A 72,089-nucleotide genomic window follows, 5' to 3' on the forward strand; every position below is an offset into this window, starting at 1 on the left:
GTGGGGGCCTTATGTAGCAATAATTCTCTCTGGTTCTAGGCACTCTTAGTTCTATCCTTTGGCACAAAGAAATTTGAAGTAACAGAGTGGGTTGTTGGATTATCCTATTTAAGCAAATTTCATTTACTAATGCTTTGTGTGAAGTTGCTCAACAGGGTTTTCGTGTTGGTCGGCCATAATCGGCATGATTTATATGAAGGAACTAGTTGAGAAAATAAATAAGTGGTAGATGCCCTTCAAATTCTAGCTTGCACCTCAAATATTGCATGCTATCAACCTATCAAAATCCTCCTCTTCCTCTATCCACTTAATAATCCCCCTGTACTACTTATAAGGATTTGATATTTCCAACCTACAAAGGGTCGAGTTTATTCTCCCCAAAAGTTCAGTATGTATATTTATTTTGTTTTGGTGAAAATTTGGATGTTACCATCTATGAAGGTCATAGTTTGAAGGTTTGTTCTGTTTAAACTCGGATGAGGGAAGAAAGTAAAGAATTGAAGTGAATTACAAACTCATAGGTGCTAAGTAATCCAAACTACCTAGATGATTTTGAAAAGATTTCGAATCTTTTGTCAAATCTCTCAATTTAAATCCAATTTTATAACACTATTTCTAATATGACGAACTACACAGGCTAATATAATGTTTGAAAGTCATGTATTCATATGATCTAATGACAGACACACGTACAAAAATTTGATTGATTTATGTACTAATATCTAAAATTTGGATAGATCTTCAAAGATGTAAACATCTAAAAGCCAGCCTATGTATGCCTAGGTTCGATCTAAACCAACTTGTTTTCCAATGAACTCAGCCCCAGTAAGGTATTAAGAGGCCTAATTAACTGATTATTCCTATATGCCGATGGTAGAGAAAGGTGAAAAGCTCGAGCCAGAATCGATAACCCTATGCCAAGTTCAAACTAAGCTTTAGTTTGCATGGCTTATAAGGCAAAGTCAACTATGACAATATCAAACCCTTGAAGACGGAACCTAGGATAGCTAAGATCATGCTCTGTAAACGGAGTTACCAGGGTTTATATCCCATGAAAACCACAAGAACTTCAAGGTCGAACAGACAACGAGAGAAAGGTCAGACCGCGAAGACTGCTGGCTTGACAAGCATGGCAAGGAAACCACTCACCTTCAAGCATGATCAGATCATTTACAAAATCCGAAGATGATACAGATATGTCTTAGATCTCATGTGACCTGCATCGAAAAGGGATAAATATTTTATGAGTACCAAAAATAATAATAATAAAGAAAACCTCAATATAAGGTAAACCAACATCTTAAAATTGAACTCTGGGGGAAACAAAGCAGGAGACAACTATAATCAAACATACCATGTTCCAGGAACCATGGGATTGATATTGCTTAGTTCATGATTCCAATCTAAGAGGGCTATGCTATGCTACGAGTGCCTTGAGCTGATTTTATAGAGGATATCTGAATAAAGTCATCAAGAGGAGAGGCTCAAGCGTGTGAGATGGTGCTTTTTACACGTGTGGAGGGATTTGACTCACGGATAAACTAAGCAAAGATTGAATGCATGTGCATCGGCCAAACTAACCACCACTGACAACACCCACAAAAACACAGTAAAGTAAGGGCAAGACTACAGGATCGAAAATTTTCGAGGATATTAAAGAAATGTAAGACTGATGTATCAGCCAAACAAGAGGGCAAAATTCGAGGTGACTGATCAGATAAGGGATAGAAAGTGAGAATGAGAAGTAGCTTTGGGTAGTACACAATAAATACAAACAGGATAAGCTGTATGCCCGTGGGATAGTCAGGTGCCGGATAAAGAGAAAATGAAATTTATTTTTTTGGGTGCGAAAATAAATGAATAGATGGTTTAAAGAACCAATTCACACGCCTCACTGCTATCTACAGATTTGGAAGGATACCAATTGGACGTAGGCTGTCTAGTGAACCAATTCACACGCCCCAATGTCCTATCTTCCATTTGGAAAGTTTTTTTAAAAAAAATTCTTTTTAAAAGGACAAGGATAAGATTTAAGAGACGGGAGGGAAATTAGGAACTTAAACTCAGAACATTTAGATTTTGAAATTTTAACCTTAATCACTGAATCAAAACTTTGTCAACTTTCAATATGGATAGTTACCGATTGGATATAGATTAAAAAAAAAGGGTCAATTTTACGTGGTTGAAATCTTTACTAAATGTACACCATGAAAATTGATTTACCTCTTGATACAAATAATGGATGTAACAAGATTTGAACTACTCATAAATTTTATCTGCCTCTCAAGATAGTTGTGCTTATATCTTGATGCAAATAATGTGTGTAACAAAATTTGAACTATTTACGAATTATATGCATTTTGAGATGATTGTATTCTATCATGTTTTGGAAGATAATTGTTGAAATTCAAAACTCGAATACAGAAGTGACTGTATATCCTATAGAAAATTGTTTGAAATGATTGGCACCGGCGATATTCTATGATTGATGGCTGCAAAATCATTTTGAATTGTGAGATCAATTATGCATTTAAAATAGGTTTTGTAGTGGGCCTCAGTTAAGAGAAAGTAATTCTTTTGTAAGAGTACTGAAATTAGTTTGAAAATGTGTTTAAATGCTAGGAGTGGTGCTCATTAAAAATCTGCAGCCCAATTTATGTAGCTGAAATAGTTTGGACAAAAACGTGGATATTTTCTACATTAATAATTGAAGATGAAATACTTGGACTTTCCTTCCATTTCAAGGATCCAAATCCAAAACCCAACAATTTCTCCACTTATGAAGCTTTTCTTCTTCCCTTTCTTATTTTCTAGTAAAATTTCTGGTTAATCGAGTTTCCTAAGGATGAAGTTCAATAATTGTATGGTTCTAACAAAGGCACCTTTTTTTGTTGTACCCTAGTGGATATGGCACCATCGAAGTACGACATCAATTTGACAATGCATGCGGGCACGTAGGAGTGTTGTACAAAACTGAAACTAAACAAAAAAAAAAAAAGGGTACCTAGCAGCAATTTGAGGACAATGGAACCAAACGATGACCACTTGTTTTGAAGGTATACGCTATCTCTATGCAATGAGGAGATCTTCAGCTAACAAAAATGAAAAATATCTTCCTCAACAATCAACATTGGATTAGGTTTCCCGAACAAAAATATATCAATTATACAATGGAACTTTTTAATTTGTACTTCACCATTGATATGTTAGGTTTCCCGAACTTCTGGCAATCTCAACAAGAAAATATGTAAGGCTCAAAGGTACACTAGACTGCAAGCATGCTTAAAACTTCTACTTACTACTAATTATCAAAAAGATCATGAGTCTAAGTTATTATATGGCTTTTTTCTTAAGACTGGACACTGGAGACGAAATGGCTCGGAATAAATCATATTAAGAGTTTTACCAACTCATGAAATCTTAATGCACACCAAATCTTGAAATTAAATGGTCCAGCCAACCATAATGTTTAATTAAAATGACATAAAATGAGGGTAGTGATCTAGTGTTTCAGCCATTTTATGGAAACTTCTTTAATTGCTATATCATCTTGTATATTTCTCATATTTTCCTCTTGACGTGAAAATTGTGTTTTGGAAATATTTATAACCAAATTTAAGTTAATTTCACTTTATTTAACTTTGTCCCAAATCAATTTAATACCATTTCAGTTGGGGTTTGGAGCCATGCTATTTATAACCTAAAAACTTAAACATGTTTTAATTTTTCGGGGACAAATTAAAAGGTGATCAAAGTATCATGAAAAAGAAATACTAACGGGTTGCCAAATTAAAAGGTGGTCAAACTATCAGGAGTATTACGGTACTTCGTTTTGTTAAGGTTGAGATTATAGGATTTAGAGTTTTGAATTCAGATCTTTCATTTCTCTCTCAACTTCTTAAATCTCACATCTCTATTGCAAGATTTTTTTTCTTCTCCAAAATAGGTACTTCCTTTTGTCTAAAATGCTGTTGAGAAATATTGAGTAGATGTGATAGTGCTTGGATAGCTACTGCCATTTACGAGCGACCTTGTGCTTTCTCATTCTCATAATTGCCAACTTGAAATTGACAAAGGGCAAGTAGGAGAAAACAGAAGAATAGGCAAATTTCAATACTAGACGTATATGACCCTAAATTATTAAAACAATGTATCCCTGTCTCCATGTGTAATGATTCATGAATGATTGACTGACATGAAAGTTAAATTTTCCAGACTTGTATAAGTAGAAAATACATTCATGTTAGTCAAATTCCAGTAACAACAGTAAACTACTCAAGTGCTTTATGTAAAAGCATAAATCAGTTTCATAACTACCAGACTTTTAAAAATTTTTGAATCAGTCAATTTTTTTAGAAGGATTTATATATCTTTCAAAAACTAGATTTTCAATCATTTAATTTCATGAACCTTTCTCATTAAACCAAAGGAAAACCAAAGGAACTTTTCTTCATTCATCTAATGCATGACCACCTTACATTTTGAGATAAGTTTTCAATTTTATTTTTGAGCAGCGTGTCCATGAAAATTAGCAGCAAAGTTTGTTGGTAATTAAGTTTTAATTTTTTTAATAGACAATAAAATTATTTTTCCGTAAGAAAAAAATTATTTTTTTCCCTACGGCACAATTATCTGAAAAACGTGGAGAACAGCTCTTTTTTATCTCCAAAAATAGAGTGGATTTTGGTGGTGTTGTGTGGGGGGAGGGGGGGGGCGGTGTTTTGGGTGTTAGCTTAAAATGTTTGCATGAGCATGGGGTTTGGTAGAATACGAATGTTGTGGTTGGTGGGTTTTGCTTTAAGCAAGGTGGTTGTTGCACAGTACCAAGATTCACCATCTTCACCAACTAAAACAAGCAAAATGCCTAAAGCAAATTCTCAAGGAAAAAAAAAAGAAAGAAAAAACATACATCAAATACACTTTTTAAGTTATGAGAATAATCCCCGCCTGTATCAGCACAAAATCATTTATTGGGGGAGTGCGATTTTTCCTTTTGCAGCTGCCAAATGTTTTTCAACCATCCACGTACTGAGTCACGATATCAAAATGGAATGATAAAGAATCTAATCTTGATACAAGGATGGTAAGCACCAATGGACGTTCCAAATTGCTTTGCAACCACTGTTATGTTCTTCTTGTTGCAGATTTACACATGGTCGAAACCGCAGGTTAACCTCGTCCCTGAAACAGTTTCTATCTGAACTTGACCTAATAATTGAGTTCATGTATTTGGTTAGGGCACTGAAGAAGTGGGTCTAGCATCTGATCAAACTCACCCAACTCAACTAAGAAAAACTAAAACAGGACTTCGACTCACCTACTCCAGTCTTGTATTGCATTGAATTCTGCATCAAGCATTATATTACAAGTGTTCATGTCTTGAGTCTCATGACATTTATCTTTGCCATTACTATTTAGTCAAACTCAACAATTGTGTCAAGAGAGAAAGAAGAGGAGAGGATAAATTTCTTCTGTAAAAGTATTTTAACTCAGGAGTAGATAATTATTTCGAAGTATTAATGGTTGATCCACTGTTCTTTTTTATTGTAACATAAAAGATGGTAAGACATTTAGATGTGGTTCATATCTATATATATATATATACACATGGGATGTCCAAAAAACTTTCTGGGCATTGTTTTACTGAAACTACTGAACAAAAATATGTCTCCTTATTTTGTCAATAATCTCTAGATGTAGATTCTTCTCTAAATGATGGAGATGCATTGCTCATCTATCTCCTAACCTACTTAATTTATCTGTTAAATTTTAGAAATTGCCCAATTACAAATTTGGATCTTGGTAATTAATTTGTCCGCAGCTGCACGAACTAATACAGTATCAAAATAGTCTTGTCTATGCTCTATGCTCTGACAAGTGACAACTATACTATGGGTGAAGAACTGTTTGTCATTTACACCTTTGACATGAATAAAACAAAATATGCTCTGAACCAAAAAGAGTGTTGTCTTTCTGACATTTTCTTACAGAAGTAAAAATTTACGCAAATAAATTTATTCCCCACAGAAACCTCAAAAGCCGGCAACTTTTGAAGAAAAAGAGTGTTGTCGGCATTAGCAAAAGATGAGTAGAGTGAAATTGTAATGTCAGGCTGCAAGTATTTGAATCATTATTGTTACAAAGTTCATGTGAATATTTTCCCCCACATCAAATGCTTCCAAAAAAATATTGATTATTTTTTTTGTCATTGTCGCTTTATTGATTGATTTGTTAGTTTTTGTCCAAAAATTATTGATTGATTTGTTATTTTCTTTTATTCGTCTTTTTTCCTGGCCATTGTACCATTGTTACAAGACCATCACTAAATGGCACTGTTTAGCCTTTTTCTTTTCTTGCATTTTCTGATTTCTAGATGCTTACTTCGTTTAAGGGATTAACCTTTGTAGTAATAAAAGACAACCTTGTTTTACGAGGGCTGTAAAAAATTTCCTGCTTTCTGCAGATTTCAAAAGGAAACTCGTACCAAAGACTAGAGGAGTAGTTATAAATATAGCCATAAGCTCATCAAATCTAATCAAGAGCTAATGATGACTTAACCATCCACTACGGTGAGATTTATTTTTTTTTATTTTTTTTTTTTGGAGGGAAAAAGACGGGGTGGGACTTCAGCAAGACCTGATTTTATTTTTCTGACTTGCAAGCCCATTGTATTTTGATTTTTTTTCAATTAACTTTACTTTTTTCAAAATTTTAGCACTCGAGATCGAGGTTCAAAACCTAAAAAGAAATATCTGATTAGGAATGGATATCAATACCAACCAAAAAAAAAAAAAACATAATCTGAACTTTTTGGTCATATTATCGCCAATTCTGTTTATCATCTCTAACATTTACCCTCTAACATATATCAACCATTTCTTTTTTCCTGTACCTCTGTTCTAGTTTCTTCTTGTGCACCGCAGATCGAGTTTGCCCTACGTGGAGCTAATAAAGCCTTGGATCTCATAAATGGTTCCAAAATGGTCCATTACGAGTACTGTTGCCAATGGTGAAAATCTCAGTCCTTATAAGAGGGTCCATATTTCTTGTATCACTTGATTCATAATACAAAAGCATCATTCTCTTCCAAATACACCATCGATATTCTTCAGACTGCAGCTGAACTAAGACTTCGATTAAATACCACCTACCACCCAAAAAAAGTAAAGACAGATTTTTTTTGGGGGGGGGGGGGGGGGTAGCATTTGAGATCTTGAACCAAAAGGGAATAAAACATTTCAATTTTCTGCCACCTAATTAAAGGTTCATTTTGTTTTCGGCCATTAATGTCATAGAACTAGGACGACAGTTTGTTTCTATTTCTACCAAAGGAACAATAACCCCAAAATACCGTTAATCATATATTGAAACAAAGATAGTAGATTATTTGGAATAATATTTTAAAAAATAACTATTGTTACACTTTTTTATGTAACGTGTCTGAAATAAAAAGATAATTAGAAAATATGTTGATGATGTAAATAAATAAATTTTTACAAATAATTCATTATCCAATCGAACTCACTAATATCATTTTCAACCATATATTCTCTACAGTGTCTTTGATGCCATCTCAACGTGCAAATTTGCTGTGCTCATTATTGTGATTAAATGTTTATTTTCAAGGATGGCTATCTACCACTACCTTCGCATCCCTCTGGTAGTTTGTTGAATTGATTGGCGGATGATCCAGGGCCAAATGTTTCATGAATAGACAAGAGTTATTTAAGATCTTCTACTGTTGTACTACTAAAATACGAATAGTGAAATTGCCGGCTGCTGTTATCTGAAGCTTTGACTAGTCCATGTAGGTATCTTCCCACATATCAAATGGGAAAAATTATTGATTGATTTACTGTGGCTTTCATTCAACAGTTACTGTTCATCAGTTGGGCTAGTTACAGAGAATTATATTTTCTCACCAGCTCTGAAATTTTTTTTTTTTTTTGTTCAATTTTCTGAATTCGAGATGCTTACTTCATTGGAGCTGATTTAAAATTTTCTTTTTTCAAAGGACTAGAGGAGAAACTAGAATGTTTTCTGTTTTAGTAGTATAAAACAAATCAAGAGGGAACATTAATTAAAATGTCAAACTGATCAAACCCGCTTCAAATCTACTCAGGAGCTAATCTTTGTCTTATCTAACAGCAAATGACCTCGTTTTAGGTGAACTCAACATTTTCTGCGAATTTGTTAGGTCGATCAAGAGCTCAGTAAAATCAATTCTGTTTATCAATTCTATCATTATCCTTCCCTTCTTTTCTTTTTCCTGTACTATTATTCTGATTTTCTCTTTTGCAGCTTAGATCAAAGTTAAAGGAGACTATGAAACTAATTGTAATAAAGCCTAACGGACCTCATGAGTGGATCCAAAATGGTCCATTACGAGTACCGTTTCCAACGGTGAAATCTCAGTCCTTATCAATCTCCGGGGCAGGAGGGTCCATCTCAGTCCTTACGTCTTTTTTTTTTTTTTGTTTCCTTTTTTGTACTCGAGATCTTAAACAAAAGACCATATCTCTACTTCTAAGCTATATATTAAGGCAGAGCAATCAAAACGATGTTGACTAATATGTAGCACTTCATGTATTCCTAAAAATACCCTTTATTTAAGTTTAGTGAGTTTAAAGGTAGAATGATATTGAAAATTTTGATTTAAAAAAATTATTATCTGATTTCATGCCTAATTTAAATACAACAACCATTAGTTCTGGTTAATTTTTAATTAATTTCCAAAATTATTAACTACTACTATGATTTTTCATTTTCAAAATTCAAATTTTTACCTATGACTTTGCAAATTTTCTAATAAAAACTAACGTTTTATGCACTCGCATCGAGTAGTTGTTAATTTTGTGCCACCTAACTTGAGGATCACTTCTGGACATTAAAGAACCAAATTTCGCCTTCTACTTTGTTTTTGGTACTTAATCTCACTGAATTAAGATGGTGGATACTTCGTTTCAATTTCTATCACAAGAATAACACTAACCAGAACACATCATAGTTTGATGATATTCATTAATTATACATCCAAACAGAACCAGCTTCCTTTCTCTATGGTGTCCGTGATGCCTTGTCATCATGAAAATTTGATGTACCCAGTATTATGATCGTTAAATGTTTGAAGATGCCTGCTGTCTACCTGTAGTTTTTGGACCCATCTGGTCTTTTTGAAGTGATTGAAGGGCGATCCAGGGCCAAATGTTTCACCTACAATGTCTCTTTTAGGTTGGTACAAGTCTGTTGGAATTTTATGTTCAAGCCATTAAAGTAATTGTCCCTTTCTTGCAGCAATCGCTAACTTTTAGAAAATTCAATACCTACCTCTTAATCTCTGGTACATCAAATTGGACCACTCAATTCTGCAACTCTGTCATTGGTTGGGTACAATTATAGACAGGCAGATAGTCTATCAGTCTATGTTTTGCCCTATCAAAAAAGGGATAATTTCAGAAGCCTACCTTGAGGTTTTTGACAATTTCACTCGGCTCCCTTCAAGTTTAAAAAATTACACTTACCTCCCTTGGCATAGTAAAATACCTATAATGCAATTTTGAATTTAAGACAATAAATTTACAAAATCCAAAAAAATCTATTTTTTCGTCTTTTGTCTATTTTCCCCCCTCTCTTTTCTAGTTAACATAACCTCTTTTTATCATTTTATTAGCAAATTGAAATTATAAAATCAACAGAGGAAGTAGATTATGTGTCAAACTAAAAGGAAGTGAAAAGACTCATAGTGATAGAGAAATAAATAATGAAATTGATGATTGAAATAGGAAGAAGAACTAAAAATGTGGAATTTGTCATATTTTATTTCTTGACAAGAAAAACTTATATAAAAATGTCAATAATTACATAAGAATTTTTTTCATTGGATTAGATATTTTTTATTATTATTTTATTGTGAAGGTAGAATTTATTCTCTACTTTTAAGATATTAATATTTTTAAGCCTATAGAAGGGTTGTAATGGGAGTTCTAAGTCAAATTAACTTTTATTGAAAAGGTATTCGAGCATTGACATTTAATTTTGGGGTATAAAATTAGTTGTCAATGGAGGTTGTGTGTGTTTTTTTCTTTTTCTTTTTCTTTTTTTTGTATGGCAAGTATTGATATTGTATATGCAATTTGGAATTTTTTGGATGGTTATTTGATTTTAGAACTCATGCTTGGATAATTGTTAGAAATTAGACTTGTTGATTTGTGCAAAGTGTGAAAGAAAATGATTGAATATACTATATTTTTCTTTCTTAGTTTTGTACAAAAGGGCAATTTAGGGTTTTTGTGGGAAAATCTTTTTTGTTGGACTTATATTGTTACTAAACAGTAAAAGTATGGGAGGTATATGTAATTTTTAAAACCTAAGTGGAGCTCTCTATAATTGTTAAAAACCTCAGGGGAGGTTTGTGAAATTATCCCATCAAAAAAATAAGGGATAAAACCTCTCTCCTCAAGTTTCTACAATTTTACTATCCGCCCCTGAGGTTTTAAAAATATTATTAACCTCTCTTAAAACTAATATTCTTGTGACAAATTAACCCAATTCAAAAAACACAATAATAAAAAAATGATTTCAAGAGTTAGAAGAATATTTCATACCAAAAGTATTCTTTAACTTATTACTAGTTGGTTGACTTAGAATCAAAAGGGAATATTAATTAAAAATAAAAAATTAAGCAACGTTTAGATAAATAAAGGGGGGGTATGATTTTAATGGAAAAGCAAATAAATCAAAGTAGAAAAAATTTTCTAACCATGTTGCTTGGATTATGTATACAAAGAAAAGAAAAGAAACACCAAATATTCTGGAAAAGAAAGGAAAGAATGGATTATGTGCAATTACATTTTATCTGTAACTTAATAAAATTTAATTATAAACATGTTTTAATATTTACCTTCTTTTTTTGTGTATTTTCATATTCATCTTGCTATTCTTGTGAAAGATTTATGAAATAATAATATTTCAATAGGAATTTTAATCTTTTTTAGGAGAAAGAAATTACAAGAACTACTAAAATACAGAAAAAGAATTTTAAAATGTAAACAATTATCATTATAAAATTTATTATTCAAGATTTTCAAATTTTCTATATTCTAAATCATGTTTAATTTATTACAAGTGACTCAATTGTTTCTCTCCATATAAATACGTAATATTTCCTAAGTTATAAGGATAATAAAGTCATTTGACTATCCATGAGATAAGTATTGGATCCCAAATGACTTATAGGGGAGGTAAATAGTATTTTCAAAACTTCGGGGGAGGACAGTGAAATTGCAAAAAATGTCAAGAGAGGTTTTTGAAATTATCCCAAAAAATAAATAAATAAACAAATAATTGACTTGTTCAAATCGTACACTTGTAAATAAACAAAGCAACAAATTTACATCTGTAATTCACTCAAGAAGCATTTGGAGGTGAACCACTGTTAATGCGAGGGATGCCAGTAAAATATTTTCAGGATTACCGATCAGCAATTTTTTATTGGAATAAGTCGATGATACATAAGCGTGCGGAACTCTGGGTGCATTCCACTCGAGTCAAATTCAAGTGTCACTGTACTCGATCTCAAATTTGATGATTGGAGAGGGTGCTCGAGTTCGAACGAATTTGAGAGTTGAAACTCGAGCTCGAACTTGAATCAAAAGGTTCTTGTTTAGATTCGAACTCGACTCGAAAAAATTTGAAATAGTTTTCAAGTCTAATTGAACTTGAGTACTCGAGCTCGACCACGGTTCATGGTTTTAATTTTTTTTTTTGTAAATTTCACAAATAACGTACTTAAAACAGTAATTTTGTAAGTATTAATAATTTAATTAAAAAATGCAACTACTTGAATAAGCTCATCGAACCTTCGAATATAAGAATTCGAAATTTGAGCTGGACTCATAAGTTCAAACGAGTAGCTTGAACTCGACTTGAACTCGAGTAGTTGAATTGTTGACCGAGCTACCTGCAAGTTTGAAGTGAGTAGCTCGAATTTTCTACACTCCTATGTAGAACCCCAGTTTGGTTACGGCATCTGTTTTCTAGATCATATTAGTATCATAAATATACACTTTGTCAATTAGTTAAGATTTTAAATATTCGTAAAGGTATCAAATAACCAGGAGTGGAATGAATTGGAACAAGGATACTCTTAGGAAAACTAATGATTAAAAGTTATGTAAGTTTCGAACTTAAATCGCCCTTAACGTTCCTATTTTTCTTGTTTTCTTGTGTCAAATAGTAAAATTTTTTCCTGATTTGTAAAAACTCCTATAAATTATTATGGAACACATTTTCCATGACTCGTGAAAAGAAAGAACATGCATGACAAACATGATAGACGTCAATTGATACCATCAATTTTCATCCTTTGTGAGATTAAGGACAAACTATTCGCTGCCCTTAATGGTAAGTTCTTTCAATTAACAATCATCATATCGTACAATTGACCTCAAATCAGCATGTATAATTAATATGAAACAAATTTTGAATTCCTGAAACCTCAATCTGGGCTACTAAATCAAGAATTTTTTTCGATAAAAAAAAAATATAGTACAGTTCACCTCAAACCCATGTTGGGGTTTCTATTATGTATCATTTCCGCTCGTTGAATTGGATTAGCTGTGTCTACCGTTGTATATAGCTATTTATATACTTGTAAAGGCACAATTTTTCTGTCATCTAAGTCGTATATTACTTGGTGTAGAATTTTTCATAAGTAAAATACTGAGAAAATTTTTTTCCTATGTGAATTTTCTTCTCTTTAGTTTTACATGTTGTCAGAGATGCAAGAGTTTATGTGTTCCTAATGTGATTTTTTTTTTTTTTTTTGAAGTGAGCAAGTAATTTAAACATCTATAAGCATTTAGGTTTTGATGTAAAGGCATTTTCTCCTTTTTCTTTTTCTTTTTCTTTTAGTTTGTTTAAGTTTAATCATGGAATAGAGTTGCTTAAAAGAACAACCATTTTAAAAAAAAAAATCAAAACCATGATTTTGCTCAAAAAGTTTCAGAAGCTAAAACCTATTTTCAAAGGCCTGATTTGGGAAAATCAGCTATTTTTCATTAAAATAAGTTAAAAATAAAGATTATTATATAAATTTAAATTCCCAAAACAAACTTGAAGTTAGAAATTTATAATACGTTTGATTTATAGAACTGAGAACAAGCTCTAATGCGGAAACTCAAACTCGTAAAGGGCCCAAAAGACCCTAAGCATTTATGGATGGGCCAGCCAAGACTAGTGGGTCAACTATGTCCCGTCTAAATTCGGAACTGATCCATTTGGAAAGAGAAACGTTACGAATCGAATTGAGAAGTCCATTTAAATTCTACAACCAACGTGCTTAAATGTTCGAGAGCCCAAGAGGTTGGCCACGAAAACACGTGAGATCTATTTAATCCACCCTTCCACATGCAAAATTGAGTGAATGTATGAAAGAAAGGATTAATTTGACGTTAGATTGTGTGAAAGAAAGGATTAATCTTTTTTATGCTGACTGTCAGTATTAAATGAATGATAATTATGTAAAATTTGAATTTAAAATTCAACTTTTGCACATATGTTATGAATCCAACAGTGATAGTGTAAGATTTACTCAAAATAAAAAGGAAAAATTTAATTACACTTCCACTATTCTTATTCTCAAATAAAGGGACCATAAAGATCTATCTTATTGTATTTATTCTCATTTAAAGGGACCATAAAGATCCTATCCTATTTTCTTGCTTATGCTCGTAAATTGACATCATCATATCTGCTCTTACATTCCAAAACCATACTTTATTACAATTGTGCACCTCAGAGTACATACCTCCATCATCAAGCTTTAATTGTTCAATACAGAGATGAAATTTCTACATTATTTTTGGATTTAATCTAAGTCGATCATCGTGCTTAATTTCATCAATATCTTTTACTAGAGAGTTATTGATTTGGAAATCAATAGATTTTTCAGTTAAAAAAAGAAAATTCAGAGAATGTATTTGTGCTGAATATAAATTACTGGTTCTGTTTCTCAAATTTTGTGTTGGCGAATCAATCTGCAGCATGAGAAAAACATATGGTAGCTAGCGGTATTATCGTCTCTTGATTTTTTTTTTTTAAAAAAAAAGGTAATGGGATTACAAATAACAAAAATTGGAATGCCTTAACATTCTCCAAAAGAAAATTGCACTTGCAAAAAGGAGTCGAAGGTTCTTCTTGTTTTGGTTGTTTTTTCCTCTTCAATTATTTCTTTCCTCTAAGGCTAAGAAATTACATGTTTGTTGGATGGTAACGCTCAGAGATGTACAAGTACGTTTACATTTAGTATAAGTAGACGCATGTATTTGTGTAAAAAAAAAAAAAAACCACAATAGGTGCATTTTATCAATGGGAAAACATAAAGTCGGTAAGTGTAAGAAATTTGTAAATTAATGTTCCAGAAGTAATTAGTCGTGTATTTCTTGTAAGCTTTTTCGCAAGAAAGAATACATTGGGAAGCTCTAAGAAGCCATCGTCAATTGTTTAGGTGAAATGGTTGACAAAAAGAAAGAAAAGTTGCTCAAGTAAAAGCAGGAAGACAAATTAGCAAAGTGCAATGACTTTTATACACTGTGCTTTAATTGTTGTACCTTATCATTAGAACCTAGAAACCGCTCAGCATTACACACACACACACACACACACATGCCTCAATGCATCTCATTAGATGCACATTTTCATCAAAACCATAAATTTCTGCACCCTGCATTGGTGCTACAACAATAGAAGGTACAAAAACAGAAGAAGAGTAGTTGTTTACAATCTAATTTCCTCACCTGGACTAATGAACAAAAAAAATGTTAGGTCAAGTATGGTGAAGAAATAGAGCATGTATAGACTGACAAGCTCTAGACAACTGGATCATGAAGAAAAAAAGGACGAAGAAGGCAAAAAACAGTTAGGCAATGCTACTAAATTGACGTAAATATATTAGTGTTAAAAGTCTGTATAAAGCTCAATAAACTCTATGGACAATTGACCAAATTATCGGAAGGGGGAGATGCAAACTTGCTATCCTTGTAAGGTTGCAGCTTGTGATGGCATAAAGATGGACCTGAAGGTGGCACTGGTCCTCTTGGCAGTTGGGCACCATATAAAGTTTGGAAATCCTTGTCAACATCCTTCACTGATCTTATGCTTTCTCCTGTTGGTACATTTGTTGCTGATACTATTAGAAGAATCAAAGCCAACCTCATCAAAATCATGCTGGTTCTTTGCACTGGATGACACCGCTACTTCTTCTTCTTCTTCTTCTTTTTCTTCACTAACTCTGCGTGTAAGTATTTTTCTTTTGAGCAGAATTTAATGGTGTGTATATATAGATATATATATTTCTGAAGAGGGAGCCAATAACAGCAGAACTCCAATGCCGCTTGAGTTGGACTAGTGAGGGTTGGAACAATGAATTTCAACGCAAAGAAACTTTCTTTACTCGGCTGCAATATGTAAAAGTGTTTTTGGTACTTTTGGTTCGTGGGAGACTTTGAATAATTTGCACACGTCTTGATGATCTGAATTATGAAATGGCAGCCATTTGAGAAGTGCAAGAAACATTATGGTTTGAACATGTGGTATTTTGTTATTCAACAACACCTTTTTTTCCTTGCTAGTATATGATTTTTCTATTGTTTGCTGAAATTCTCTTTATTTATTTTAACCACAGACAGTCGTTTTCAGCATGCGACAGAGTGACATTTGTAGCTCCAAAATCTTGAATTATGGAATTGGTAAAAAGCAGGCTCGACGGCATTTTAAAGTAATTTTCAGCAGACCTTGCTAGAGCTATCATTTTACTTTTGTTTCTTATATCAGCTATTCTTGATCTCATTTGGAAAAGAATTGGTGCCCCGCGTGCATATACATTCAATTCTACTTAGTACGAGTGACTGCTTACCATTTCAGGGGATTTTGTTGGTGGTTTATACGCGGATTTGGACTTCTAGTGTAGTGCAATCCTTTACTTTTGTTGGCTATATATCCTGCAATTGGAGCTTTTGTCTTGATTTGTAGGCACCATTCATGGTCAATATTTGGTTACTTAAGTTTCGAATATTTTATATTCAATTGAGTTCACACTCATAGTGAAGGGGATAAAAAAAGGAAAAGGGCAAAACACAATTTATCCTCCTGTGATTTAGTGATTTTTCACATAACTCTTAGTTATGGTTTGGATTAAAGTATCAAAATGACGGAATTTGCATTCCATAACGGAGTCAACTAAAATATCAAAAGTACCCCTATATAAAGTTGAAAATTATTTATTAATCATGAGGGGTTATATATATATTTTGAAAATCATAAAGGGGTTATATGATAAAACACTAAATCATAAAGGGGTCATATTGTAAAACATAAAGTTATATGAAGTTAGGGTGTCATGCATATTATATTTATATAATTTGGTCACTTCAACTATTTTAGTTTTTAAACAAGGGTGGTAATTTTGATATTTTTATGAGTTCCGTTACAAATGATCATTTCCGTTACTTTAACACTTTAATCCAAACTATAAGGGGATTATGAATAGTTTTTGAAACTATAGGAGAGTTATGTGAAAAATCGGTAAATCACAGGGGATTAAAGTGTATTTTGCCCAGAAAAAAAAAAAAGAAAGTGAAAAGTCATAGTTCAGAAAATGATCAGCTTTATTGAGTTTAAGGGTAGTATTAATTCTCTCTAATAAATCATTTTCCAAATGTCTACTGTCTAGGCCTTTGGTCTGGCGTTGGATAATCAACCTCATTTGAATTTGTTATAGAACCCCAGAGAGAGAGAGAGCTATATATATACAGGGTATACTCTATAATGCTATTAGGCTATATATAGTGTGACATTATTCATGCTTTAACATGTTTGTACGTAAATTTCTTTGGCATAAATCGAAAAACTTGAGACAAAACTAAGATATCCCTCTAGAAGTGGCAACTATTTTAGAAATGATCACATAATAGGACGACACATAACCTAACTTTTAGTCCAAGAATAACTTATCCTCTGTCTGGTTCACTGTATGGGACAAACCACTAATAATGAAAGTGTGTTGAACAACTGCAAGCTCATGATTACGGAAACAATCACAAAATGCAAGTCAAATTGTTAGGCTAAATTTGTAGGAACCGGATTTACTTGCACGTCCATAAAGCTTGTAGCATTGAAACGTTTATTTCTGGCCGGCCAAACCGAACTGCTGATCAATTTCATCTGCCCTCTTCTGTGATCATTATGATTGGACATCTGCTAATTTGTGAACAAAAATGTTTATCATTATGTGGGATGAGATTTTTTCTGTCCCAATGGCAATGGCGGCACTGATCATTGAAACTGAGCCCAGCAACATTTTAGTCATTATCCAAATTTTTTGGTGGGGGAAGGTATGATGGTTACGCAAAGTTAGTGGGCTAAATGCATATTCAAGACTAGATATTTAAGAATCCTTGATAGGGAGGTTTTCTGAAAGATGTGAGAGATACTTAATTCTTCAATCTAATAAAGCTGGATAAATTTAGGCTTAAAAACAAATCAAACTACTAGATAGATACGCAAGTTGAGCTCCGCCTTGGTAAGAGCTTTGTATCAAGTTGAGTCGACTTGGCAAGAGTTGGTCCAAATTCGATTTGTTAACTAATCAAGTTAAAATATCAACAATATTGTGTATTTGACTAACTTTCAAAGTCAATTTGAATTGGGTTCGATTAGTATAAAATTTGAAATATGTATGTAAAAAATTCAAGCGACTCAAATCAACTAGGCAAAAATTCATTTAAATTCAACTCGACAAACAAACAATTTCAAATTCGTTAAAAATAAACAAATATGTTTGAACACATGAGTGTTCAACTTGATTAATGTTATTTATAACTCTAAGCAAATCAATCTTACACTTGAAAAACTTTCATATTGATACACATGTAAGGGTTAAATTTTAGGCAATAAAAATTTATGGATTAATGTTATACTGACAATGTATAAACTAATATTTTTGGATGCATGACACATGTACAAAAAATGAAGTTCAGATATAAATTGGAATTAAATGATATACATCCAAAGGTACTGATGTATACAAAATTAATCCAAATTTTAGTTTGAAGACAAGCTTATCTTAACCGAATACTTTTGCCCTCTTTTGGTAAATTGCATTACACATTCACAATAGAAACAAAGATATGCTACTATCGGACCATATTGACTTCGAGATTTCATATTTAAGAAGAACACGTAGTATAGGATTTTCAAACAAAATGAGTTAGAATAAAAACTTACGGGTGTGCGGCAAAGACGGTTGATAACATTTTTTTGAACGTTTTGTAATTCTAAATAAATTATTTATACATTTTTACAATAAAGATGTGATATTCTGCTACTGTCCATGCAAGTCAAATGCATCATAATAATTACGTCTATGTTACGAAGTTCTACAAGTAATTCACGAAAAATTACATTCCGTTCAAAAAATATTACACCGTTCTGTCATGGTTGTCACTGACAACCCTCCAAATCCCTGATCCAAAACTTCAAGCCGGCTGGCGCATACCACTAACAGCTAATGAACCTGCACGTATGGCCTGTCTGTCACTCTGACACTTGAAAACTTCAATTATTGTCGAGTATATTGTCGAGTATCCGAAGCGACAATAAGGCCTTGTATTATCAAAATAAAAATACGAACAATAATCACTATTATAACAACTTCACTTGTGCACTTCTTTTTTCTTTTTGTTCTTTTCCAAGGAGTTTCAAATGTTCATTCGGGGCCATATCTTCACACCCTCACGAAAAAGTACAGACAAAAATTACATCCATGGAGAAAATAAAATACGACACTAGCTAAATAATATATTTAAATTCTATTAACCTATGTGTTTCAAGCATCCAATAGAAACAAAATAATAGTTTATTAGCATTTTCTACTGCTCAAGTGCCATATGTATGGGGCAGCTTAAGCTGACTATGCCATTTTTAATAGAGAGAACATTTTGGCTGTGGTCAAAGGCGCTTTAATTTGTATACAAAATCCCACGCCTTTAAACACCTCAACGAATCCTAGAAGGCCAGAGCTAGCATCTCAACGAATCCCACGCCTTTAAACATCTCAACGTTGGAGGAATACACGCCTTGAAGCCCAAAAAACTCAACTTAAACCAAGTTAAAAATTAAAACGTGCCGAACACCAATGCTATAAGTTTATCAGTTGACTAATCTTATAATTCTGGTGTCATCCAAAAATAAAATGAGATAAAATAAAAAGAGAAATTTTGATATTCTTTTTCTGGAAAAAAAATGAAAAAAAAACTTTTATCACCCTTCAGACTTAATTGAATGGTGTTGAAGCTAGCCCTTGATGATTTTACTAAACGGAAGGTAATATTTAATACCCCTATATTTTGAAGTAAATAAAAAGAAATTCACCATTCCACTTTAGCAGTTCTTTTCAGCAGCTGGTGCAATTTACATCTGTGAATCCAGAACCACTTCAATCCTGTTACGCATGTAAAGCGGAAGAGTTTTGTAGGGCGTCTTGGAACCACTCCTCCAAAGGATTGTAGAGATCATTCCTAAAGAAATCAGCCACCATTTCTTCACCATTCGTGCAGATGTCGTTACCAAATTCAACTGAATCTAACGCTGTTTGTTCAAAGGGTATCTGTATTTCAAATGTTTGCTTCGAATTTTCACAAAGCGTCAGCTTCAGTGTGTTTTGGTCTGTATTTGTTAACAGGATCCAAATTGCTTTTCTTCCTATTATCATAAACTCTTCTTCACTTCCTCGACAAGCAATCACTTGTTCACTACAATCAATCTGACTTGCTCAATCTCAAACGATACCATATCAGGAATGGGGTATATAGTTTGATGTCTCTCCTACTTCTTCATGTTAATCAGAGGACTGTTCAGATTATTAGCACTTGGCATCTAATCCAAAACCATAACCATTCCAGGGTATCAAACTTGCGGATTGAGTACCCTCAAGCAACAAATTTGTGCATGTTGTCTGTTCACTCATACCAATCGCCTCACCTATGACTTGAGGGCTAATGACGCGTCCCTCATAGTAGCCAAACAATCGGGCAACTCAAGTGTCCCATCAGGGCTTACCCCTGAAAGGTCACCAGCATTCGTTGATCTGTCTTCTAACATTCTTCCTTAGCTGTGAATATCTAGTTGGAACTTGGCGTTCTCTTGCTCAAGACTTCAGGACATTTCCAGGATTCTTTAACTTCTTCTTCTTCTTGATCAGCTGCTGCTGCCTAGCCCTTTTTTTGATTGTGGCAGGAGCTTTCATCTTGGTCCACTTTTCATCATCCTTTCTAATCCTACAACCCATCGATCCATCTCTATCCAATTCCAGCAAGTGAATACTCATGCATTATCCAATCACCCTTCACTGCCCCGGAACCAGAATTTAGAATTCATAGCTCAATATCTCAATTGAACTGATAACCTTCCCTCGGCAGTTACAAACATCTTCCCCATTAGCGTCCTTCCATGTTCCGGAACCAGCTGTTCTTGCAATTTTATTGGCGCTAGTCTCCGACAAATTGGTAAAGACGTAAACCATTTTTTTCGTACACTTCTTTCCACTCTCGTCATAGTTTTCCCAATGATCATCGTCACTGAAAACTTTCCAGGGCTCTGCATATATATATATATATATATATATATATATATATATATATATATATATATATATATAATTGTCCAGATTGTGTTTTTTCCACAACTAAGGTGTGGAGGTAGCTGCTGCCTCGTAACCTTTAGCCAGAGGAGATTAATTTCTTCCTCGGTTGGTTTAAAGTGGAATCCAATCGATATACTAGTAGTTGTTGTCATCCAGCCAATAGTTCATATAATCTGAAAATCAACTGTATTAGGACATAAAAGAGCTGAAACTAATTCTTGATTATGCACAGGGAGATAGATAGCTATATATATCATTATGGACATCTAGAGGAGCTAGCGGAATAAGATATAAGACAGGGTTAATGCTGATTTTATACTAGTTTTTGGTGGACCGTGGACTTAGAATAAGCTAGAATAAAAAACGTATCCAATAGGATCAAGGATTAGGGTATATTTACAATGCCATCTTTCTCAGAAATTAAATTAAGGTAAATACTAAGTTGAATTGGTGGTTAACCATGATTAGAAAGTAAACCCTCTTATTCATTAATGAAATGTAATTCTTTAACAAGGGAACTTGAATTGAAAAACAAGAAATGGAATGAATCAGTTCTCCATGTACAACGTGCTTGTAGATGTTAAATACTCTGTATCTTGCTTATTGTATTTGTACCCAGAGCTGCAACCATCATTTGCACATTGAGAATAATTCAATTAAAGGGTTAAATGATGCCTTTTTATTAAGCCAGCTGCATTTATTCTTTATTTGCAATCATAAATTCGTAATTCAACTACATATTTTCTTAACCTCCTTAATTCACAGCATATGTTTTTCCATGCATCCTAGTATTGTACTAACAAAGCTATATATAAGAATTGGTCAATTAAGAAAAGAATTAAAAAAAACCCTGTGCCTTTGATGCTGCTTCACTTATACCATGTCAAATTTCCCATTGAGCCCATAATTTAGAGCGATCGGGACCCTGGGCTTGCTCTTTATAGATTGAAGTCCAATTGAAGCGAAATATACATAGAAGAAAGAAACGTGGCTCCGTTTGGATTTGAGAGTTTTTGAAATCCTTTTTTTTCATTTATAAATCTGCAGTAACACACTCCAAAAATATCACCAAAAAACACTCCTTATAATTCAAATACAACTTAAAAAAATATAAATAAATCTTATCACCTTTTCTTCTTCCTCCAATCACCACCATCCACCACCACCATCTACCACTCCCTCCTCCCTCCTCTACCATTGCTCCACCCCTTATCTCTCCTCCCTTTCCCTTTTTCTCCCCTCCTCCTCCTTCTCCTTCTCCTTCCTCTTCATTCTCTTCTCCTCCCCCTAGAACCAGCAACAACTCTAGTTGCAACCTTCTGGTCGCGCTTGCACTACTGTTGGCACGACCCTTCTGGTCGCGACCGGATTTGTATCGCGACCTACTGGTCGCAACCAAATCCGGTAGTAGCGCGACCTTTCTGGTCACGACCAGGAAGTTCGGGCCGGCAATCTCTGGGTAGGTTTAGGGGGAGGAGGAAGAGGGGTATGGAGGAAAGAGAAAGAGAGGGAGAGGGAGGGGAAGGAGAAAGAGAGAGAAAAGGGAGGAGGAGGGAGGCGGTGGTGAGTGGTGTAAATTTTTTAAAAAGTATCCAAACATATTTTAAAGGGATAATTTCAGAAACCTCCCCTGAGGTTTCTGACATTTACACTCACCTCCCCTGTGGTTTGAACAATTACACTAACCTCCCCTGAGGTTACTAATCCTTTACAAATCCAGTCCAAATGATTAAAATATTATTTTAGAAAGTGAAATTAGAATTTTGTATCTGATTTGCCCTTTGTGCTACGTGTCCAATGAATGACAAAGTATTACAAATTAATTAATAATTAATAAACTTTAAGGAACGTAATTTATAGGCAAATACGTATTACTTATTTAAAGTATCAGCTCTTTACAGGTATTTTACTTTCAAACATTTACTTTATTACAAATATTTAATCTCAAATACAGATTTCTATTTACTCTCAAATATTTAATTTTTGTTAAATAAAAAACCTACCTGTTTTTCTTCCGTAGAAATATTAATATAATACTTTTTCAATTTTAGCTATAAATATTTATGTATTTAGCATAAATTAAATGATTCAGGATAAAATACTCATAAAGAGCTAATACTTTACTCATGTAATTGATGAAAACCATAAAAAATTAATACTTTATGGGCCATTTCTTTTTTTAAAAAATATTTAATTTATATTAAATAGATAACCTACTGATTTTCTTTTTGCGAGAATATTACTGTAACACTTTTTACTTTTTAATTACAAACGTTAATATATTTATCATAAATTAAATATTTGAAAATAAAATATCTGTAAAGGGCGGGTACTTTAAATAGGTTATGTGTATTTGCCTATCAACTACACTCCTTACTTAAATCAATAAACTACACTCCTTATATTATTTAAAGTACTCGCCCTTTACAGATATTTTATTTTTAAATATTTAATTTATGATAAATATATTAACGTTTGTGATTAAAAATTAAAAAGTGTTACAGTAATATTCTCGCAAAAAGAAAATTAGTAGGTTATCTATTTAATATAAATTAAATATTTTTTAAAAAAAAGAAATGGCAAATAAAGTATTAATTTTTTATGATTTTCATCCATTACATGAGTAAAGTATTAGCTCTTTATGAGTATTTTATCCTGAATCATTTAATTTATGCTAAATACATAAATATTTATAACTAAAATTGAAAAAGTGTTATATTAATATTTCTACGAAAGAAAAACTGGTAGGTTTTTTGTTTAACAAAAATTAAATATTTGAGAGTAAATACAAATCTGTATTTGAGAATAAATATTTGTAATAAAGTAAATGTTTGAAAGTAAAATACCCGTAAAGAGCTGGTACTTTAAATAAGTAATACGTATTTGCCTATAAACTACGTTCCTTAAAATTTATTAATTATTAATTAATTTGTAATACTTTGTCATTCATTGGACATGTAGCACAAAGGGCAAATCAGGTACAAAATTCTAATTTCACTCTCTAAAACAATATTTTAATCATTTGGACTGAATTTGTAAAGGATTAGCAACCTCAGGGGAGGTTAGTGTAATTGTTCAAACCACAGGGGATGTGAGTGTAAATGTCAGAAACCTCAGGGGAGGTTTCTGAAATTATCCCTATTTTAAATTATAAAAGTACCTCAAAATACATCCCAAATATCCCCAAAATGCCTTCAAAAACACCACCAAAAATAGGAGAGGGGAAGAGGGAGGAGGGAGGGGGGAAAGGGTGGTGGTAAGGTTTCATGCAATTTTAAAAATATCTTATTAAAATTTTAAATCTTAAAAATACCCAAAATATATTTTCAAAAACACTTCCAAAAACACTATTAAATAACATCTACAGTAAAGTTTTTCACATACATTACTACAGTAAAATGTTTAAAAACATTTTCAAAAACAGCTAATCCAAACTTTTGACAAGCCAATTTGATGGTTTCTGCTTTTTTTTTTTTTTTGCCCTAAATTTTATGCATAAAACGTATGTACTTTATTTATTTTTTATTATTACTATTCCTTTGTATATCATATATATATAACAAGTCTTTCAATTTTTTTCCCCAAGAATAAGAGGTCATGGGTTCAATTTTCCTCTCTCCTCTTTCTCTCGTTTCTCAAATCTCATTCTTCCCTTTAAAAAAAAAAAATCCACTCTTTGGCACCAAAAAGGTAATTTTCCATACAACAATACTTTGAGGGCTGATCTATTATTTTGCTCATTTTTCTAACTGTGTTACTAATTGTAAGGTTTAACTAGTTCTTTTAGGGGGCAAAGGGAATATTTTTTGGAATTCAAGAAACTGAAAGTGATTAACCTTTTTTTTCGTTTTTCTTTTTACAATCCCTGCCACTTTACCGTCCAACCCATCTCTCCCCTAAGTGTGATAAACCTTGAATAAACTATCTACTTAATTCAATTATAGTTTTGATGTCTTTTTTAAAGATTAAATTACAACATTGATAGGTTAATGTTTAAAATTATCTAGAAACATGCATAGTCAAGCAAGGAAAATATAGGTCTAACCACTATCCTAAGCACGGCAAATACTGGCAACAAGGAAGGAAATTATTTGAGTCAAATAACTTAGAGCTTTGTCAGTCATTAAGCTGATTAGTAGCTCTAATGAGATTTTCTCAGATATAGGGTCTGTAATTGAAGATATTTGTATTGTTGTTCTAAATCATCATATTGTGGAGGCAAACAAACCAACTTGGCAGCGCATACCTTAGGCGCAGCATGCTAGATCTGCCAATCAATTTGAGTTTCTTTGGAACTCTCCTCTAGACATTATTATTAAGTAAATAGTGCTGGACGAATTGCATTAATAAAAGTTTTTGTCTTGTTTTGTCAAAAAAATTATGATAAATCAAATACAAACGCAAAAGAAGGAAAGAGGAGATGTGGAGACGAATTATTAATACTAATTACGCATTTCATTTCTTTATTAATCAATACCTTCGAACAATGGCAGAGTTAAGGCCCCAAGGTTAGGAGATGCAACTGTTTCACTGCATAATACACTATCACTATAGTAAAGAAATTTTTTATATGATAAACAATAGTAGATAAAATAATAGACAAATAAAGCCACAGTTGTGTCACCCTTTTCAAAATTATCAAGAGTTTCGCAGACAATATTAACAACATTGAAGCAATATAATACGATCCCTATTTTTGTGCATTAAACAACTGTAGTTCTTGAAAAATAAACTCAAAATGACAATCATTTATTCATTTATTTTTTGCATGCCAAGAGTTTTAAGATTCTTCTTTTATTTTTAAGTAATACTTAGTTTTTATTTTCGATGCCATCATGTTTTGGTGTAAACTCGTATAAATTTAGTATAAATTCATACACTTTTGATGTACTTAGCAACTTAGTTATATAAGTTTATAAATTCAAATTTACACTTAAATTGTATGAATTTACATGATAGGTTGCAATTTTATCACTTATTTTATTATTAATTTTCCCTATTACCTGATCCGATGTGGATTAATTGTTGGATTCTATTCACTTTTAGTATTTTACATTTATTTCAAGAAATATAACGAAAATATGATAACAAGTGCCAATTTGACAGAAAAGAAGTTCAAGTTACCGAGCTTATCCCAGAGGTATTGTTGGCAAAGGAAAACTTTTGCCCATTTTAGTAATTGCCGAAGAGGAGAGGACGGCTGAATCTTCTTTTTCCTTTTTCCTTGGGGAGAAGCCGCCGCACAGGAGGATGATTAGATTAGGCATTAGATAGAAAATGAGATATAGCAGAGGATGAGCACGACCTTTTGATTGCTTTTGTTGACTTTTCTTTTGTTAGCTTAGTAGTAGCTTCAATTCACGCATGTCAGGAGAACATTGAAGATCTTTGACTTTTCTTTTCGGCTTCTAGTATCTTTTTGTTCTTCCTTCGTATGATGAGACGAAGGGAAGACATTAAATCACCCTATGTAACTTTGCTTTTCTTTATTCCTTCGATCGAATTGAATTTGCCCATTTTCCAATCAATGGGCGCTGGTTTCTCTTCGATTTCGTGTGGGTCTTTCGCATTGGGGATGAACTAAATTCCCTTCTCTAGTCAAGAAACAATGGAAGCTCTGGTTCGTCTAAAAATTATGAGATCGATTTAATTTTATTTTTACCTTTTATTTATTGGTATTCGTATATTTCTTGATTGCAGTACTTATAATTATTCAATTAATTGATTATCTTGGATTCGGATAATTAGTTAATTGGGTAATCTATTGTCAATTAAGGCATTTAAATCCATAATTATTTAATTGTCTTGAAATAGTGACAACTGACATGATTAGGTTTGTGTCAGGGGGATACGCGGGCTAATCTGAAATAACCCTGGTAGTGCGTTATTTGGTTAGAATAGGGCTCCTCTAATACGTAAGATAATTGGGGAATTAAATCTTATGGGCGTACCTAGGATTATTTCTCAATTAGATCAGTGATTAACGGGCGTACCTTAATTGCCGATACAGTAAGGAGGGGTTGACTGTCATCGTTTGTTTGACAATTATAACCTATTTATTAATAAATATTTGGAATTACTTGTGCATCGATGATCAATTAGGTGAACGATTGCTGAAGTTATTTCTTGGCTAGACTTTTAGTTATTATTACTTTGATTTTAGTGAATTGTCATTTAATTTTTAGTTGGCTATTTTATTCTTAGTTGAATTGTTTTAATTGTTATCGTTTATACAAAAACACCCCTTATGTTATTTTGGATTTCTAAAGAGAAAAATATCCTCAATCCCTAAGGATACGACCCTACTTGCCCTGTCTACAAATTCATAATTATTTGTGAAAAAAAAATCATCTCATTCGGGTATATCGGATCAAGCAAACTCTTCGGAAACAGAGTGAATCAAGTAATCCATTGCACACCTAGAGTCCCTGCTCCAGTACTTGGAATCGAGTTTTGGTTACTTTAACTGACAATTAGATTTATTTTTATTATTATACAAGTTTCGACACCCTGTCATTACACTAAAAGTTACAAGAATTATATAAACAAATTTGAACAGGACAAAATGCAACTTGTGAGGCCTGATTTAGTTCAGACCGGGTCCCTTTAAATTTAGCTCTGGACTGGACACTAACTACAAACTACAGGTCATCACTTGGCTTCGTGATTAATTTAGTGCGGTAGATGAAACCTGGAGTGAACTGTAAAACACTAAAATGTATTCCTAATGAATTAATTCAAAGTTGACTTGGAAAATTATTAGATGCACTCATGTATTATAGGACAGAAAGGTGAAAGGCAAAATGGAAAGTTACTTTAACCGCTATTTCTACCAAGTTTATTATTTTATCTTCTTCCCCCTAAGTGTTAGACATCTGGGTCCCTGATCAATCTTTAAGATTTCTGATGATAGAAAGTAGTAACTTTTAAGATTTTAGATGGATAGAGGGTTTTGTGTAAAATGCATGACGTGTAATTCTATATACGTACGGTGTAATTTACTTTTAATATTATATAATAATAAAATAAAATTTTATTGACTCCACACATATATAAAAAATAATATATAAGATACAATTTGAACCTTACTTTTTTTTTTTTTTTTGGCCAAGTTTTGATCATAAATCTTCAGGAACGATTACCGTTCCTGCCTCTCCTCGATTTTAGACGATAGAAAGCAACGATTGAGGGGCATTATAGTCTCCGTGAGAGTATTCAAATTCTTATATAAAAAAATGAGGACTAAAAAGAGTGCCCTTTATTATTATAAAGTGTAATTTCTACATGAAACGAGGACTAAAGAGTCCAGACAAATCCCACCAACTGCGGTATTTGAATATTGATAAATGGTTCATCACGTTAGTACAAACAATTTTGAACCTTCCCCTAGTTAATTTTCAGGTAAACGCCCAATCTCATCCCTAAACATATTCACTGATGTCGATTTAATTTTTAATTTTTATTTCTAACTAATGTGATACGTGAACTTATTTTGTGATTTCAATTAAAGACTTCCATGATGGTACCACCACCTAAAATCGATTTGGCTCCTTATCGAACAACTAAACAGCGATATTTTAGAAATATCACTCACGAAACCGTAATAAATTAAGTAAATGGTGTATAAAATCACAAGATTAAATTTTAAAAAGTTTTATTTGGTTCTTTTTTACATGATTTAAAAGATATATGGTAATTTTTTACACGATTTACTTGTTTTATAATAGCTTCGTGAATTACTTTCCCATAATACTCCTGTTTAGTTAATCAATTAGAAATCAGGTGGGTTTTAAATAGTGATGCCACTACAGAGGTCTTTAATTAGAACTATAAAATAAATTCAAATGCCAAATTGGCCAAAAATAAAAGTTATGAACTAAATCAAAAAGTTTAAGGACGAAAATTAGTGTGTCGTCTCTGCATAGCTTCTCAACAAAAGTGTGTCGATCTGCATAGAAATTTTGGACTGAAAGAAGAGAGAGAAACAGGAATGGATCGCACTTGTGTTGATTCTGCCATTGAACAGCTCTCAAAGCTGTTGACTCTACCCCGCTTGACTTCTACTACAATGGAGATTCAAGTAAAGGCTCTTCTGCTGGACTTAAGATTTGTGAAAATGTTCTTTTGCTGCTTGACAACCTTCAAGCCCGCTGATGATCAAGAAACCATGATGGTGGCATCTATGGAGCTGACAACAGCTCGAGCTACACTAGAAGCAGCAGGGTGTAAACTGTATCAAGCTGGATTCTTTGCAAGCTTTGGACTAGATATCCAAGACTGGGAAACTTTGGTGTCTGATTTGCTTCAAATTGTTGAGCATTTGAAGCCAGAAGTCAGAGAGATTTGTCTTGGTGTTTTAGTTCATCACTCTTGGAACCCAAACTCGAAGCCCTCTTGCACGAATGAGGAGATCCTTGACTTCGTGGATTCCATCCTACTGAATTTGAAGAGACTATCGTTAATTGTCAACAACAACAACAACATGGTCCCTGATTTGAAGAAGCAGATGGAAGCCCTTGAAGAGAAGCTAAAGTTCACCAGAGATTTCCTTGACTTCACCAAAAGAAGATGTGGGAGATCATATGACAGACTTGAAGATCTCTTCACAATATTTCAAGCTTGGACTAAAAATGCTGCTTGCTTGTCACTTCTGTATTGGGTGGAGCTGGACATCATGGACCAAAACATGGCTCATCAAATGAATACTGTGCTCTCTGATAGCCTACAAGAGATCATGCGTTGCACTCCAAGGGTCATACAGATGTATCTTGGGCTCCTTAAAGCTTCAAAGACTTCGCGAGAAGACATCCTTCCAGTGGGGGAAATCCTTGCAAGATTTGTTAGTTTTTTACCCTTGGAAAATCTCGTGGATTCTGTGGAGGGTGATGACATTGCAATCTTCCGCACGGGCCTGATTTTCTTAATTTCATTCCTCATGGATCTACCAAAGGAGTTACAAAAAGGAGCAGCCAGGAGAAATGAGTCCTTGAAACTAATTGAAGTAGCCAGGAGAAATGCGTTCTTGAAACAAATTGAAGCAGCCATTTATAAGGTGGCATCTCTAATTTCCATGGGAGGAGATTCTTTTGTTCCTACATGCCTGGAAAAGATGCACAAGATCATGACTCAGGTCAAAAAGCATCACTTCCAAATGCCAAAGTCATCAGCTTCTAATTGTCCCACGACTGACGGAATGGGATTTGTTTATTCCATCTTGATAAATTTGGAGGAAATCATGAAAAGCAATGCCACCAATTTTTTCCTTTTTGCAAAGCACATAGTTGGGGCAATCCACAGGGAACTTCATGCCCTTTGGCTTTTGCAAAAGGGTATAACGCATTTGCAAAATGGGTATCAATACAAAAAGCTAAGAGGTCTTCTGGCACAAACTATCAATGTAGCATACCGAGCAGAACATGTTGTCAGATCACGTTCAGTTGTGGATAGGCCCATTTGGTATCATTTGATGTGTCTTTCAGACGTACTGGAAGAAATAAAAATCATCAAGACTGCAGTTGGCAAGATTAGAAGAGAGGTGCAGACATCCAAGAAGATGAGTTTTTGTGCTCAGACAAGTATCAACTGCACACAATTATCATCACGAACTAATGCTTCAAATGTTGATGAAGTTGCTTTTCCCTTCACTGATGAAGCTGATGCAATTATTAATCTCCTAATGAGAGGATCACTCGGGCTTTCCATTGTCTCAGTAGTTGGAATGCCTGGAGTAGGTAAGACAACACTCGCCAAAGCAGCGTACAACAATCTTTCAGTTAAAATGCACTTTCATAAACTAGCGTGGTGCTCTGTTTCTGATGGTACACAAAGAAGTGGAGACTTGTTACTTGATATATTAAAGTGCACTAATCCTGTTAAAGCTAAGACTGACGAAGATTTAGCTCTTGAAGTCAGGAGAAGTTTACTGAAAGAGAGGTACCTCATTGTTTTAGATGATATTTGGGAGATTGGAGCTTGGGATGCTATAAAACTGTCACTTCCAAACGATAAAAATGGGAGTAGAATTCTGCTGACGAGTCAAAATCACAACCTGGGTTTGCAAACTGGACTTCCTCATAATGTTTATCCTCTTTCTGTACTCAATGATGAAAGAAGCTGGAAACTTTTGGAAAAGATGCTATTCCACAACCATGGCTGCCCTCCACATCTATTAGGTGTCGGTCAGAAAATTGCAAGTAATTGTAAAGGACTACCTTTGGCGCTCGCTGCAAGTGCAGTTCTTCTTCGAAGGGAAGAGCAGAATCTTGATCAATGGGGACGAATTGAAGAAAGTTCAAATCCAGGCATTGCCGGCAAAGGTTTCATGGACATTCTAGAGCTAAGCTACAACCGCTTACCCGACCATTTGAAACCTTGTTTTCTTTATTTTGGCTCCTTGCAAGCTGGTAAAGAAGTTAGTGGCCAAAAGCTGATTTTACTATGGATTGCAGAAGGATTCATACAGAAGGCGGCAATTGGGAGTATTGGGAGCTTAGAAGTTCTGGGAATGGACTACTTGATAGAGCTAATTGATCATAGCCTGGTAGATGTCACTAAAAGAAGTTCGGATGGTGGAATAAAAGCATGTCGTGTTAATGAGCTCTTGCATAGCTTTTGCGTGGAAAAGGCTCAAGAAGAAAACTTTTTGCACGTTGATTGGTCAGATCGGTCTGATCTTTCTCATGGCTCATCAACTCGAACAATGCATTACCCTTATCGGTTGTGCATTCGATCTAAATGGGAAACTTTTATGCAGCCGAAACCTATTGGTAGACATCTCTACTCTCTACTTGCCTGTTCCAAAATTAGTAGGCATCAATCCTATTTAAGATCTGTTGCCTTTGAGCATTTTCATAGCTTTAAACTTCTTTACATCTTGAATTTGGAGGGCATCTACTTGGATATTTCTTTTCCTCAAGAAATCATGTCAATAGTTCATTTGAGACACTTAGCAATCCGAGGTAGTTTTACAAGGATCCCATCATCCATAGCCAATCTTTGGAACCTAAGAAGTCTTGTTGTGAAAGGAGGACGATCCTTGATTTCTTTACCAGAAGCCATTTTGAAGATGAAAAGTTTAAAACATGTGAAAATAAGTGAAAAGGCTGTTATCTCTTTGGGTGACCATGAGCTTGAGGATTCTTCTCTGCAAGTTAATTACATCAAGACTTTTTCCACGCTAGCTCTTCATCATGTAGCAGATTCTGAGAATCTGTTAAGAAAGTTAACTGGACTTCAGAAGCTCAGATGTGTTGTTTCAGGATCACAACTGTATAGTAATAACAAAGTTCAGTTTCCAGCATTTGCCTACCTAAAAGATCTCCAGTCACTGACATTGTCTACGCTTGATTATGAAGGTCTAGTTTCTTGCAGTTGGTTGCACAATCAGTTTCAGACATTTAACTTCCCCTCAACTCTCAAGAAACTGACCTTGTATAGATTGGGACTACCGTGGAGAGGAATATCAATGATAATGCAGCTCGAGAATCTCGAGGTTCTGAAATTACGCGAACAAGCTTTTATGGGGAATAGATGGCACATGAAACTGGGAAAGGAGGAATTTCGCAACCTCAAATTCCTAGAACTGTCAAATTTAGACATCCGACAATGGCGTGGCAACGACATTGATCCCTTCCCATGCCTTGAAGGACTAGTTGTGAAAGATTGTCACAGACTTTTGGAGGTTCCCCTTTGTTTGGGAAGAACTGCTACCCTGCAGATGATTGAGTTGCGTCAATGCAGCGATAGTGTCAAAAAATTAGCCAAAGATATTCTAGAAGAACAGGGAAATTGGGGCAACAATGAACTTAAACTTCTCATCTTAGACTCTTAGCAGGTTAGTTAAATTACGGCCTTTTGTTGTTCTCAATTTAATGTAATTTCCTCGTCTTCTTTTTTTTTTTTCCCCCCTTATATTATCATTTTGATTTTCAGTTGCTTGAAATTAAAGAATTTCTGAGCCGAAGGTCAGCGACCGGTAAAACTGAAATCCTCAGAGGCATTCTCGTTCCATTGTTACAGTTGGATTGACTCAGCAGTTTCAAGCATCTATACTTTTAATATGTCAATGGTCAATTCAGTACATGCATTTGCTTGAATGGACGACCGCAGAATTCAGGTTATCTGCTGCAGGTAAACTTCTGTTCTGCTGAACTATGCCCCTTAATTTGACAGCAATGACACGGGGAGGGCAAAAGAAAAACTGAAGGGATTCTCAAAATCATCTGCACCAATAGATGATAATCAGCAAACCTTTGCAGTTTGAAGTACTAGGCTGTTTTGGTTCTTTCCAGTCATGTCCAACTCCTCGTGTTTTCTTGGCTTGGCTCTGAACGCTGATATGTATGCTGTTTGGTGGAATTATGAATAAATGTTTCCTTGTTATATTGCAATTTTCTTGCTTCCTATCTTCAACTATGAGCAATGATGGAGTCAAGGGGGCTGATGGGGCCATAACCCCCATAAGTTTTGAAAATTTTAATTTATATTGTGTAAATATATATATAAAATAAAGTTGGATCCCTCTAATTTTTTTATAATTTTAGTTTATATTATGATAATATATATATATATATATATATATATGAATTAGCCACTTTTAAATTAATTTTTTTCAAAAAATTTACTTATTTTTTACGTGCCTTTATAATTAAAGTTAATTTTGATGTTTTAAATGTCATATTTCTAAATAAATGAAAATCATTTTGAACATAGCATATTAAAAAAATTTTGTTAGAAAAATTTTGACCCTTAGAAATAAAATCCTGACTCCGTCACTGAGCATGAGAAGAGGAATGATTTGAAAATACTACATAAACACATCGGCAGGATCTTTTGTCCCATTTTCGTTCCAGTTCCCACGGCATGTCCTATCTTTTACTGTATTATTGTTTTCGGTTTTCACAAATATTCTTATTTTAATTATTTTTGTTTTCTTATGTTCCAATAACTGCCAACGGGTTAAAATTTAGAATGCAATAGACTAAAAAATAAGTGATATATTTTTTTTATCTATAAAATTTTTTAGTTTATCCCGTCAATAGTTATTGAAATTTAAAGGAGTAAAAACAATTAAAATGGGATGTTTGCATACAAAAAAATGATTAATATAATAAAAAGTGAAATAGGAAGCCAACCAAAAAAAGATCCATTGGGATAAAGTATTCCATTTCTCCCCTCTTATCCAGTTAAGCACAAGAATGCACAAAACACAACAGAGGATGGGCAATCAACAAAATTTTCACTATCTACATATTTACGTTCGCTATTCAAACTTTTTGGTGGGCGAAATCTATTAATTATATAATGCTCAATATTACATATTTAAGAATCCGTGAAAAGGAATTTTTCTGAAAAAATGTGAGAGATACTTAATTCTTAAATCTAATAAACCGGTGGTAAATTTAGATTTAAAAGACGAATTAATCTACTTGATACCCGAGTTGTTTTGACTTGGTAAGAATTTGCTCAAATTTTATTTGCCAGCTAATCAAATTAAAATGTGAACGACAAAGTTTCAAAATCAATTACAACTGGGTTCAATTAGTACAAAACTTGAAATATATATTGTAAGGACTTGCAAATTCCTTATATTTTTCTTAAAAATGCCATTTTATTTGAAAATTATTACTTTATAATAGCCTTACTACCTAATCACTCCACAATAAGTGCAAATGAATATAGAAGTAAGGGTTTTCTCTTTTCGATTTCAAGTTAGCGCGAATTAGGGTTTTTACGTCTATCCGTAGTGTGACTATCCTGTGCGGAGTGTGGATCAAATTTGGTACTTAAGAGTGAGTTTTAGGTGTTGTTAAGTGTGTGAGTAGAAGTGATAATAATAAATTAGTGAATTATAAGTTAAAACTCTAGTATAACTGATTTTAGGAAAATCGTCTCGAACCGACGTGTACCGTTTTTTTTTTCGATTGACCACACCACTTGACCAACACTTTCCTACCCTAAAATATCCTTGATATTATTGCAAAATATCTCCCTCAATCTCAGCATGGAGTGGCCGAATTATTTGACCAAAAAAAACAAGGAAAAAAGAAAAATTTAAGAATGAATCTTGAAGCAACAAGTGGCGGTCTTCCATTGGATTGTTGACTAACTAATTTACACCATATTTATCACCAAAAACCAACCAATTTCCTCCATAATTTCAGCATACCAGCCGAGAGCAAGAGAGAGAGAAGAGTGAAGAGAGCTTTCCAATTTTCAACCTTGAATCCAACATTTTGAGTGAAAACAAGAAAAATTAAACCGATTAATCACTAGTTTGGGAGCTTAGGAAGCTTGGAAGCTAAACTTTGCAAGGAGTGGTGGAGGATATCCTTTGTAAGCTTGTTCTTGAGGTATATTGGCTGTCCCTTATCTTGGGTTCTTTTATTTTTGGCTTAAGTTGCTATACAACTCATGTTTTGATGAAATTGGTGGCTATACAAGTAGTTGTGATGATTTTGGGTGCATTAGTAAGGTAGGGTTTTGTATTGTTCAGCCCTATTTTTTATTGTGTGGATGGTATATGATGTATATAAACTTGTATATGAGGTGGTAGTGATAGTTTTAAGTTAGAAATGTGAATTATATCTTGAATGTAGCAAAATTTCAGAAGTGAAAATCCTTAGTGCCATGTTCTTCCCGATTTTAGTTCACCATGATAGAGGCCGAATTAGATTTAGCACAAAACATGAAAGTTGTAGAGAATGATGTTTTATAGTTGTCTACACAATTTCAGCCCAATCCGAGCACTGTATCTCGTAAAAAGATAAAAATACCCCTGAGACGCCCTAGCTCGAGTCCACTAGATAGTTTTGACATTTCCTCATGTTGGCTGCGTTTTTCACCTTGATCCGTACCAAATCAGTCTTTGGCCAAAACATGAAACTTTTAGCCCTATGTTTCAGATTTCCAAAACAACCGAAAACATCTCAAACAGAATTGTGTAGCCTGAGTTATTGTCATTTGAAGTCAGTACTGACAACTGTCCTGACAAGGACATTTTGGTTTTGTAATCCGGACTTTGACCTAGATACACTATGAACTGGACTGAGTAGTCTTCATCTAAGTTGTAGCACTCTATCTTAACTTCGAAACGGTATAAATTTCACCCTAATCCGATAAGCGTAGTTTCGGTTGTATCCGATACGCTAAGTGACGTCAAATCTGCTTTTGATTTTAGGCCTTAAACTTCATTTTCGGTCAATTTTTCTAACTTGGTTTGGTAATCATATGATATTGAGCCTATTGAACGGCTATTGTAATGCATTTATGTTGTGTGTAATGTTGGGACTAATTGAGGAAAATAATGAAGTCGTAAATGGTTGGAAAATAGGTAAATACAAAGGGCGTGCTGCCCAAATTTACGCTCGAGAACTAGAAAGAGATACTTACGACTTGAGTAAGGCTTGAGAGCGAATACCACTTGAACCATCTAGGATAGATATGTCTTCTGTTATCGAGGTATATAAGTTAGAATTTGGCCAAACTTGTACTCTTGGGAAATGAAATAACAACTACTCCGAAGACGTTTTCCTCGTACTTTCGACTCAAATGGTATTTTCAAACATAATTGTTACAAAGTTTCACAGTTTGAAAAGCGAACGAGTGTTCTACGAAGATTCTCTAAATGAATTTCAATTATTTGGTTCTTATTAAACGAAACGTTTAAGTTTTGACCCTTAGTCGATTTCCAAAATTCTTAAATAATATTTTATCGCAGATTTGAATTCCACACACGGAGTAATACCCGAACGTAACTTGTAAAGGCACCGCATCTTTTGGTGAGTGCTTCCAAATACCTGATTGAACTGGACACTTGTTCACAATACTTGATCAATATAAATAAATGATATGAGATTTGTTGATCGGGCAAGAGTGTACTTTATCGCACTTGCCCTAACATGATATATACTTGTTTATTGTTGCAATTAATTTGATATATTTGTACTTGATTTGTAAGTGTGGAGCGGCAGTATGTACCACACTCAATCCGAGTGAGAGGTGCCTCTTATTCCCGTCTCCATACTTTGATTTTAATTCCGTCGATTGGAGATGTTATCTCATCGACTTCTTGGGGACCCAAACCCCACTGGCTAGTTAATCGAGTCGAGCCGGCAAGGGATTGGTCGATTAGATAACGAACCATGGGTAGTTAGTGATGTCGAGTGCAGTGTTATTTTCTCGACTAATCGGTATACTCGAGTATTACCACCAGTGTTTATTAAGGATTTTGGTCCCAGTAGGGGGTGTGAATGGTGGATGGAGAGTAGTTTAAGTGGTGCTCTACTGGATTGGTTACTTACTTGAAAGTTGACGGAGTGTCAACTATTATTTGATCAATCTCTGATGATGCAATGGGAAGTTGGCTCCTGAGAGCCATCCGTATCCTTATATTTGAAAATGATTATTGCTTATTGGCTTATTGTTTCTTTTGAAAAACAAAAATACTCTATACTCGTTCATTTTGAGATTTACTACTTGAAGTGTTATTGCTCACTTTTATGAATTTTTCATACTCATTACTTTACTACGTGATATTTGCACGTTTAAATAATGGTCAACTTGCTATCTGAAACCTTACTGGGTTTTTAGCTCATTCCACGTCATTTATTTTCCTTACAGGGGGTACGAGCGAGGCGTGAGATGTGTACAGACTAGCGTAGTCTAGTTGTTTTGAATTTTGAATTTGTACTCACGCTAGTACCCGACTAGGGTTGATTGTACTTGAATTGTAAATACTTTGAAGTATTTTGGTGTGTAGAAACTTTGTATCTGGATTTGTGCATCGATGTATATTATAAGTTTGAATTGCGATGTTATTTATTGTATATGGATGTATGCGGGAGATCCGAGTGAGTGAGTTCTGGTGAGAGTTGGACAGACGGTCCGCCGAACCCTTTGGTACACTTTAGGGGGAGGTGGGGCCGTCACATATATAATCCAAGCGACTTGAGTTCAACTAGATAAAAACTCGTCTAAATTCAACTCAACAAATAAGCAAATCAAGTTTAACTACAATTTCAAATTCATTAAAAATAAACAAATAAGTTTGAATACAAGAATGTTGTACTTGATTAATCTTATTTAAAGTTCTAAGGAAATTAATCTTATACTTGAAAAAACTTTCATTTTCGAATGTGTAAGGTTTAAAATTTGGCCAATAAAGTTCTTTGGATTAATCTTATACCAACAATGTTCAAACAAACATCTTTTGCTCCATTCAATCATAAATTTTGAGCTTTATAACTCTACATAATAATGGAGAAGACTTGTCACTAAACAAGTCTTGTTATGAAATTATGGTACCAAAAGTTGATCTCCTGCTATAATTTTTTTTTCTTTAATTTTAGCACATCTTGATAAAAACAACCTTCAAAAAACAAATCAAGATCAGCAGAAGTTACAAAACTACTGAGAGCCCATAATGGCTAATATCACTCAATTCAAGAACTGTCATAAAATATTGAATTCAATGGTGTTAGGGGCTCTTTGTAAGTCTTCAATCTTATTCTTGTGGAACCGTTCTTGAATTTGAATGGTATTAGGCTCTGTATTAGCCTCTTCATAGAAGTTAAGCATGATTGGAAAGGCCCAAAACAGAACCATACATGTTCAATAGGAAACTAACTTTTTGGATTTGCCACTTTAGTTTCATTTTTCAGCGCCTCACCTGCCATTGCCTGTCAATATCAAGGTGCAGATTTTATCAGAAGAGAAGTTCATATTTGAGTGCATAACCTGAATTCCATGTCCATTCAAGCAAATTGACAGTTGATAAATAGGGATACCTGAATCAACAGAGCCACTCAGCTCTGGAATTGGAACAAGAAAAAATGTTTCTTACAAGTTTTGTTTTATCAAACTGGACCTTCGGCTGAGAATTTCCATTTCAAGCATCTGAAAGCAAAAGAAAGATATCGATGATACATAATAGTAGAACGTAAATTCCATTAATACAACTAGTTTAAGAATGCTCACTCAAATGCCAAGTAAATGGTCATGCATGATATTAGATGAAACAAGTGGCAAGTCCGAAATGATTCTGTTAAGGAATCAAATTTAATAAACTACCATTCAGTTTATTTATCAACCAAACATGTTCTATGCACCTCGTTAGCAAGGAAAGTCATAAACTCATAATGAGATGAAAATGGAAATTGAGATTAATAACCTTCTATGAATCTGAGATCAGAAGTTCAAGTTCATAGTTGCCCCAGTCCCGTTGTTTTTTGAGAATCACCTCAGCCAAGCTTTTGACTCTATCGCTGCATCGACACAACTCAATCATCTGCAGGGTTGTAACTCTTTCAAAACAATAGGGGATCTCCACGAATCTATAACAATCTCCCATAAGAAGTTGTTCAAGGCATGGGAAGGGATCATAGGCGACAGACCATTGTCGAAGGTTTAAATTTGACAGTTCCAAGTATTTGAGGTTACAAAATTCCTCCTCTTCCGGTGTCATGTCCCATCTTTTACCCCTAAAAGTTTCTTCTCGTAATTTGAGAACCTCGAGTTTGGGTAGCTGCCTGATTATTGACATTGCCCTCCAAGGTAGTCCCAATTTATACACGGTCAGTTTCTTAAGAGTTGAGGGAAAAGCAAATGTGTGAAATTGATTATGTATCCAACTGCAAGACGCTAGACCTTCATAACCGAGAGTATACAATGTTAGTGCCTGGAGATTTTCTAGGTAGGCCAAAGCTGGAAACTGATTCTCGTTATCACAACACAGCTGTGATAATGAAACAATACATTTGAGCTTCTAAAGTCCACTTAACCTTCTTAACACCTTCTCAGGATCTGCTACATGATGAAGAGCTAATGTGGAAAAGGTTTTCATGTTATTCACTAACATAGATGAATACTCAAGCTCAAGATCATCCAGAGAGATAACAGCATTTTCACTTACATGCACATGTTTCAAATTTCTCATCGTCCAAACTGTTTCTGGTAAACAAATCAAGGGTTGTAATCCTTTCACAGCAATGCTTCTTAGATTCCAAAGATTGGCTATTGATAATGGAATTGCCGTAAAACTACCTTGGATTGCTAAGTATCTTAAATGAACCATTGATATGATTACTTCAGGAAAAGATAAATCCAAGTAGATGCCTTCCAAATTCAAGATGTGAAGGAGTTTAAAGCTATGAAAATACTGAAAGGCAACGGATTTTAAATAGGATTGATTCCTTCTAATTTCAGAAGAGACCAATAGTGAGTAGAGATATTGACCAACAGGCTTTGGCTTACCGAAAGTTTCCCATTTAGAATGAATGCTTAACCGGTAAGGGTAATGCTTTGCTCGACTTGAGAAGCCATGAGAAATATCAGACCAATCAATGTGCAAGAACTTGTCTTCTTGAGCTTTTTCCAGGCAGAAATCGTGTTATAGATCATTAAGTCGGTATGCTTTATCCCACCATCAGAACTTCATTCAGTGACATCTACAAAGCTACGATTGATGAGCTCCATCAAGTAGTCTTTTGCCAAAACTTCTAAGCTCTCCATGCTCCCCATTTCAGTTGTTCGTATGAATCCTTCTGCAACCCATAACAAGGTCAACTTTTGGGCACTAATTGCCTTACCAGCTTGAAAGGCACCAAAATATAGAAAGCAAGGCTTCAAATGGTCAGGTAAATGCTTGTAGCTTCGTTCTAGAATATCCCTGTACCCTTTGCTAGCAATGCCTGGATTTGAGTTTTCTTCAATTCGTCCCCAAAAATCAAGATTCCTCTCTTCCTTTTGAAGGAGAGCCAAAATTGCAACAATCGCCAGAAGTAGTCCTTTACATTTCCTTGCAATTTTCTTTGCAACATCTAATAGATTGTCAGGGCAACCGTGGGTGTGGAATAGCATTTCTTCCAAATATTTCCAGCTTTTTTCATCAGTGAATGGAGAAAGAAGATGAGTATTGTAAGCAAGACCAGTTTGCAAAGCTAGATTATGATTTTGACTTGTTAAGGCAATTCTGCTGCCATTTCGATCTCTTGGAAGTGACTGTCTAATAGAATCCCAAGCTCCCATCTCCTAGATATCATCTATAACAACAAGGTATCTCTGTCGCAATAAACTTTTCCTGATTAGATCTGTTAAATCTTCATCACTCATATCATATAGATCTACATCTTCAACTGAAGTAATGCAGTTGACAATGTCAAGCAACAAGTCCCTACTTCTGTATGTTTCAAAAACAAGACACCATGCAAGTTTATGAAAGTGCAATTGAACCGAAGGATCATTGTATGCTATCCTCGCAAGTGTTGTCTTACCTACTCCAGGCATGCCGACTATGGAGACAATCGAAAGCTCATTTGATCCTCTTTTGAGTAGATTAATAACTGCATCTGCCTCATTATTGAAGCCCAAAACTTCATAAGATCCAAAACTATAAGTTCTTGATGATAATGGGATTCGATTGATGCTTGTCTCAGCGCTAGAAGTAGAACTTCTGCTGCTTGATGTGTGCTCCTCTCTTTTAACCTTTTTTCAACTGTAGTTTTGATAACTTTGATTCCTTTTAGGACGTCAGAAAGACATATCAAATGATACCAAATAGGCCTATCCACAATTGAACACGAGCGAATGACACCTTCTGCTCGGTAGGCCACATCAATAGTCTACGCCTAAAAACCATTTAGCTCCTGACTCTTATGCTCGTTCTGCAAATCCATTATATCCTTATGCATAGGAGAAAGGGAATGAAGTTCCCTATGGATTGCTGCAACTTTATGTTTTGCAACAAGGATAAAATTGGCAGCATTGCTTTTCATCATTTCCTCCAGATTTATCAAAAGGGAATGAACAAATCCCCTTCCATCAGTCTTGGGACAATTAGACGCAGATGACTTTGGCATCCGAACATGATGCTTTTTGGCCTGAATCATTATCTTGAGAATCTTTTCCAGGAACCAAGGAATAAAAGAATTGTCTCTCAGGAAGATGAGATTTGCTAACTTACTGATGGCTGCTTCAATTTTTCTCAAGAACGCCTTTCTCCTGACTGCTTCAATTGGTTTCAAGAACACAGTTCTCCGGGCTGCTCCGCTCTGTGATTCCTTCGATGCATCCATGAGGAATGAAATCAAGAAAATCAGCCCATCACGAACGGCTACAATGTCATCACTCTCGACACAATCCACAAGATTTTCCAAGGGTAGAAATCCAACAAATCTTGCAATGATGTCATCCACTAGAAGGGCATCGCCTCGCGATATCTTTGAAGATTTAAGGAGACCAAGATACATCTGTACATCACTTGGAGTGGACGACATTATCTCTTGTACTCTAGGAGAAAGCATAGCATTCATCCAATGAGCCATGTTTTGATCAGTAGAATCCACCTCCACCCAATACAGAAGTGACAAGTAGGTAGCAGTTTTAGTCCCAGCATGAAACATTGTCAAGAAATCTTCAAGTTCGTCATATGATCTCCCACGTCTTTTTATGGTGAAGTCAAGGAAATCTCTAGTGAACTTTAACTTCTCTGCAAGGGCTTCCATTTGCTTCTTCACATCAGGGACAATGTTCTCGCCGGTGCCAACTGATAACAGTCTCTCCAAATTCACAAGGATGGAATCCGTGAATTCAAGGATCTCCTCATTTGTGTAACTAAGCTTTGATTTTGAGTTCAAAGAGTGATTAACTACAACACCAGAACAAATATTTCTTACCTCTGGCTTGAAGCCCTTAACAATTTGTAGCAAATTAGACACCAAAGTTTGCCAGTCTTCGATATCTAGTCCAAAGCTTGCAAAAAAACCAGCTTGATATAATTCAGAGTTTGCTGCTTCTAGTGTAGCTTGAGCTCTTTTCAGCTCAATAGACTCATCCCTCATGGTTTCTTGATCATCAGCGGCCGTGAAGGTTTCCAAGCAGCAAAAGAACATTTTAACAAATTTTAATTCCAGCAGAAGACTCTTGATTTGATTCTCCATATTAGTAGAAGTCAAGCGGGATAGAGCCAGCAGCTTTGAGAGCTGTTCAATAGCAGAATCAACACAAGTATGAACCACCATTCTTGTTTTTTGTTCTTCTTTCAGCCCCAAAAATTTCAATACAGATAGTTACACTTTTGTTGAGAAATTATGCAGAGACGACTGTGTGGAAATACTACAGATAAGGTGATGGCAAAGTTGTTATGCAATAACGTGCGTCTCAATATACCATATGCCCAATAATTGCTGGGGTTCGCCTTGACTCATGATTTGAAAGGCTTGAAGCTTTTTATCTTGTTTATAGGATAGGAGAGGCTGTGTAAAGAAAGACTTTGACTACGAGAAAAAAGTAATTGCCGACAACTTTGAGAGTTTAAGGCCAAAAATATAGTGCTACTAGTTATTAAAGTTAGGGAAAATGGCCATTTTAGTCCTTAAACTATTGCACTTATGCCAATTTCATCCCTCAATGTTGTTTTAGCCTAATTTAAGCCTTTAACTTAAATTTGGTGTCCAATTAGATCCTTTCATGGTGGTGCAACCAATAAAAATCTCTCCGGCATAACATCACCGCCCAACTATGGGCAATCTAGGAACTACAAAGTCAGGGCGAATGTTAGATACAAGAATAATGGATTTCCATTAAAAGGGGAAAAAACAAAATTTTCACTAACTTGAGGAAGAAAACAGAAATTGTCAAAAAGAACCTGCAAAAATGTCTTCTCCACCAAAGCATTTCCCCACCGAATCATATGTATTCTCTTCTTAACAAAAAATCTTCATCCATTACTGCCATTAATCATCAACAAAAACTTTTCCTTAAGCATCACTGCCTTCTCTTGTTTTACATTTCTTTCTCAAATTCCATCGCCTTCTCACAAAGTTGGCAAAAATCAGAAAATTGATGAAGTTTCAATACATAGAATCCATGGAATTTAATTCTCAAGGCTTCCAAACCCATGGAAGTCTCTAGGGAGATCAGAGATGAGACTTTTCTGTTGTCTCCCCAGAACCATGACCAGTCTCATCATAAAAAACATTGAGAAATTTGTTCAAGTCCTTTATCTACCCTCCAGTAAATAGAGGTTCAAAAACTTCAAATGCCTCTAGCGCAATTTTGAGGGTTGCAGACCAGGAGACCATGGTGGTTCATGCCACTGACATTCTCTCAAGCATTTCATCTAACACTTTTGGGCCCCTTCAACATATGCAATCTTGAATACATATTGAGCAAAAAAAAATGTTCACAAAAATATTCATAAAATGAGCTGCTTTGACGACACGCACACGGGCTTTTTTCCCAACAAAGGAATCCAATGAAATTAACAATGCAGCAACATTGGTAGAGAACTTATGGGAGTTAAAAGAGAAAATTGGGATGTCTCATTTGTAGAAATATTGACAGATTGAGAGAGGAGTCTTAGCTGCTTAGGTAAAATTAGCTACTGATTTGAGAGTTCCAAGAGAACCTCTTTGTTTCAAAAGTTCACTGAAGAAGATTAGTGAGGGAGTTGGCGATGACTCGTTGACCGGTGATAAATGGCGATGGAAAATTTTTATTTTTCCCCAATTTAGTGTAAAATTTGTATTCTACCCCATTTGATAGAAAGTTTTCAGACTTCTTTGTTTTAGCATAGGGCATGACTTGTATTTCCTTTCTTGTCCTTGATTAGGTAGTGACTTTTGTGTTGGAAAAAGTTTAGTGGGCGGCGCCGCTGTAAAAGGATCTAATTAGATAAGAAATTTAAGTTAAAGGATTAAATTAGGCTAAAATAACATTGAGGGATGAAATTGACATAAGTGAAATAGTTTAAGGACTAAAGTGGCGATTTTCCCTTAAAGTTACAAAAGACGGAAACTATGAGAGTTTAAAGCCAAAAAAAATGGGCCCCTCGGGCGCAGGTTGACTGGCTATGGGATAACCTCATCAGGCCCAGGTCATGTGGTCGATTCTGATTCTTCTACCGTCTCGAATCTCTTGAGGGGCGGGGACGGGGCACAGTGAAATTAGTTGAGTCGAAGGCTCGGATACCCACTGTATTGACAAAAAAAAAAAAAAAAGCCAAAAAAATAGTGCTACTAGTTAAAGTTTAAAGATGAGTTCCTGATTAGCTTTAGAGATTATTTCAAAAACCTCAATAAAGGTTTGTAACGGTATCACTTAGCACCTCTGAAGTTTATAATAATCACTTGCCTTCTTTAGTTTTAACCTATTTATTATAACGTTATTATCAACTCACTGTAAAATATATTATTAAAAAACTTATTTGTGGATAGAGAATATATTTTGATTTCTACTATTATCCTTTTCTTGTGAATCATTTTGTTTTTATAGCAAACCTAATTAATTCCTTGGCTTTTAAAAACTTAGCTGATATGGTTTGTTAATTAGGAATTACAAGGTTGAAAAGCCTATTAATAATTTTTTGTGTTTCATTAGTTTGCACAAGAAATATAATAAAATTTTGAAATTCTAGATAATTTAGAAAACTCATAGAAGTTATTCGAAAATTCTACAATAATGCAACTTTGCACCTTGAAAACGCCTCAAATATTTCAGAATATGTAAGCAAGAAACATGAGACTAGAAAATCAAAAGAGTAAAAGGGAAAATAAATTCTCACAATAGATTAATGTTTGATGCTGTTGATAGTACTTTTATAGATAATCTAAAACCTTAATGGATTTGTTTGCAAAGAGATTGTCAATCACTTATCTTGAGGATTTCTTTGATAATTTTGTACAATTATAAGGCAAAAATCGTTTTTTTTTTTATTTTATAATCATAACCTATTAATCGTCTTTTATTAGAGAGTATGACTTGACCCACATTTGCAAATATCATAATCCGACCCATGTTACGGCAGGAATTTGAGAATATGCCGAAAGACAATAGTCAGGCGAGCCCAAAAAGGAGCTTTCTTGAAATGATAAACAGTTAAAACTCTCCTAATTTGGTGCACTAATTTGCGCACTTCTCACTGGAATCTTAACAAGAATTCCCCTAAGATACACCAAATCTCAAATGCTTAAAGCTTTTTCTTTTCCTTCGTTAGTTTACCCTCCATCAGTACTAGCTCCAAGGTAATGTTTTCCCCCTACCTTTCAATTCCTTCCACAGAAGGAAAGTTTTTTTTTTTTTTTGGCTTTGTTTTCCATTTTAAATTCGTGGGTTTTGTTTGTTTGTGATAGAAATTTTGTGGGCTTGTCTTTTGGTTAAGAATTGTCTCATAGGCGATGAAAAGATTTGCAGGTATGTCGTAAAAATGTCAGCAATAGCTACCAAGAATACAGGAATTGCAGCTGAATCGTTAGGAGTCAAGCCTCCTGCACATCCCACTTATGATTTGAAGGGAGTTATCGAACTTGCCCTATCTGAAGATGCTGGTGACCTAGGTGATTTAATTTTATTGACCTCTTATGTTAATTCATTTTCAATCTTTTAGTCCAATTGTATAGATTAGGCACATGGAAATAACGTTGGATTTTAATGTTTATGCCCTTTTTTAGACTTTTGGACTTGATAATATCAAGTGCTGCAATATGCTCTGTAGCTCAAGTTTTAGTTGATTTGGCATAGAGATTGTGGTAAAAAGCTGGAGTCTTTATGGCATAAAGAACTCAATTTTTTTTTAATTTTAGAGCCTGTTCAGTATTAATTTCTGGGATATCATCATGAGCAGTTTGTAGAAGATTGATAAAAAAGGAAAATCATGCGCAAATTTTACGGGCCTTCAGTATGCATTGGGGCTTTAAGCTATAACTATCGACTCCAAAGCCATATCCAGCATTTAAGGAATAAGTTGAAACTATCATGACAAGCAGAAAGTAATAAAAACTCTTGAATAAACAGTGAAAGGAAAGCAAGGCAGGAAGCTCACACACAGTGTAGCAATCTGAATAGTTTTGGTAGTGATAACTTTTATAATTAGATTCAACTAAGGAAAATGTATTGGTTTTAGGCTGATGCGTAGAATTTGGAGGGAAGCAAGTGAACATTAAAGCTATTTGTTTGGAGGTAAACAAGCAGTATAATTTTGATGACCTCAACTCAGGATTTAATACATCTCAATTGTTCTTATTGGGCATAATAGTCCTTACTCTTCAGAGTATAATCTGGGTGATATTCATTTACTTGTATTTCATGGCAATTCTAATTGTAAAGTGTTGCATTAAAAATTTTCATGGTTAAACTCATGAGGCTGTGTTGTGTCATTCCAAATTTAGGGGATGTGACTTGTAAGGCAACAATTCCAGTGGATATGGAAGTAGAAGCTCATTTTCTGGCAAAGGAGGATGGTATTATAGCTGGAATTGCCCTTGCTGAAATGGTATTCAATGAGGTTGACCCCACCCTGAAGGTATCGACACGTGTTACATTAAGTTTTGCCTTGGTTTGGCTGGTTGAAGTGATAAAATCAGGAAGTTCATATGTATTAGGTTTTGTTTAGCCTCAATCTATTACGCCTAAGCATTAATAATCTACAAGGCTACAGCTTTACATACATGGAAGTATGGTGGTTTATGATATTTGCTATGAAATGAAATTTTTGGTTTGGGAAATTAATTCATGTATAAAATTTTATTCTCATTTGCCTTTTGATATTAGGTGGATTGGTCCAGAAAGGATGGTGACAAAATCCATAAAGGCCTTCAATTTGGCAAAGTACATGGTAATGAAATCTGAGTTTCTTATCCTTGAGTGGAACAACTATGTTAGCCATTTGAATTAACTTTTCTTGTCTTCCCCTTGTCTACATATTTCAGGGAGGGCTCACAGCATTGTTGTAGCTGAAAGGGTTGTACTAAATTTTATGCAGAGGATGAGTGGAATAGCAACCCTAACTAAGGTATTTTACTTTGTGGTGGTTTAAATAATACTGGAATGTTGATGACAAGAATTAGCAGTTTTTGCCTTTTGTTGTTGTTCTTGGGTCAATTCAAATTTGATGCATGTGGATTCATACCAATAACTGAAGAATGCCTTAAGGGTTAGATGATTCTGAGCTATGCCAAGACTATCTTCTAAGACATAAGTATTATGCGTTATCAGATGGAGTTAATACGAGTAAATATGTTCAAATTTAAGTGTCGATTACATGTTATACATAATTCTTTTTGTATTTCTAGTTGTTCAACCATACTGGCTAATTAGTGTGAAAGGCTGAGTCCATAGTTATTCCAGTGAAGAGCTTTGCTGCCAGTGGCTGCTGCTCATTTGTTGTTGGAAAATTTTGTTTAGAATATTTTGAAAATGATGATGGCGGCTGCTGTAACAGTATGAGAAGTGCTTTTCTTTTTTTTCTTTTTTTTTTGGTGATTGGATTTGATATTATCTGACACCTTGTAGGCCATGGCAGATGCTGCACACCCTGCATATATTTTAGAGACAAGAAAGACAGCTCCAGGTTTACGTTTGGTGGATAAATGGGCGGTGTAGATCACTTCTCTTCCTCTATGCTTTTGCCATACATCACATTTTTGCATGAGTTTTTTCTGACCTCCATCTCACCTTTACAGGTATTGATAGGTGGTGGCCAGAATCACCGAATGGGTTTATTTGACATGGTGATGATAAAAGACAATCACATATCCATTGCTGGTGGGGTCCCTAATGCTCTAAAATCTGTTGACCAGTACTTGGCAAGTAATAATATTCAAATGGGAGTTGAGGTGATATTCCTTCACTTTTAATTGAAATATAAGACAATGAAATTGTGTCATATGCTCTAAATGAATGAAGGATTGCTTTTTGCTTAAAGGTTGAAACTAGGACACTTGAAGAGGTGAATGAGGCGTTGGATTATGCTTCTCAGTCAAAGACATCCTTGACTAGGATAATGCTGGATAACATGGTTGTCCCTCTACCTCATGGGGATATAGATGTAACCATGCTCAAAGAGGCTGTTGAGCTCATTAGCGGAAGATTTGAGACTGAGGTACTTTTATCCCTGAACTTGATTATCTAGTTTTGACTATTCAATGTCCAGTCTACTTTTTGGTGGGTGTGTCTCTAGATTTGCTAAAATCTACTTGCAGAAGTTCAATTTCCTTTGGTGAAAAGCCTCTACTAAAAACTTTCCTGCTTGAGGGAAGCAGAGAAACAAGTTTCATTTTTCAAGGGGTTGACATGTTGTTGAGGGTAACCCTTTTTAGTTGTTGGTACAGCGTGATCCTTCATTATGTCGTCTGAAATCAATATTCTGGCTTGCTTTTGTATCATATAGTGGAGGAAAATGTTACGAATTCTCAAGTATCTTTTAGGATACCTGAAGACAATGTTTTACTTATGCCATGGATTTTCGATCACTATTGTCATATCTTTTGCTGCGAAGAACCATGTAAAGTTTATTGGCTTGATGATTGGCAGGCATCTGGGAATGTGACTCTTGAGACTGTACACAAGATTGGACAAACTGGCGTAATGTATATTTCTAGGTAATTCTCAGCTCTTAAGAGTTTAGCTCATTCATTTCAAAGTTAGCTGAATGCCAAAGGATCAAAAAACACGTCGGACGGTAGACAGACCTGTGCAAATTTCTTCATTATGGACATGTACTTGGGTTTCATCTCAGCTGTTTCATGGGGTGGAAAAAAGTAGAATGCTTTGGAGGCTTTTAATCTTTTGATCTTCTTTTTCCTCTACTAAATAAACCAACTTAACATCTGATGGATAACTTGTAATTTGTTTATATCTGCAGTGGTGCACTAACACATTCTGTGAAAGCACTCGACATTTCCCTGAAGATCGATACAGAGCTTGCGCTTGAAGTAAGCCGGCGTACAAAACGAGGATGAGAATGCTTGCAGTTTTTTATTTATTTTTGGTTTACAAGTTCAGTAACTAAAGTTCTGGGGACGACGGATTGCAATATTCCCAGGCTGAGTCATATTTTGTTGTAGCGTAACATACATCATCAGGTTAGATTATAAAACATTGTCGTAGAATTGTTCCAATGTGAACTCTTCTGTGTTAAATCTAACTGCACTTGCTCATACTTGATTCTTGGCAACAAAAAATGGCTTTGCATCCTCGCAAGTTTGATACGAGTATGAGAGGGAAAAACTTGTGTTGCGATCAGGGAATCCTAGCAACTCACAAGAGGAGTAAGGCCTTTAAAGGATTATCGTATGTTTCTGCTAATCAGTTGGTCAATTATCATGAAATTGGCACTCTTTTTTACTTACTAGGATTCCTACAACTCAGTTCAACATATTCATTGGCTCATTAGGTGTGGTTATGGTTTACTAAATGAAGCCTGGACATGGGAATCACTGCTCAATACTAACTAGCAGTTTGTACTGGTTCTCTGTAAAGAATGGCTCAGATTGTAAAGAATCTTGTAAAGTAAATGCATCAGAACATGCAAAGCAGGCTCATGGATGAGCCCAATTTGAGAAATGAGATGCCAGTAGGTGTCGAAAAGTGAGATTAGTCTTTAAAATCTAAAACCCCAGGACCATATAAATTAAAGATCGGTAAGTATATGCATGGTAATGTTATGTTGAATGCTTGAGCAAGTTCTGAAGTGAGCAAAAATGTTAGATACTTCCCTCAGGTACTGTACTGATTTTCATGTTTTGTAAAAGCCAGGTCATTTGGATTTTTTTGGGTAGGCAAGTAGTAAATGGCCTGGGGGTTTAATTAATAGTACAACAGATGGTGCCTAAAACATTGCATAGAAACTAAAAGCTGCATTTTTGTAGCTTTGAAATGAATGCAAGTTAATACCGGAGTCAGTTTAACTTATTTCCATCCAAGTTGCAGGCCTATGGTCATTTCTTTATTAACATGCTTCTAGCCTTCTTTATATAGGCCCAAGTCAGAGCAGGCAATTGCAGTAATAAATCCATATTGCTTCTGCTAGGAAATCTTCAACCACCAAAATTACCTGCTCAATGACCTAAAAGCTACTGTTTGACATAATTGGCAAATCTTGACTCCCTGGTTTTTACCTGCTTTCCAAAATATTGACACTGCTTAAAAACCTCTAGCACTCCACCCTCCTCCCTTTATAAGCGACTAAATGAGACCTCACTGACTGGTGGGATTCAACATTCAAAGGCCTCAAGCCGAATAATTTCTTGCTTGTTCGATCATCTCAACAGTAAAATCAAAAGGGCACAAGAATTTGGTTCCAGATGGAACCAGGAACGAAAGAATTCTCAGGGATGCTTCTGGGCTGGAACATGCCCCAAAATTTTCTATATCCACTTGGTATATAAAATTGCCAACCTTTTCTTTCAAAGTAGCTTGCTTTTTGGGCAAAAAGGAAGCAACCCATATGAATTTTCTGGTCACCAGTCCATATAGATTGTGTATGGGGAGAGGAATCTATTCGTGTTGGTGGGGAAATCGGAAATCTTGACCTGGTTCTGGACACCTCTCTCAAGTGAAAAGCCACCAGGCACTCCACCCATTTTTTAGTCGTCCTTAAGTTTCCTCTCACTTTTACGTGTTGGTGCTGCCAACATATTTCACTTTTTTAGTATTCTTTCTGGTCAAGGTAATAAAAGGTTTCGAGTTCGTGCAATGCACTCAAGCACCTAACCAACCACATTAAAGTCTTGGAATATATATATATATATATATATATATATATATATATATATATATATATATATATATATATATATATATATATATATCGAGCAGGTTAGATGTATTTATATCAAGTTTGGACTAATTAATTTAAAAATCTTTAAAAAAAATGAAAGATGATTGGAAAAATAAAACCCATTTATTTCCAATAAATTACTATTCTCTTCTTATTTTGCAGAAACAACCCAAAAAAAAAACTTGGACGTAGTAGCGCACACCATTTTTTTTTTTGGGTTGGGGGGGCAGAAGGGTGGGGAATTTGAGGATAAAAGCATGCTACATTAGACTATACCGGACAAAATAGTTGACTTGCATACAAGAATATTTATTAATTTTTGTAAGTTAGGACCTTTATTTTTAATTATTTGGATTTAAGTCAATGTGTACAAATTCCTCTACTCCCTTCTCTAAAAGGAATTTTTTTTTTTTTTTAAGGTCAAGGTGTTCACAAATTTTTACTTTTTTCTTTTCACGGGATACAGGGATTGGATCCTCTTTTGAACTAAGAGAGGCATGTATGTAGTTTTCTACTGTATTCTACCAGAATTCAAGCTAATGGTAGCAGTCAATTAGGTAGCAAATTGGTAGTTTTACTCCCGCAGGAAAACAGAGAGAAATTGGTCGGCAGATTGATAATTACACCTGAATAATTTCATGAACCTAGAAGTAGTATACAACTGTTTCTTCTTCTGCCGTAGGATACGAAAATTATTTACCTCTGAGTGATGTGAAGTTTTCAATGACGTAAATGTGTGACAAAAGAGAAGCACGGAGCATGGGTGACAGGACTTCGGATTCGACTTTTTCTTCATTTGTCACAATTTTTAGTTGAATTCTAGGTTTTTTTTTTTGACCAGATTAAAGTAACATTATCTGGATTCTAGGACTATTAACCTTTTGAATAATCATGATGTATCCTTTGTGTTCAATTCACATCTGCATATGTACAGTAGAGTTTGTTGTCATCGAATGAGTCGAATATGGAATTTAATTTTCATAGCATCTAAAATTTTCATAGAATTTTGAGGTTTCAAAAATTAGATGTCGTTAATTCTAATTCATCTGTCATCTCCTTACTTCTTAAATCACACCCCTCTCGTACTAGAAACATAATTTTTTTTAAAAAAAAAACTCGATTTTCTTTTGATTCCGAAATGAAAGAACCAAAAGAATATCTAAAATATAGATGGTGATAATTTCTTTTTTTTTTTTCTCATACTACCTTCGTAAGTCAATTTAACTTAAGATGAGTACAATTGACGAGAAAAATAATAATATTGATAATTAACACCAAAATTGTTGTTGCACTAAAATTTTGGATTGGCAGTACCATTTTTCAAATAAACAATATTAGGCATGTATATGGTTAAGGTTTAGAGTTGATGATTTAGACGTCGTGGATTTTAATCCTCCTTTCACCTTCCCATATCTCACCCTTCATCTGTTAAATTTTTTTTAATATAAAAAAGCTGTGTTTAATTTTTTTTCCCTTCTTTTTTGTTTTAGATTTTAAATGAGAACTTTTGTTCGATTCTAGATACTACCACAAGCACCTTGGTTTTGACCAATCAAAATTCCCAACAAAACTTGGATGAGGCTTAATTAGATATTCTGGGACACTAGAACATTGCTATATAATCACCATATCAGTACTAGATATTGGACAAGCGTGACAATCTAGTAATTCACTTTAGGCATTTTGCCCTTAAGATTTAATTGGAGAGTTTTGCTGCTGAAAACTACACTGCACAAAAAGAGGTTTGAACTTTGAAGAGTTTCAAATCGCAATGTTAACCTTGAAAATTACCTGTTGATTTTGATAGACAACTACACGACTTCAACTGGTTTCTATAGAAGTATTTGGAAATTGTGGAATTGCTTTCCATCACAATTCATGGGTCAATCAGCAAATCCTTTTCCTTCTTCCAAAATGAGAAGTGGGTCTGGGATGGCCATCATTTTCATACAAAAATGTTAGGCAAGAGAAAATCTCCCTCGTTTAAGAAGAATAATGGTAAAAGAAGAATCAACGAAAGCTCAATCTTAGTATAATCCACCAATTAAGTAGATTTGACAGAAAATAAATTCCAATTCATCCACAAAAAAAAAATCTAGTCTGATTCGCAAGTGAAAGAGATTTGACAGGAATAATGTTGTTTCATTCATAATAATCTCTTCTTACTTTTTTTTATAATTTTTATTTCCACTCGTTATTCCACGCAGATACCTAGACAATAAGCGTAACAATAGAATTAACCGCACATAAATTGTGGCTTTCTCGGTGGATAACCAATCAACGACGAGTCAGCTGTAATTAGTGAAATATCACCATCATTTTGACAAACAAAGAAGTAAAGAAAAAGAATTAAGTGTTGATTTTGAGGCAATTGTTATCCTAATGATCCACATAGATTGACTAAAAAAGGGGGATTAAAGTTCAAACTAGGCATGGGGCAGCCACTTTACCACCGGAAATCCATTCAGCCGCCACCCTATGACTTCATTGAAATCTATCTTTTAAAATTTTTTGTTAATGACAAACAATTTAGTATATAGTTTGGCTAAAATAATTTTGTCACTCTATTTATCAAACGGGTCTAATTTCTTCACGAGACTCACGCATTAGGGACCATAAATTAAAAATTCAGATGAAGCAAGGGAATATGTACCCAAAAAAAAAAACTGTCTATTTATTACTTGGCTACACGTGATATCGTAAATATGCATTCCCACGAGTTTTCTTTCTTCTGTTTTCTATGCTGGAATTCTTTGTAGAAGCCATCCATAATGGTAGGTGGCATGCCAACCTTAAATTTCAGTTGATGTCTACTTTTGACCTCTTTCTAGATGCGCCCTACAATAGATTGAGGAAACAAATAGTGTCCAAGTTATCCCTCAAAAATTGATTGGTTAAAAGGCTCCTAGTCTACATTGTTGTCATTATTGCTTTGTTTGTTAACGACTTTAACGAGGAGATTAAAGAAGAAAAGTGATTTTTTATTTTTTTTTTTAGTACAACATTTTCACAACCGGTCTTATACTGGGGAAAGGAAGGAGGTCGAGAGGAGAATGAAGATAGATGAAACTAAACTATTGAAAATTTGAAGAGAATTAAATTACAATATTTTAGAAAATTTCAAAGGGAAGATGTAAGTAGAGGATTTCAAACCCCTTGCCGACAAATACAATAAGGAGGGACAAAATGGCCAACTGAGAGAGAAAAGGGCATTGATCCGGAGAATAAAATATGTTTGTAGAAAGAGCTTATATGACCGATACTCAGTGGGCATGAGTTTTATAGTCTTTTAGATGTTAGTTTTGTGTAAAGTGAGGTTAAATTTGTGCGAAGCTTGCAAATGATAAATTATGTATCTCAATTAAAGTAATGCAAAGCGAAGTATTTCTATTTTTTTTTTTTTAAAAAAAAGTGTCCATTAAAGATAGAAGAAAATGAAACACCTGCTCATATTCGTTTTTTTATTTTTTTTTATTAATAAGAGACGAGTGAAATTTAAAAGACAGAAAGAGAAAAGAAGAACTACTCATATATGTATATGTATAATGTATCATTTTATTGAATATACCTTAAAATGTACACAACATCAAAAAACGACTCACGTTTTTCACTAGTATTACATTTATTGTAGGGTTTTGGTGCATGCGTGACTGATGGTTGACATTTCTCAGTGGCCATTAGGTAGACAGGCACCTTTTATTTTCTTTCGGAAAAATTATCATTTATCTTTTGAGTTTTAGTCAATTTAGTTCCTTATCTATCATTATGCCCAATTTAGCCCTTTAGCTTTATAAAAAAAAAAAAACCAATTTAGAATCTATAACAGAAATTTGGAAAATTCTAGTGTTATTAGTCGCATGCATGGCATGTGCATTGTTGAAAATGACTATTTTGGTTCATTATCTTCGAGATCGTATTTTATTTTGTCACTTGTATATCACCTCATACCAATCGTTGCGTGTGTGCCTCTGTGTGTGTGTTTTTTTCTCATTTCAAAGGTACAGATATAATATATGGAACCGACTCTATTAGAGTTTTCTAAATTTTCATTAAAAGTCATATACAGACTTTGTTTTGTGAAAATGACGACTTCAATTGGTAAAAGTACAAAATTAGATGCAGCCTTAAAGATAACGGACCAAAATGGTTACTTTTAATAGTGCATATGTCGTGCAAACAATTTACTCCGTTAGAAATTTTCAAGTTTCCGCTAGGAATCCTAAATTCATTTCTCTTAAACATAAGGGATTAAAATGGTTGCGGCGATAGATAAGGACTAAACTGGTCAAACACTCAAGGCTGAGGTCCAAAACAATCATTTTCCCTTTTCTTTTCCTTCTTTTGGATTTTTGTCACTAAGCAAAAGAAACTAGGTCTAGTATTTGCATATTTCTCTCTTTTAATAAAAGCCCTCGATCGGTTCTCGGGTGGGGTTTGGTTGGATAGTTAAGTCCCTGAATTGGCTCCAAGAGTTGTCGGCTTTTGGAGTTCAATTTGGGATTATATTTAATTAATTCAACGAAAAGTCATTTACTGGAGTTGAAAAAAAATATAAAAGCCCTCGAACCTTTTTGTCACAACTTTTTTCTGTTGTGCTAATTTCTACTCATCAGACGTATGCTACTAGGAGTTTGCCTCGTTGGATGGATTAAAAAATCCATCAATAACTATGCAATTTAGAACCCATTATCTTTTTTTTTTTAAGTATTGTGATCCAAAACCATTAACTTTGAATTAACGTCTTTTTTTTTTCCCCACAAAATGCAAAAGCGTTTGTCATGCCGCGACCAATGATGCTTTACTGCTCCAAAGAAAGGTTTCTGGAAAGCTAATATGACTTGTAATTTTTAAAAGACTATAAATAAGTCGATACCAAATTGCTTCAGCAGCAAACTTCGGCTTTACTCTCAATAGTATCACCTAAAAGTGCCCATCACAAAAGCGACAGAAGCTGAGTTTTGAAAAAATTTGGGTTTTCTAAAAAGAGAAAAACAAAAAAGAAAGCTGAAACTTCACTTCATTGAATTTATAGTTCTTATGGAAAAAAGAAAATACAGGTGAAATGTACTAGACAGAATAAAAGATACGCAGCCCACCTGACTCATCCAATGTGGAAAAGTTAGACCAGATGGTAAAAGTTTACCTTTCTAGTTGGAATTGGATTGATGCTGAGATTTACTTAATGGAAATGGTTTTTTATAAGCTTTGTTTCGTTTGTGGTTGAAATTTTAGATTCTTGGATGGGTGTTGGTGGATGTAAGATTTTCAACTTCTTGATCCACTACTATTAATTAATTTGGAAATACCAAAATCTAAAAATTGGATAAAAATAGAAAACTCTGTCCTATAGGACCATCATGTATGCATACATTGTTATAGCACAATTATATCACCAATGGGTAAAGCTCCTACAACCCAAAAAAAAAAAAAATGCAAGGACTAGGCACATGTAGCATGTTGAGTGGGAGCAACTATGCAACATTCTTTAGTAACAGTCCATATTAATCCCAAGAGATGGGTAGATTTTGGTTCACCGAAGTTTGCAAACGAATCGAGTCGCTCGCGAGCGGCTTGAATACGAGCTCGAGCTCGAGTTCAAAAATATTAAACTCGTTGGCTCGCGAGGTCGATTATATATATATTTTTTATTTTTTATCAGTTCGCGAACTCGATTATATATATTTTTGATTTTTTATTTAAATAGTAAAATTACATATATATTCATAATATTTTATTATTTATTAAGAAAAGTTATTATTTTATTTATTTTTAAAAATAAAATAAAATAATTTTATTTTTTAAAAATGAAATAATAATAATAATTTTTTTAAAGCTCGAGCTTAACATTTTAACCTTGTCGAGCTTCATAAAATTAACTGAAAGTTCGGATCGATTAGGCCAAAATTCGACTCGACTCAGCTCGTTTGCACCCCTAATTCACCAAAAAAAGGTTGTAAAGAAACTATTTATACGAATGGAATTAAGTATGTACGTACCCGTATCTACATTAATATTTAGACAAACATACACACACGAGCAAGTAATAAGTAACGTCAACAAAATCTTTTCGTTCATGACAAATTATGCACTTAGTCATATGACAAGAAAATTAAGATAAAAAAATTGTCGTGAAGAAGAAGTTCCAAATGAAACAGATTATTGTATTAGTTTATTATGCATTGAACCGTGATTTACGAAGACGTGTAAAAGTTAATTTTGGAGTTGAAAGAACCTTTTCTTGTAAAGTGACTTGACCGCTTTTACCAAAGCTAAGATCTACTCTTTTCCGCTCGTAGCTGCTACCAAAGTTGTCATCATTATGTACACTAATCAAATGCTAAATAGAGAGATTACATGAAATTCTAAAGGTTTCAGTGCAATGTTGGAATCTGCATGATCATATAGGTAATTCAATCACTACACTCGAGAAATTTATGAACTGATTAGTTGAAAATTTGTAAAAGAGACAAGATACTTAAGATAGTAGATTTCTTGCTTTGTCACATCATGGAGAAATTATAGACTTTCACTTTATCATCTAGACAAAATATCAAACACTTCCTAGTTCTTATGGGGCATTATTATTGGAAGAGTAGATGTGCATCACTTGTTCCTTGAAAAGTTTCAAGAACTTCTTAGAAGTAAGAAGTACGTAAAAAAAAAAAGAAAAAAAAGAATACTAGACTAATAATTATCATTAGTTTTATTAGAACGGGCAAACGGTGTTTACAAGATTAATTACTATTATACATTTTCTCACTTCTTTCATAAAATTCAAATCGTTAATTATTTAGGCACTAAGCAAGTCAATATGGTAACATGTTGCACTCATCAAAAGTGAATATCTTCCAATGGACATGGTTAAACCTTGCACATTCAAAGGATTTGCTTTCCATTATGTATAAAATGTTTAAGGAAAAAAAGGCGAAATGGAGACAAACAAGGAGAGGAATTAGGCAAACTTCAATAGTGGGGGAGCTTTCAATAGGATTTTAGCATTACCTTTTTGAAAGACAGTTGAAAGATACATACTTGTAGGGCCATTGATTTCTCTAATTGGACATTTGGACCAAGAGTCATCTATGAAATAGAGGAAATAGGATTCCCCAACTGTGCAAAATCGCTATCCCCACATGGACATGACTCATAAATGATGATGAAGATGGAGAAAAATACCCAAGGGGCGGCTTATCACCCTCTATTCTTGTGTGTTGCTTTTAGCGATGTAACTTTTTGATGTTTAGAGTAGTGGGCTTCATTAAGCTTTGGCTCATTATTCATAAAAAAAGACTAAATCTCTCTTTAAATTATAAGTCAAATTATAAGTTGGGGGTTCGAACCCTATCTGCAGTGTAAAAAATCTAGAAGAGGTGTTATTGCACATCTGTTTACCTGCATCTTTAGGCTCCCTGTCCCTTACACAGCAATAGAATAGATTATGTTATACAAATATTGGCAACGGTTATACAAATGTTATCGTTGTCAGAAAAAAAAAAGAAAGTAGTGGGCTTCACCTATAATGCTAAATAAGAAACTCCAAATATTTTCGGTCAAACAAAACATCAGTCACATATTGGAATTTTTATTTCATACATTGAGTTAGTTTATTAAACAAGAAGCCAAGAAAACAAAGTTAAATATGAGGGGCTGTTACTACCTGTTAGATGCAAAGAAATAAACTATCTTTCGGCACAACTTGGCTGCTTGCCACCACAATCCACATACCTTGACGCAGACGTTGTCGTCTTACCAAACCCAAAGCCTAAATAAAGCTACCAAAACTCCCTCAGCCCCATGTTTCCTTTCCTTTCCTTTTCAGCTCCTTCAATAAAATAAACACCATGGTATTGGGTGGTAGTATCCCACTTAGCAGCAGGTCCCCCCTATAGGTACATTTGTCCCACATCGGGGTTGGGGTTGGGTTTGGGTTGGGATATAAGTCCCTGGGATTGCCTCAAGAGTTGCCGGCTTTTGAGGTTAATTCTGGGATTAGGTTTATAAAACAACAAAAGTCTGATTCAGGCTGTTGAAAAAAATAAAATAAGCACCATCCTCTGCTTAGAGAATGGACCGCATCTAATCAAACACTACTATTGGCGTCATTTACATGAATCTTTCTTTTTTTCTTTGAAAAACAAAGAAGTTAAAATACAAACTTCTATTATCGGGAGAAGAGAAGAAGAGACTCGTTCCATTTGAAGATCAAGACATATCATCGGGATAATAAGCAATTTATAGCTCTCTGATAAATCGTCTACCAACTACAGCTTAGCTGACAAGTGCTATTACTTTAATAAATCAAAACTGGAACCTAAGAAATATCGCATTGATCATTTGTTAGATGTTTAGGTGTGTGCGTGGGCGGATATGCATAGGACAGTTTTTTTTTTTTTTTGAATAAATTTATGGACCGGAAAACAGATATATATATATATATGTATATATTCAAATACAAGTTGCAATAATCAAATGGCTTATTATATACTATGATAAATTTTGTTCTTTTCCTTGATGAATTCTTTGTTGATTATCATATCCAAGTACAGAAAATTTGGTGGTTGTATAAAGTTCATAACCACAAGTTTATCTACCCTTTGTTAAATTCTTAGCACAATTGAGATAGATTATTTAAACATCGTAGGAAACAAAGAATCGGCTGTCTTCCATTTAAGTCTTCAAAATATTCAGAACCATATTTCTATATCTTTATCAAATCATCAATAATTTGTTCCTATCATCTAAACCTGATGAAGATGAACAATCAACTAAGTGAATGGATTGATTGGTAACTCATGGTCTTTGGCGTTAATAATATATGAGATTTCTCCTCTCCAAATCCAACTCTAAAAGAAAGTAAATAGGTATTTCTGCAAGTAGGAAATAACCGATGGGAACTTTTCAATCAAAAGCTAAATAGCCCAATTGAAAATATAAAAAGATAGATTAAAAAATATTTTTATGATATAAGCAAAATATTATTTGAGATAATTTGCTATCCAAACAAGGGTTAGCCTTGCCTACTCGCATGCAAACGATTATACTCCATTCAAACTGCACGTTAAATTTGTTAGCCTGCTCATAGGAGATTACATCTAATTGGCCATCCAACATTTTTTTTTTTTCAAGAATAGGAATATTTGCAACTTTATTCTTGTGATTGACATAACTTCTCAGGGTTGTAAACTTTTAATTAAAACTGATATGAAACATTTAAAGAACAACCCTCGTTCGAGACTCAGTTATCTAATTTGTTTTTACCTAAAAATCCAATTACTAAACCCCAAATCACTCTTAATTTTGGTGCAGAAAAGTTCATAAATTCCCCATAAGCTGAATAGATGTGATTGAAAGTGTGTCTTATCATAAATTATTGTATGCATGCGTCGCACAACACACATTCATATAAGCAAATACACAGTTATGGACAAGCTAGCTATTAGTTCTAAATTAACTTTTGTAGGTAAGGATGCAGATGTTTTTTAACCCTTCCAATTTCCAAGACTCAGGTCATTTGATTTATGACCTCCAACCCCATCAAGAATGTTACAAATACATATACCCCCTCTCAAAAAACATATAGGAATAGAATAATTTTCTTATTATGTCATCGGATTTAGTGGAGATTTTAATACCACAAATTCAAAAGCTAAGCCAATCGGTGAATTTTAAGTACGGTTTGGCTAATGCGACACTCTCGTTGAGAGGAGTCTTAAATATTAGGTTTTTTTTTTAAAAAAAGGTATTTAAACACAGAAGTACAATAATTGTGATTGTGTGTATTTACATGGTAAATTAAGTGTAATTTATGCGTGCTAATATAATATCATTAAAAAAAATCCTATTAAGAATTTGAAATTTTTTTTTACTGGATTGACTTTGGACTTTAGTAGTGCTTTACCTGTACAAGAAGCAAAGCGCACAAAAAAAATGTAAAAAAAAAAATAAAAAAAAATTAAAGTTAAACAAAAGAGTTCGAGTTGCCCCGTCAACTGTTCACGCGCTAATGTGAGAGTGATCAACATTTTCAATTCAAGCCTTGATTAACTCAAAAATCTTCCAAAATCCAAAGAGTAAAATATTGCTGCTGGGCGACCATGAGCGGCCAAACTGATTTAATTCCGTGACGCTGATTCTGACCAATAGCAGCTCAGATTTCAGAACCTTCAACCCACACCCCACCAACACCCACTAAAATAAAGTAATAACTTTAATATATATATATATATATATATATACACACACTAGTGCTATTTTATTCCTTCATTAATTAATTCCACACTAAAATTACGCAATCCCTCATGCTGCCCACTATTAGTCTATTACTAAACTTGTTTGTACAAAAGCTTCTAGATTTCCTACTTCAAATCCATTAAAATAAAAATTCCAAAGAAATATTCACCAACAGCACACAAAAGCTTCAAGATATCCTACTTCCAATCCATTAAAATAAAAATCCCAAAGAAATATTCACCAACCGCTCAACCAATGTTTTTCTGATAGATAAAAGTTTAGATCGATTCAACTTTAATCACCATTATGAATTAGGATATGATTCTTACTTCTTAATTACAAAAAGTCGATGATCCATTCTTACTAATTAAGCCAACTTGTGTGGGCACCAACTGAATTTTTATGTAAAATTGATATTTTTTTGGAAGTTGGTACACAATAAAATATCAAATTTATCTTTCAAACCGTTAAGGAATTGCCTAAAGGGTCTTACTTAGAAAAAGAAAAGCAAAAAACAAATTCAATCTAACTAATGAATCTTGACCGTTTTTTTTGAAGAATATAACTTATTAAGACAAGATATAGAATTCGAATAATACAATCTAAAGTGTGATGGCTGAGACGCGTCTATTTAAGTGTTGCGCCTCATTTTCTTGGCATAAAGGTAAAGTGGACAGTGAAAAAGAAAGCAGAGAGAGAGAGAGAGAGAGAGGGAGTATATGTATATGTATTGCATTAGGTAGAGCAGGGAAGGAGATATAGATACATGTATTATCTTACGATGTAGATGTAATTTTTTATATTTGCAGCAATATTTTAAAGTTGTTGAGGAGTGAAAGTGAAAGCATTGCCGGGAAAGTTGGGAAAGAGAATGCTAGTTCAAGTACTCCCACATTTGTTCTTGTTCAACAAGCAGCTGAGGCGGCAACTACAACAAAAGAATACTATGGGTTTGGGTTTCAGAAATTTGCTTCTGGAGATGCGAGCCACCATAACCAAAGCTAATTCTTCTAATTTCTCCTCTTCCTCAGCCTTCTCTTCCACTACTAAAAAGGGATACATCTCAGCACTCTTCCTTTTCCTCCTTTTCATTCTCAGCCTTATCATTCTTTAGATGCTTCGCTTCCTTTTAACCACAGTGCTATCATATCAAGATTGGATTTTTCTTGCTTTGTTCAGCTAGTTTTGCATAATTTGAGACAATCCCACATCTTTTTCGGATTTTACTGATCTGGGATTTACTTGTATTGCACTTCTATTGTTGATTTGAACAGCTTTTCTAGCCTTTTTATTGGTGTTTCTGAAGTGGGGTCCTCTTTTTTCGAAGGGTTGAACTGTTGGATTGAGAAAAGTAACAGTAAAATCTGATCTGGGGGCTTCCTGTGCTGAGCTCTGGATCTTGAGTTGTTGCTGATGCAAGACTTGATCTTGGAATCAAAAGTTGATGATTCTGGGATTGGTTGAGCTTAATTTTGGGGCTTAAGGTTCTTTGCGTGATGATTCTGATGATAATATGTCCACTCTAGTTGTTTTGATCATATATAAGGTTGTGTCATTCAAGCACTAATACAGTTGGTTGTAAATATACTGAGATTGTGGGTGGAATTAGTGGTAGCCATCTGTTTTCCCCCTTTGAAGTATTTTGTGATTCCAGGGGAAACTTTAATTCCTTTTTGTTGTTCCACTATATCAATTCTGCTCATTTCCCAGAAAAGATAAAAAAATACTGTTTAGTTTCCTAACTTGCACACAGAAAATAGAGCCCCACCTTTTTAATTGTGGGTGTTGAAGTTTTAATTTTTTAATCGGATACAGTTTCTCTTTTTCGATAGCAACAATCCGATAACATTTGTTCATTTGAGAGGCTTACATTAGGGAGAAGAGGAAGACAGTGGTAGGATATTTGCTTTCGTGGGGTCATTGCTGGTCTATGGGAATACCCGATAGTTCACTACTAGATTTGATAGAGAAGGTTCGGTTTTCTTGAGAGCTAGCGATACAGCGTCCTTGTCTGGTAGAATTCAAATGGCTAGCAATGGTTGCAAGTTCTGTTATGAGTGTGAGGTGGATTTTACAGAGTCTTCTCTCAAGTACCAGTGCCAAACCTGTGCTCGGTTTTTGTGTGGGAGATGCGTCCAGGACTATGGCCTTCTGGATGATGTTTTATCAGGACATTCAAAAAGTAGAGCAGGGTCTCTAGTCCCTCTCAAGTCTTGCAAAATTTGCTCCAACTTTAGTACGCAGCCAAAAGCTGGAAGAAAGTACAGTGACAAGATTTATCCGGCTGAGTCTCCCAGACAAAGTCCAGAACCGCCATCTCCAAGTTGTGATGGTGATAGAGTTGATGGTTATTCCCTACATGCCACATCCAAAAGTAGTGTTGCATCATTTTCAGGTCATTTGTCTCCAGTATCAGTCCATCGCTCTTTTAGCAGGTATGAAAATATAAGTTCATGATACAAAATGTTGGGTTCTTTGCATACTATTACGTACTTTAGCAATCTGAACTATTTTATGTAATTTGTGAATATAGTAAGTACAGTTTTAGAGGTTCTAAGCCTTTTCAGTCTTGTTCTTCATAATGCGTCGGTTTTGTCAATTTTTATACATATGTTTTAATTATTGTCCATCTTCACTAATTTTCAGTGAAGTCTAGATTTTAGCTTCTAGTGCAAGATTTTCTGTCTCACATCATGCGTATTTTTGAAAATCGTATAACATGAGTTTTACTCTCTGGATAAAGCGAATAAGTTTTGTGATCCAGCTCTTGTATACACGATTACAGTGCTTGGATTGAGATTCAACGCTAAGTCAATTATTATTATTGCTTTAATGATTGCAGAAGCGATGAAGATGAAGGAGAGGATTTCATGAGTAACTTTTTCAGTCCATCAAGTGAATATTGCCATGACACTTCAGATATAGAGACTAGTAATATTAGCACTAGACATGACTTTTACAGTTTCAAATCAGTTGGATCAAGTCCTTCTGATAGCCCCTCTAGGATTCATATTACCTCCAATAGAGTTGGGCATTTTGTACAGAAACAGCAGCTAGGAACCCGCAGGTCTCGAAGTGATTATTGTCCCTTTTACCAAGAAAGCATGGCTGTTTTAGGAGGGCCTGAGAAAGGGACAGAGGATTCAGAGACTGCTGATGACTGTGTTGATAATTTGTCAATGTTCCAAGAACAGTATGGAAAGTCACAGAAGCCATTGGATTTTGAAAACAATGGTCTTGTTTGGTTTCCCCCTCCACCAGAAGAAGAAAATGATGAGACCGAAAATAATTTCTTCACCTATGATGATGATGACGATGATGATGACCTTGGGGACACCAACGGGACCTTTTGCTCCAGCAGAGACGTGGATCCTAAGGAACCTCTGAGAGCTGTGGTACAAGGGCATTTTAGGGCTCTTGTGTCACAGCTACTCCAAGGAGAAGGTATAAAGGTGGGAAAAGAAAATGGTTCTGAAGATTGGCTTGACAAAGTTACAGCACTGGCTTGGCAAGTAGCAAAATTTGTGAAGCCAGATACCAGTAGGGGAGGCAGCATGGATCCTGTTGATTATGTAAAGGTCAAATGTGTAGCATCTGGTAGTCCTAGCGAAAGGTAAAATCTTCCTTCTTTCCAGATGCCTAAAGGTTATTTTTCCAGGTTCTGCATTATTTCAACTTCTATGAGCACCTCATTTTTGAAGATAAGCTGCTTTTTTATTCGTTTGTTGTCTCATGTTTCATGCAGTACGTTTATCAAAGGAGTGGTTTGTACAAAGAATATTAAACACAAGCGCATGACCTCACAATACAAGAACCCAAGATTACTCCTACTGGGAGGAGCACTGGAGTTCCAAGGAGTTACTAACCAGCTTGAATCATTTGATATCTTACGCCAACAGGTCACTTTTCATTTGGTTTAGTTTTGATGACTTTGGATGCTTGAAGGTCAGTTTGTTCACTCCTCATTTTTGGCAGGAAATGGATCATCTGAAGATGGTAGTTTCAAAGATACAGGCTCTTCGAACAAATGTGCTACTTGTTGAAAAAAGTGTATCTTCGTACGCCCAAGAATACCTACTGGCAAAGGATATCTCTCTAGTTTTAAATGTCAAAAGGCCACTTTTGGAACGGATAGCTAGGTGCACTGGTGCTGTTATTACTCCAGCTGTTGATAAGATATCCACAGCACGATTAGGACACTGTGAACTCTTTCATTTAAAGAAGGTCTCTGAAGAGCATGAGCCTCTCAATCACTTTAACAAGAAGCCATCCAAGACTTTGATGTTTTTTGGGGGTTGTCCATGGCGTTTAGGGTGCACGGTTGGTTCCACAGCTCACATTCTCTTAAATTTTTTTCTTGCATACTAGTCTGTTATTTGCAATGTGGCTATCCTAATCTTATGAAGTCTTCTGCTGTTCTGATAACCCTGGTATAAAAAAGAATGTACGATTACTTGGTTTGGCAATATTGGTTGCCGTTCTGTGGTTTATGAGCTCATCTTGCTCCACCTGTTTCGATTTCTAAAATTGAATTTTGTCTATTTCATGGTGCTTCTCTAGAACTAGAGACACAAAGTGCATGGCTGTTCTTATTGTTCATTTTGCTCAATTTCCACAATGTTTCTGGAATGTTCCATTATGGTTTAGTAGTTAAGAACTAAAACAATCTTGAATGAATTTTATTAAGTGGCCAGTTTTACTTTACATACCACCAATACCTTCTGTTGATTCACATGGCAAATAACATAGTAGATCTTTTTGTTGCCGTGCAGATTTTTTCCTTTTTTAGTCTGCGTAGCTTCTATATCAGCAGTCAGCTTTAAGGTTCTAGAAGTTTGAAGAATCTTTTGAGATAACTCACGCATTTATGTCATTGTGACATTATAAATATCTGATAATACATTCATCAAATTTCTTTGCTGATCTGTGATCGCGTGGAACTTGCTTAAGGTGGGAAATTTAAAAAAAAACAATCTGTTCCCTTTCCTTTCCTGTAGGTCCTGCTGAAGGGATCATCTCGTGAAGAGTTAAAGAAGTTGAAACAAGTTTTACATTATGCAGTTTTTGCAGCCTATCATTTGTCTTTGGAAACCTCCTTTCTAGCTGATGAGGGTGCTAGTTTGCCTAAAATGGGAGTTAAACCCTCTGTTGCTGTTAAAGAGAGGATATGTACTGAAAATGTTATTGCCACCGTCACTAATTCTGTAGTTTCTAGCCATTACCACGAGGTTGCTAGTGTACCACACATTGCTTTGGAATCTGATGGTCTTCATTTGGAGCCTGACTTGCAGCAATCATTTTCTGCGCATTGTAATTCTGATTATGATGCTACTTCTGCAAGAGAGGAATGTAGATATAGAAATGTTCCTCTTGATGCACACACTGTATACTCAACCTCTGACACAGGGCTTGACCATACAAATTCTTTATTTCCTGGTGACATTCAAAATCATATCCAAGAAGATGCAAATTCAGTTCAAGAGGAGAACCAGGCGGTTGAAGTTTCTGAAGTTGCAAAGCTCCAAAGAGCTGATAAAACTGAAGAGTCAGTTGAGTTCTATTCGGCTGCTGATACCAACCAGAGCATATTGGTTTCTTTTTCGAGCCGCTGTGTACTAAATGAAACTGTATGTGAACGTTCTCGACTCCTTCGGATAAAGTTCTATGGTGCTTCTGATAAGCCACTTGGGAGATATCTTCAAGATGATCTGTTTGATCAGGTGGTCTATCCTTGGGTACCAGTTTACTGTTCTTGTTTTGGTTTTACTAATTGACACTAAATATGAGTTGCAATTTGTTATTTGTCTTGTCAGACAACCTGTTGTCAATCATGCAAGGAGCCAACAGAGGCTCATGTCATATGTTATAGTCACCAGCAGGGGAATCTTACTATAAATGTTAAGAGACTGCCCTCAGTGAAGCTACCTGGGGAAGTTGACGGGAAGATATGGATGTGGCATCGATGTCTCAGATGTGCACCTGTAGAAGGTATCCCACCAGCAACTCACAGGGTAGTGATGTCTGATGCCGCTTGGGGTCTATCATTTGGGAAATTCTTGGAACTCAGTTTTTCAAATCATGCAACTGCTAATCGTGTTGCAAACTGTGGTCATTCTCTCCAAAGGGACTGCCTGCGGTACTATGGGTGCGTGATATGTAATTAAGACTGTTTTCTGATTTCTTTGATGTCTCACGTAAAGAACAAAAATTTAAGCAATTATTTTGTCTTTCAGAAGGGGTAACTAACATGGTTTTTTGGGCTTTATTATTGTTTTTTTGTTACAGCTATGGGAGTGTGGTTGCATTCTTCCGGTACTCACCTATTGATATTCTATCTGTGCATTTGCCCCCTTCAATTCTTGACTTTAATGCTTCAGGACAGGACTGGATAAGACAAGAAGCATCTGAGGTGCTATATCAAATCTAATTGGAAGGCTCTTACTGTTATTTCATTGCATTGCCTCTAAATCTAGTTTCCATTTCCATTTCCCCCCTATGATTCTACGATCGTAAATTTGATTATTTTGGAAATTGCTTCCTTTTCCTGACAGCTTTTGAGGAAATCAGAAGCCTTGTATGCGGAGATGTCTGGTGTTCTTCATAACATTGAAGAGAAACTTTTATCTTTTGGTCATGAGTTCTCTGGTGTAAGCGAGTTGCACAACCATGTGATTGAGTTGAAAGACCTGCTCATTAAAGAAAACAATTCCTACAATGTGAGTGCCAGTATTTCACATGGCGTCTTTGATTCTAAATTCTTGCACGAGTTTTTGGAGATTAAACATGTTGAAGTGCTTTTTGAGCTTCCTTTCTCAGTTTATTCTCGTTTGTTTGACAGAGTATGCTTAGAATAGCAGAGAAAGAGACACTTGAACTGGCGGAGGCATCATTAGATATCCTCGAAATTAATCGCTTGAGACATTCCCTCCTTATTGGTTCACATGTATGGGATTGTAGGCTTTTTTCATTGAACTGTCTTCTTACGAGGAGTTCTAGTTCCAGGGCTCCACAAAAAAGTGAAACATTTGTGAAGCGTAGCAGTTCTGAGCATTGGGAAGAAGTTGTGCCTGAAGTTTCCAAGTTTCAGGAATGTCCAATGGAATCTGTGAAATCTGAGCAAGAGGAGACTAACATGTTGCCGCATAGACTTTCTATATCTGAGGACTCAGCTTCATATGAACCTAGGAGAGAGGAGGAAATGCTTAAAGATAGCAAGAATGCAGTAAATACTCCAGCCCTGGAACGTGCGTCTACGGCTGCAACTGCTCTTTCTGAGACAATAGATTCTGCATGGACTGGTTCTGGTCAGGTTTCTGGGAAAGCTCAGTTGCATAATATGTGTCAGCCTGATGGAGCAGAAGATGTTCCATTTAAGCAAATAAATCAAGGTGAACTCCCTCCTCTTAAACGAGTTATGTTACCAGCTAGAGTTTATTCTTTCGATTCTGCTGTGAGACTTCAAGAAAGGATAAGTAAAGGACTTCCACCATCTTCATCGCATCTGTTGATGCTTAAATCTTTCCATGCTTCTGGAGACTACAGAAGTATGATTAGGGATCCCGTCGCCAATGTTCAGAGGATGTATTCTCAGATGTTACCATGTGAGGCCCAGAAGTGTGACTTTTTACAGAATGCCTCACCCACTTTTACCTCTTCTACATCTCTTTTATCTGATGGAGCAAGGTTGATGATCCCTCAAAATAGCCAAAATGATATGGTTATTGCTGTTTATGACGATGAACCAACAAGCATAATATCTTATGCTCTGAGTTCCAAGGAGCATGAAGAATGGGTTAGTGGTAAGCCACTTGAACCTGGAGGAAGCTTGAATGCTGGTGACTTGAATAACGATCATTCAACAACTTCTAACATATCAGGTTGGCAGTCTTTTGGTTCTCTGGACTTCGATTATATCCACTATGGGAGCTATGGCTCTGAAGATGCTTCTACTGCAATTGGTTCTATATTTACTGATAACAAGACTTCCCCTCATTTAAGAATTTCTTTTGAGAACAAGTCTTCAAATGTTTGGGGGGAGGTAAAGTTTTCAGTCACTTGTTACTTTGCAAAGCAGTTTGATGCCCTTAGGAAGAAATGCTGTCCAAGTGAAGTGGATTTCATACGTTCATTAAGTCGCTGTCGGAGATGGAGTGCCCAAGGTGGAAAAAGTAATGTTTACTTTGCCAAGTCTTTGGATGAGCGATTTATCATAAAACAAATTACAAAGACAGAGCTCGAATCTTTTGAGGAATTTGCTCCTGATTATTTTAAATATCTGAAAGATTCAGGGAGTCCAACTTGTCTTGCTAAAGTCCTCGGGATGTACCAGGTTAGGCCACATTTCTTGTTTGTGATGCATTGTCCCTCTTATCTTCTGTGACCTCATTAGGTTTGAAGGGTTTATTACACTAAATCCTAAAGGTTTACTACTACACTCCCTCCTCCCCCATACCCATGGAGAGAAGAGTAATGAAAAAGAAATGCAAAACAAACTAGCTTACATTTAATCTTCTTCATGAATTGTAGGTTGGTGTCAAACACTTAAAAGGAGGCAAGGAGACAAAAATGGATTTGATGATCATGGAGAACCTTTTCTTTGGAAGAAAAATATCTCGAGTCTATGATCTCAAGGGCTCTAAACGGTCTCGCTATAATGCTGATACAACAGGGGCAAACAAAGTGTTGTTAGACATGAATCTTTTGGAAACACTGCGTACAAAACCAATATTTCTTGGAAGCAAAGCAAAAAGAAGGTTGGAGAGAGCTGTTTGGAATGATACATCTTTTCTAGCGGTAAGTTGCTGCCACTTTTTACCTAATTGAGCCAGCTTTGTGTTTCATTTTTTCAGCTTTTAAAATAATTCTGGTTGAAAGTCAAAAAAATGTCGAATCATTTCAGGGTTGCTAATTTTCTGAGCCTGACTCTACATGCTGCACAGGATCCCATTTGTTTTCTAATAAACCAACCCTTTTTCAAGTATGATGTCTTCTTTGTGCACCATGTTTTGTAGGCCAATCCTACAGTAATTCTAACAAAGTTATGCCCTGCCGCATTTGAGTTTAGAAATCTTGTATTGCTGAACTTCCTTGCTTATCCTGCATGTATTTAGACTGCATATATTTACAGGTGAAAGTTCTAGAGATTAACTGTTTCTAGAAAATGCGCTTCTCTGCCAATGAAATGAAAATTTAAGGTCTTTTTAAGATCAATGGCTATCAAGACCACAATATAGCATGAAACAGAAGCCAGCATTTTCATAGTCATTTACTTATTTGAGGACTGGTAGTGCTTTCAATTAACAAGATCAAGGTTGATTTTTCGTTTAAATAATTACAAGTTAATTTCTTCTTCTTACCAGTCTGTTGATGTGATGGACTATTCTTTGCTGGTTGGGATTGATGATGAGAACAAAGAACTGGTCTTAGGGATCATCGATTTCATGAGACAATATACTTGGGACAAACACTTGGAGACATGGGTAAAGGCCTCAGGCATACTTGGTGGACCAAGGAATGCTCCTCCGACAATTATTTCTCCGAAGCAGTACAAGAAAAGATTCAGAAAAGCAATGACAACTTACTTTCTAACAGTACCTGATCTGTGGTCAGCCTGATCAAACATTTAAATTTGCTTAATAACAGCAAATTCTGTCATTAAGCAAAAGGACATTAAACTGCACAGCAATGGAGAAAATACAGATTCTTGATGGTGATTGCTTCCTTTTGTAATTTTGTGGGGAAAAATCTCCCCAAAAGGTTGTGCATACAGAAGCAGAGGGATCAGTAGAAATTTCTTCTTGATGCTCCTTTTTACCTTTTGTAAATTTATAGAAAGCGGCATGCATAGGCCTTCTAATAAAATCAATTTTTCTCCTCCAAGGGTGTCTCATCTTTTCTGCTGGTTTAATTTTGATTTTAGAAGCATTTCACCTGCATGACAACTTACAAATTTTAGGAGTCTAGGAATTCCAATTCTTTTCTGGCGTGTGCCCTTTTGGCTGGCAGGTTCAGGTGATCTTAGTAAAGGATAAATCAAAAGAATGGTACACAACGGATGTTAAGTGGATGTTGTATGGTTGTTCCACGAAGATAAGCTGTCTTCTTGATTACGGTTGTCAGTGGCTATTCTATCATATAGAGGGGGTGTAATTTTCATCAAGATGAAGAATATCTCCATCCTCTTCCCAGTTTCTTTCACAAATCTTGCTTTATTGTGGGAAGTTGAGGCCTAATAGCGACGGTAATCTGTAAGCTCTGAAAGTGTGAAAAGTATCCAGATTACTTCAACTAGGCTTTTAGATGGAATATTCCAAGTTGTTTCACACTCAATTACAGGATGTCATTTCTAATCTTTAAATAGTCCAAAATTTGTGTACAAAACTTGACCGAATACTCGTCGTGTAAACTACTATGCAGAAAAATTTAACCAAAGATTTAGAGATTCTAAATTTAAATTCTTTTTTTCCGTTCTTCGTTTTTTAAATCTCAACTTTTACTTGTTTAACACACACATATATAGATATTGTATGTATGTATGTATATAGAAAATGTTAAGAGGGGTCAGTAATAAACTTATCCTTTTGTATACACCTTTTGGCCATGCACTAG

General features: G+C 34.8%; 4 protein-coding genes, 1 long non-coding RNA gene and 1 pseudogene across 7 annotated transcripts in view; 3 read left to right on the forward strand and 3 right to left on the reverse strand.

The window, feature by feature from the left end:
- The window catches only part of LOC140021752 (uncharacterized), a 14,633-nt gene extending 13,076 nt beyond the window's left edge, over window positions 1-1,557 (reverse strand). Inside the window, exons 1-2 of one of the 3 annotated variants that reach the window (XR_011825722.1) lie at window positions 1,355-1,555; window positions 1-1,217 (exon numbers count right to left, since the gene is read on the reverse strand). The exon at window positions 1-1,217 is cut by the window's left edge and continues 1,144 nt beyond it. This is a non-coding gene — a long non-coding RNA (uncharacterized lncRNA). Of the gene's footprint in view, window positions 1,218-1,354 lie in introns of all 3 variants that reach the window. The other 2 variants (XR_011825721.1, XR_011825723.1) reach the window with 2 other exon arrangements.
- A 27,030-nt stretch (window positions 1,558-28,587) lies between these two features.
- Window positions 28,588-33,100, forward strand: LOC113717916 (putative late blight resistance protein homolog R1A-3). The gene is made up of 2 exons (XM_027242761.2): window positions 28,588-32,531; window positions 32,630-33,100. Exon 1 carries the CDS (start codon window positions 28,689-28,691, stop codon window positions 32,526-32,528), a length of 3,840 nt encoding a protein of 1,279 aa, XP_027098562.1. The 5' UTR covers window positions 28,588-28,688; the 3' UTR covers window positions 32,529-32,531; window positions 32,630-33,100.
- A 7,029-nt stretch (window positions 33,101-40,129) lies between these two features.
- Window positions 40,130-40,723, reverse strand: LOC113718565 (putative late blight resistance protein homolog R1A-10). The gene has a single exon (XM_027243460.1). The coding sequence runs from the start codon at window positions 40,721-40,723 to the stop codon at window positions 40,130-40,132; it is 594 nt and encodes a 197-aa protein (XP_027099261.1).
- A 3-nt stretch (window positions 40,724-40,726) lies between these two features.
- Window positions 40,727-42,714, reverse strand: LOC140021397 (putative late blight resistance protein homolog R1B-17). The gene is made up of 2 exons (XM_072072164.1): window positions 41,331-42,714; window positions 40,727-41,067 (listed from the first exon to the last, which is right to left on the reverse strand). The coding sequence occupies exons 1-2, from the start codon at window positions 42,712-42,714 to the stop codon at window positions 40,727-40,729; spliced, it is 1,725 nt and encodes a 574-aa protein (XP_071928265.1).
- Window positions 42,715-45,521: 2,807 nt separating this feature from the next.
- Window positions 45,522-49,629, forward strand: LOC113719584 (quinolinate phosphoribosyltransferase [decarboxylating] 1a). Its single transcript, XM_027244811.2, has 10 exons — window positions 45,522-45,717; window positions 45,887-46,029; window positions 46,861-46,994; window positions 47,243-47,306; window positions 47,401-47,483; window positions 47,984-48,067; window positions 48,154-48,306; window positions 48,396-48,572; window positions 49,004-49,071; window positions 49,335-49,629. Exons 1-10 carry the CDS (start codon window positions 45,659-45,661, stop codon window positions 49,429-49,431), a joined length of 1,062 nt encoding a protein of 353 aa, XP_027100612.1. The 5' UTR covers window positions 45,522-45,658; the 3' UTR covers window positions 49,432-49,629.
- A 13,638-nt stretch (window positions 49,630-63,267) lies between these two features.
- On the forward strand, window positions 63,268-71,360 carry LOC113718999 (putative 1-phosphatidylinositol-3-phosphate 5-kinase FAB1C; annotated as a pseudogene).
- Window positions 71,361-72,089: the final 729 nt, after the last annotated feature.

This window comes from Coffea arabica, chromosome 11e, assembly GCF_036785885.1.
Source record: "Coffea arabica cultivar ET-39 chromosome 11e, Coffea Arabica ET-39 HiFi, whole genome shotgun sequence".
Taxonomy (NCBI): domain Eukaryota; kingdom Viridiplantae; phylum Streptophyta; class Magnoliopsida; order Gentianales; family Rubiaceae; genus Coffea; species Coffea arabica.

Coding starts and splice junctions, on each gene's coding strand:
- LOC113717916 (XM_027242761.2), top strand. CDS start 28,689: ATGGATCGCACTTGTGTTGATTCTGCCATTGAACAGCTCTCAAAGCTG.
- LOC113718565 (XM_027243460.1), bottom strand. CDS start 40,723: ATGGGAGCTTGGGATTCTATTAGACAGTCACTTCCAAGAGATCGAAAT.
- LOC140021397 (XM_072072164.1), bottom strand. CDS start 42,714: ATGGTGGTTCATACTTGTGTTGATTCTGCTATTGAACAGCTCTCAAAG. Junction 41,068..41,330: donor TAAGAGTCAGGAGCTAAATG/GTTTTTAGGCGT, acceptor GATCTTATGAAG/TTTTGGGCTTCAATAATGAG.
- LOC113719584 (XM_027244811.2), top strand. CDS start 45,659: ATGCTTAAAGCTTTTTCTTTTCCTTCGTTAGTTTACCCTCCATCAGTA. Junction 46,995..47,242: donor AGGTTGACCCCACCCTGAAG/GTATCGACACGT, acceptor TTTTGATATTAG/GTGGATTGGTCCAGAAAGGA. Junction 47,307..47,400: donor TCAATTTGGCAAAGTACATG/GTAATGAAATCT, acceptor TACATATTTCAG/GGAGGGCTCACAGCATTGTT.